At 41.2% G+C, this 62,641-nt stretch overlaps 4 protein-coding genes and 1 pseudogene across 14 annotated transcripts in view; 2 read left to right on the forward strand and 3 right to left on the reverse strand.

Moving 5' to 3' along the window:
- Positions 1-3,434, reverse strand: part of LOC124862255 (interleukin-6 receptor subunit beta-like) — a 15,550-nt gene extending 12,116 nt beyond the window's left edge. Inside the window, exons 1-2 of the mRNA XM_047356073.1 lie at positions 3,305-3,434; positions 2,960-3,055 (exon numbers count right to left, since the gene is read on the reverse strand). Of these exons, the coding sequence (XP_047212029.1) occupies positions 2,960-3,035 (76 nt within the window). The 5' untranslated portion in view covers positions 3,036-3,055; positions 3,305-3,434. The remainder of the gene's footprint in view (positions 1-2,959; positions 3,056-3,304) is intronic.
- Positions 3,435-12,798: 9,364 nt separating this feature from the next.
- LOC124863385 (relaxin-3-like) lies at positions 12,799-14,124 on the reverse strand. Its single transcript, XM_047357740.1, has 2 exons — positions 13,881-14,124; positions 12,799-13,498 (listed from the first exon to the last, which is right to left on the reverse strand). Exons 1-2 carry the CDS (start codon positions 14,044-14,046, stop codon positions 13,215-13,217), a joined length of 450 nt encoding a protein of 149 aa, XP_047213696.1. The 5' UTR covers positions 14,047-14,124; the 3' UTR covers positions 12,799-13,214.
- Positions 14,125-17,322: 3,198 nt separating this feature from the next.
- LOC124863064 (MHC class II regulatory factor RFX1-like) lies at positions 17,323-46,302 on the forward strand. Of its 11 annotated transcripts, none has more exons than XM_047357315.1 (20): positions 17,324-17,484; positions 30,424-30,519; positions 30,616-30,804; positions 31,986-32,095; positions 32,198-32,293; positions 32,452-32,577; positions 32,794-32,888; positions 33,008-33,455; positions 34,050-34,231; positions 37,293-37,412; positions 37,502-37,635; positions 37,878-37,996; positions 38,133-38,239; positions 38,328-38,479; positions 38,598-38,695; positions 38,977-39,126; positions 40,059-40,267; positions 43,577-43,730; positions 44,102-44,147; positions 44,241-46,302. In XM_047357315.1, the coding sequence occupies exons 2-20, from the start codon at positions 30,444-30,446 to the stop codon at positions 44,399-44,401; spliced, it is 2,772 nt and encodes a 923-aa protein (XP_047213271.1). In that variant the 5' UTR covers positions 17,324-17,484; positions 30,424-30,443; the 3' UTR covers positions 44,402-46,302. The 11 variants fall into 11 exon arrangements, with proteins under 11 accessions (XP_047213265.1, XP_047213267.1, XP_047213268.1 ...); XM_047357316.1 differs by lacking the exon at positions 17,324-17,484 and adding an exon at positions 17,557-17,744; XM_047357309.1 differs by having other exon boundaries at positions 17,323-17,484; positions 30,424-30,804.
- Positions 22,825-25,965, forward strand: LOC124863116. Its single transcript, XM_047357365.1, has 2 exons — positions 22,825-23,251; positions 23,412-25,965. The coding sequence occupies exons 1-2, from the start codon at positions 22,825-22,827 to the stop codon at positions 25,853-25,855; spliced, it is 2,871 nt and encodes a 956-aa protein (XP_047213321.1). The 3' UTR covers positions 25,856-25,965.
- Positions 46,303-51,733: 5,431 nt separating the features above from the next.
- LOC124863118 lies at positions 51,734-56,936 on the reverse strand (annotated as a pseudogene).
- Between the last annotated feature and the right edge of the window lie 5,705 nt (positions 56,937-62,641).

The following is a 62,641-nucleotide window of genomic DNA, read 5'->3' on the forward strand; positions in this document are numbered from 1 at the left end:
GAAGGAATTCGGCAGTAGTTGACATAACAGGATTAAAGATTTGATAAAAGACAATTGTGACACAAAATGAGCATATTTCGATGTTACATTTTGCCAGTCCAAAGTCGCCTTGAAATGACGACAAAGGGGAAGTCTCAGGTCATTTATTGTGTGAGCGTCAATAATAAACGGTTCAGGCAGAAGCAAAGTTGCATTAAAAACAGCGTTAATATGGTGAAACGGTGCCTTGCTGGTGGTGGCAGCAATACTACGACAACAGGCGTTAGTCTGCACTATTTCCCTGAGGACCAGAGCTGCCTGGATCAGAGCTGGAAAACTGAGGAGGGACAGATGGGCTGGTCCCACCAAGCAAAGTCAGTTGTGATCGGAGAACTTTTGGCAAACTGCCTCAAACAAGAAACCTCTGAATTCACAAGAGAAATGATGTCAGAAGTCAGGATATTTTACAGACGAAGGAGAATGTTGAAGCAGATGCTATAGCCAGATTCTGAAGTTAAAAAAAAGACACACCAGGTAGTGTCTTCAGATCTTGAATCATCCCTTGTGTCTGCTGCTACTGCAGAATCTCCTGAATCAAATAGCTGAATTACCTCCTCAGCTTGCAATCAGGTTCTACAGAGTCCTACTCATGACCTAATTATTTGATTCATGTGTGTTTAAGCAGGAACACACCTAAAGGTTGCAGGACACCGACTCCCGAGGATTGGGGTGTGAGATCACTTCTCTTAAGCATTCATTGCTCTAGAACTGGAATAAAACATGGATCAACATGACAACAGAAGATAATCCATTGCTAAAGGGTACAACTGGCTCAGGGTCAATTCACCAATTTGTACTCCCATTTCCTACCCACAAGCTAATATGTGCCATTTCATCCCTTCTTTCTTCCATTTCAAAAACTAAAACAAACTATTTTTTGCCTATGTACTTACAACAATTGCTGTCTGTTTATTTCCCTGAGTAGTAAAGTATTTTTAAGGATTACAGGAATGCAGACCTATAAAAATGCTTAAATCTCCCTTATAATTTAATATAATTGTATTGTACTTTCAAAGGGTTTTTCATCACACCATATTGTCATGTATTGTTGTTCTGGTCTTTATTTGGGCCAGTTCATTCCAATAAAATAGGACTCTGAGCATCCTTCTGCTGGCATGTAGTATTTACTGGAGGCACATTTTCTTCATTATACTATGAGTAGAATATAGAAAATGACTTCAAAGCTTTGAGCTCTCTAAACCAATTTTTTGTCAATACTTTCACACTTCTAGAAAGAGTCACTGATAAAAAAAAAACATTCCATAATGCATTGTTAGTTCTTTTGCTTTCTAATAGATAAAAACAGATCAGAAGTAACAGGCCCCAATTGATTTTGTAATGTCTTTTTGTTTAAGAAAACGTGCCTTATTTTAGCAACACCACAAAGCAATATATTTTCCATGCACACAGGATATGACTGAATGCGACACTCTGGGTTAAGCAACTTGTCATCAGTTAAAACGTATGTCCTTTTCTAATGAGAAAGTCCTACTTATATACTCATTTAAACGAGGTGTTAATGCTCTAGGTTTCAGTTTTACTACTTCACATTTGTAACCAGGAGAACTCAGAACACCCTAGGAGGTATATATATGCAGATATATTTGTATGATTTATAAAAGAAAAAACAGGCAAAAATGTTACAGAACTAAAAAAAAATGAAGGTACAGGAGGTACTATACTTGTGAGTCACAGCACACAAATGCAATGACCACTGTGAGAAGCTGCTGGGGTATGATGAGTCAGAAAAAAAACTCCAAGTACCTGTGACATTTCCTATGTCACTAACATGGTAAAGTGCAACACTTTTTCATTGTTATTACACACACACAAAAAGAAAATTAGACCCCTAGGCTATTTTACTGCCCGTGAGTGTCGATATTTGATCTGGTAGGTAAGATTGAGTCAAAATAAAAGCAAAAACAAAATAGAAGTAGGCCCCTAAAGAACAAACAAAAATTAAAAAAATTAAAACAATACAAAGTCATTCGAGTCATTCACATGCCCATCCGCCTGTCTCTCAAGCGCACACGTTATTTTTGTTTTTTTTACATTCAACGCATGCCTGTTACCTTTACCCATTTCTCATAACCCTACGCACGTTTTGGCGTAATCAGTTCAACACTTGCACACTAGACATTACAAGAAAGCAGGGTAGCTGCAACGCTAACAGGAAGCAGGCAGCTACAGTCTGAATGAGTGCTTTTTCCTTTAAGACCACTTCCCCTTCAATACAGACTGCAAATCAAATCATATTCAGAGTGTAAATGAGAAAAATAGGGTCGGAGTATACATAACTTGATGGGTGAATAAAGCTAGGGACGGTCGATGCGGACTTAAAATACCATCGCCACATGTTTCCTGGCTTTTACTGTGAAGACGATAAACGTGGCATTAAAAAAAAATATAAACAAATTCACCACATCTTTGAAGGCTGTCACTGCATCCAGTCTGCATACAGTCAGAAGAATACAAAAACAAATACTGATCTAAAAATTATATTTACCACAAATTAAAAAGGATGCTTTTAAAAATAGCATTCAGGTAGAGCAACTATACACCAAAACAGTCCTCAACAACCTTTTTCATTTATTGATCTCATGGAAGCAATGGGACAAGGGTTCAGAGAGTAAAATTAAACACTCACGAGCATACAGTCAGTTTTGGGGGTTTATCAATATTATCAAAAGATGACTACCTCTTTATAATTGAAATTTTTTACACAATATTGATACATGAAATAACTCAAGTAAAAAACATGACGCACACACTACAATTCATTTTATATTATTAGAATAAAACAAATTTCTAGGAGAACATCTGCATGTAACATCTGCACAAGTAAGGAAAACACGGAGCTTCGACATTATGTGCCCCCAGTAATTAAAATGTGCTTCATATACAGTTTTAATAAGCCTACCTGAGGCAGAACAACAACGGTACGAGAAGGTGACCAGCAAGACGGGCAGAAGCCGCCACGTCGTGGGTGTGGCCATCACATTTGGACCTCAGGATTCTGTAAAACACACGAACATATTTACATTCAGGAATTTCATCTCTGCTTTGGGCGGATAAATTCACATACGGGACCAGAAGCATGGTGACAACAAGCGAACACGCTGGACGTCGCAAGACCTTCACACCAGGTAAAAATGTGCCGCGTTCACTTCCACGACTTAGCGGTATAAATAAGACGCAACAATATTTTCTCTTTAGCAAGGCTGTACATCAACTGAGAAATTAATTATAACAGAAGACTATTTACCTCATTGCTACACACACAAGGACGCATGAAGCGCATGTTGCGACTGTAGCGAACCAGTTTTAGAGACTGAGGAAAGTTGTTGCGGAGTTGAAAAGTTTGCCGCTTGATGCTCCTCCCATTTCAGGAATTGCCGATGACGTAGAAGCGAGGGTAAGTTGACGTCTCCTCGGGCTTTGTTTTTTATGCTTCTGTCCAAGCGTGCTTCTTTTTGGGGGGGTTTTCTGTAGCATTTATATATAGTTATATCTCTATATATAGAAAAAAAAAAATATATATATATGACCTTTATTCCAGATATAAATTAGCAAATATCTTTAAAAAAAACAACATTTTTTATCACAATCCAGCTTCTAACAAACTGGAAAAGCTTGAAGCGCATAATGAAACTGATAGTAGTTATTCCAACATTAAATTCACTTTGAGTCATGTTTGTTTTCATGTCATGCTACTTGACAATGAGCAAATTTACTATGTACCTCATTGTTTTATATTTTATTTAACTTTATTATTTTATTATTTATTATTTTATTTATTCGTTTTTATGCAGTGGATGTCTATTAAATAAATCCTAAATCATCCTGCTAACCAAGGTATGTCTATGTTGTCATGTAAAAAGACAAAAAAAAAACATCCTAGTTCTAATATAGTCCTGGGGTCAGAGACATACAGGTCCTTCTAAAATAATTAGCATATTGTGATAAAGTTAATTATTTTCTATAATGTAATGATGAAAATGTAATATTCATATATTTTAGATTCATTGCACACTAACTGAAATATTTCAGGTCCTTTATTGTCTTAATAGGGATGATTTTGGCATACAGCTCATGAAAACCCAAAATTCCTATTTCACAAAATTAGCATATTTCATCAGACCAATAAAAGAAAAGTGTTTTTAATACAAAAAACGTCAACCTTCAAATAATCATGTACAGTTATGCACTCAATACTTGGTCAGGAATCCTTTTGCAGAAATGACTGCTTCAATGCGGCGTGGCATGGAGGCAATCAGCCTGTGGCACTGCTGAGGTCTTATGGAGGCCCAGGATGCTTCGATAGCGGCCTTTAGCTCATCCAGAGTGTTGGGTCTTGAGTCTCTCAACGTTCTTTTCACAATATCCCACAGATTCTCTATGGGGTTCAGGTCAGGAGAGTTGGCAGGCCAATTGAGCACAGTGATACCATGGTCAATAAACCATTTACCAGTGGTTTTGGCACTGTGAGCAGATGCCAGGTCGTGCTGAAAAATGAAATGTTCATCTCCATAAAGCTTTTCAGCAGATGGAAGCATGAAGTGCTCCAAAATCTCCTGATAGCTAGCTGCATTGACCCTGCCCTTGATAAAACACAGTGGACCAACACCAGCAGCTGACACGGCACCCCAGACCATCACTGACAGTGGGTACTTGACACTGGACTTCTGGCATTTTGGCATTTCCTTCTCCCCAGTCTTCCTCCAGACTCTGGCACCTCGATTTCCAAATGACATGCAGAATTTGCTTTCATCCGAAAAAAGTACTTTGGACCACTGAGCAACAGTCCAGTGCTGCTTCTCTGTAGCCCAGGTCTGTGGAATGCGCCTCCTGTAGCCCATTTCCTGCACACGGTGGCTCTGGATGTTTCTACTTCAGACTCAGTCCACTGCTTCCGCAGGTCCCCCAAGGTCTGGAATCGGCCCTTCTCCACAATCTTCCTCAGGGTCCGGTCACCTCTTCTCGTTGTGCAGCGTTTTCTGCCACACTTTTTCCTTCCCACAGACTTCCCACTGAGGTGCCTTGATACAGCACAGCACTCTGGGAACAGCCTATTCGTTCAGAAATTTCTTTCTGTGTCTTACCCTCTTGCTTGAGGGTGTCAATAGTGGCCTTCTGGACAGCAGTCAGGTCGGCGGTCTTACCCATGATTGGGGTTTTGAGTGATGAACCAGGCTGGGAGTTTTAAAGGCCTCAGGAATCTTTTGCAGGTGTTTAGAGTTAACTCGTTGATTCAGATGATTAGGTTCATAGCTCATTTAGAGACCCTTTTAATGATATGCTAATTTTGTGAGATAGGAATTTTTGGTTTTCATGAGCTGTATGCCAAAATCATCCATATTAAGACAATGGAAGACCTGAAATATTTCAGTTAGTGTGCAATGAATCTAAAATATATGAATGTTAAATTTTCATCATGACATTATGGAAAATAATGAACTTCATCACAATATGCTAATTTTTTGAGAAGGACCTGTACAGGTGTTGGACAATGAAACTGAAATACCTGTCATTTTAGTGTGGGAGGTTTCATGACTAAATTGGACCAGCCTGGTAGCCAGTCTTCATTGATTGCACATTGTACCAGTAAGAGCAGAGTGCGAAGGTTCAATTAGCAGGGTAAGAGCACAGTTTTGCTCAAAATATTGAAATGCACACAACATTATGGGTGACATACCAGAGTTCAAAAGAGGACAAATTGTTGTTGCACGTCTTGCTGGCGCATCTGTGACCAAGACAGCAAGTCTTTGTGATGTATCAAGAGCCACGGTATCCAGGGTAATGTCAGCATACCACCAAGGACGAACCACATCCAACAGGATTAACTGTGGACGCAAGAGGAAGCTGTCTGAAAGGGATGTTCGGGTGCCAACCCGGATTGTATCCAAAAAACATAAAACCACGGCTGTCCAAATCTCGGCAGAATAAAATGTGCACCTCAACTCTCCTGTTTCCACCAGAACTGTCCGTCGGGAGCTCCACAGGGTCAATATACACGGCCGGGCTGCTATAGCCAAACCTTTGGTCACTCATGCCAATGCCAAACGTCGGTTTCAATGGTGCAAGGAGCGCAAATCTTGGGCTGTGGACAATGTGAAACATGTATTGTTCTCTGATAAGTCCACCTTTTACTGTTTTCCCCACATCCGGGAGAGTTACGGTGTGGAGAAGCCCCAAAGAAGCATACCACCCAGACTGTTGCATGCCCAGAGTGAAGCATGGGGGTGGATCAGTGATGGTTTGGGCTGCCATATCATGGTATTCCCTTGGCCCAATACTTGTGCTAGATGGGCGCGTCACTGCCAAGGACTACCGAACCATTCTTGAGTACCATGTGCATCCAATGGTTCAAACATTGTATCCTGAAGGCGGTGCCGTGTATCAGGATGACAATGCACCAATACACACAGCAAGACTGGTGAAAGATTGGTTTGATAAACATGAAAGTGAAGTTGAACATCTCCCATGGCCTGCACAGTCACCAGATCTAAATATTATTGAGCCACTTTGGGGTGTTTTGGAGGAGCGAGTCAGGAAACGTTTTCCTCCACCAGTATCACGTAGTGACCTGGCCACTATCCTGCAAGAAGAATGGCTTAAAATCCCTCTGACCACTGTGCAGGACTTGTATATGTCATTGTCAAGATGAATTGACGCTGTATTGGCCGCAAAAGGAGGCCCTACACCATACTAATAAATTATTGTGGTCTAAAACCAGGTGTTTCAGTTTCATTGTCCAACCCCTGTAATTAGTTACAGTAAAGCTCAGTCAATCGCCATGTCTAGGAGAGAGAAAGGGTGAAACACTAAAAGACAGGGCCATGTGGATCATCGGTAGAGGGTGAGCATTAAGTTGTTGCCAGCAAAAGCTCGGACAATGCCTCTCTCCAGAAAGGTGTCACAGGTAGACACAGAGCCAGGCCAGGTGTAGCTTCTAGGAAGATAAAAGAGAGAACAAAGTTAAAAGCTGAAATAAAAGCAAATAATGCAAAATTGGAGAGTAGTGTGAGAATGTAGCGAAGAGGGTGAAAGTGGTCATTATGTCCTCCAGCAGCCTAAGCCTATAGCAGCATAACTACACAGATAGTTTGAGTTCAGATTATTTAGTTAAACGGCGCTTATTTACAACAATGTCGTCTCAAGGCACCCCACAAAGGGTCCCACTGATGGTCATTGTTATACTAAAAACCACGAGGATTGGGATACCTCTCTCTGTCAGACTGATTATAACCATTGGGAAAGGGAAGGGGTCATACAGGTAGCAGAAATGGAGGGTGTGTTTGCACCTCAACCATAACTGAGCCGGTTTAGGCTAAACCTGACTCCCCCTTACTCCAACCAACAGAGAGGGAGGAAGGCTCCCTCCCTGATAAACTAAGCCACTCTAACTATAAGCTTTATCAAAAAGGAAAGTTTTAAGCCTAGCCTTAAAAGTAGCCTGGGTGTCTGCCTCACGAACTAAAACTGGGAGCTGGTTCCACAGGAGAGGAGCCTGATAACTGAAGGTCTGCCTCCCATTCTACTTCTAGAGACTCTAGGAACCACCAGTAAACCTGCAGTCTGAGAACGAAGTGCTCTGTTAGGAACATATGGACCAATCAGATCTCTGATGTATGATGGAGCTAGATCATTAAGGGCTTTATATGTGAGGAGGAGAATTTTAAATTCTAGTCTGGATTTAACAGGGAGCCAATGAAGGGAAGCTAAAATAGGAGAAATATGATCTCTCTTTTTAATTTTTATCAGAACTCTTGCTGCAGCATTTTGAATCAGCTGAAGGCTTTTAACTGCATTTTGTGGACATCCTGATAGTAAAGAATTACAATAGTCCAGCCTTGAAGTAACAAATGCATGGACTAGTTTTTCAGCGTCACTCCTGGATAGGATATTTCTAATTTTGGCAATGTTCCGGAGGTGAAAGAAGGAAATCCTAGAAACCTGTTTAATATGGGGTTTAAATGACATGTCCTGGTCAAAAATAACACCAAGGTTTTTTACTTTATTACTGGTGGTCAATTTAATACGATCCAGGTTAAGTGATTGACTAAGCAGTTTCTTTTTTAAAGACTCCGGTACAAAGACGACAACTTCTGTCTTGTCTGAATTTAGAAGCAAAAAATTTAAAGTCATCCAAGTTTTTATATCTTCAAGACATGTTTGTAGTCTATCTAACTGGTTGGGCTCATCAGGATTTATGGATAAGCAAAGCTGAGTATCATCAGCGTAACAGTGAAAATCTATCCTATGCTGCCTGATAATTTGACCTATCGGAAACATATATATAGTAAAGAGAATTGGCCCAAGTACTGAACCCTGTGGTACTCCACAATTAACCCTGGAGTTTAAAGATGATTTATCATTTACATGAACAAACTGGAATCTGTCACACAGATAAGATTTAAACCAGCCTAGCGCTTTTCCCCTGATCCCTACAGCATATTCCAGCCTTTCTAAGAGAATATTGTGATCGACTGTATCAAATGCAGCACTGAGATCTAACAGAACCAGTACAGACACAAGTCCATTATCTGAGGCCATAAGAATATCATTAGTGACTTTCAGCAGAGCTGTTCAGTGCTATGATGAGCTCTGAAACCTGACTGAAACTCTTCAAACAGGTCATTGCTGTGTAAATGCTCACACATTTGATTAGCAACTATTTTCCCAAGAATTTTAGATAAGAATGGAAGATTGGATATAGGTCTGTAATTTATTAAGTCATCTCGATCAAGCGAAGGTTTCTTAAGTAAAGGTTTAATTACAGCTACCTTAAAAGCCTGTGGTACATATCCATTTACTAAGGGTAAATTAATCATATCTAAAATGGGGCTGGTAATCAGAGGGAACACTTCCCTAAATAATTTGGTTGGGATTGGGTCTAACATACAAGTTAAAGGTTTAGATGAAGCTAATATTTCTGATAACTCAGGAAGCTCCACAGGATCAAAACAGTCCAAACACAGATCAGGTTCTACAATTACTTCCAATGTTGTCTCACTTGCTGAGGATGAAATAATCATCTTCGGGAGTATGTTTTATTTTTAATAGAATCAATTTTATTTAAGAAGAATCCCATAAAGTCATGACTGCTAAGAGCTAAGGGAATGGATGGCTCAACAGAGCTATGACTCTGTGTAAGTTTAGCAACTGTACTAAAGAGAAACCTAGGATTATTCTTGTTCTCTTCTATTAATGATGACAAATAAGCTGTTCTGGCGAAATGTCTTTTTATACAACAGTAGGCTATTTTTTTTCCAGTTTAAGTAAGAATCCTCTAGGTGTGTAGAGCACCATTTTCTCTCCAATTTTCTAACATTGTGCTTTAAAGTACGCAGATCTTAATTTAAAACCAAGGAGCTAGCCTCCTATGAATGATTACCTTCTTTTTCAACGGGGCTGCATTGTCTAATGCATCACGCAATGAGGAAGTAACACTATGAACAAGAGAATCAATTTGTGAAGGGGCAGAAACAAAATTATTGCCCTCCACTGTGCTTTTCAGTGATAATGAGGAAATTAAAAGTGGAACAGATTCTTTAAAAGTTGTTACAGCATTGTCTGATAATGATCTACTATAATGAAATTGTCTGTCAGGTGTACTTGGTTAAAACCAGTTTCGTTGTCCAACCCCTGTATATTGTAGACTACCAGTTTGAGGTTTACAAGAAATTACTTTTTTAAACAGGATATCTGCACAAAAAATGTAATTTGTTGTAAATTTCCTTTAAGCCACACAGGATTATAACTATGCATACATGTTCAGCTGTTAATATTTGGATATCCTCAATTATGGATATGGAGTCATACTGTCAGAAATATTAGAGTTCATTTCAGTTATTTGTGTTTGTGGAATAAAGATGATACACGGTCCATAAATTTAAAAAAAAAGTTGGGGAGGGGGACAATAAGATAAGTGACAACATTAGCCTGCTTTATTCATTCCAAACATAGGCGGAAATCCTGGGGGGGACGGATATAACGACGGATAATCATTGTAAATGCAAAAGCATTTTTTAATGATAATATAGTAATTATTAATAAAAGCACCACTAAAGTGATCCAAGTTAGATAATACGTAAAAAAAAGTTTTCTAATTATTAAAAGATCATGACACCCCTATCCCACAAAGTGTTTTGGTCCACATGCACACGCTGTTTCCAAAGGGAGGGGCTACCGGCTGGTGGTCTCGGCAGCTCCGTTTTCAGAGCGGATCAGACACACTTAATGAGGAAACTGCATCAATGTGTCAGTATGTCATTTATCATATCACTTGTTCAATGAGTGCAAGATTATAACATAAAAAGTTATATTTCTCCCGCTTTCTCCAAAACCAGCCTCTCCTATCAGCTTGCTAGTAGGTAGCAGCACTGATGGGACAGGTGAGAAGAGAGTGAGGAGGGAAAAGAGATCACTTAGGACTGAAGAGGACAGATTTTTATAAACCTCCGTCAGGATGTTATTGTCAGATATAAACCTAATTCATATTTTACTGACATTTTAAGTTTGAATCGATAAAAAATATAAAGAAATATTTAAAAAATAAAAATATTTTTATTTATTATGCAATAAGTTTTGTTTTGTAGTAGGTGTGTGCTAATGAAAATATCTCCCGTGTGTGTTGTATTTGGGTGAGTGTGTCCAAATGTCAGTCAACCAGGTCAGCTGAAATGGCAGAGAAAAGGAAAAATTACAGACATTTTTTAGTTCTCCAAAATGCCAAATAAGTACAAAAACCACAGTGATATGAAGGCGTTTTGATAAAGATGTCTATGAGAAAGTAATGAAATGCTTATGAATATGTTTTATAATGGCTTCATTAGGCTAAGTCAAGTCAGCAGTGCACAGAGAGCCAGGGGCAATCAGAAAGAGGCGTTGAGTCTCAGGTCAGTTTGTTGAGATTTGGTTTATTTTTTATCTTGTTTTATTTCTTCTAAAACTACTTAAAGTGTAAATTAGAGCAGGATGCAAATAAATTCTGTCAGATGTAATCATAAAGATGGACCATTGCTACCTTCCACGTAATACCATTGTTGACATTGCAGGTTGAACATAGAAAAACCTGTATAAGGGTAAAATATGGACTAATAAAGAGCAATGCTATAACTACAAATATTACTTTCAATAACATAATTTTAACATGCTGAAAAATTGCCAAGGAGCAGGAAAGAGAGGGAGAATTAACTTTTTTTTCCTTGTCCGCCCCCAAGAATTACTCTCTGAATTTTTTCTGTTTAGTGTCCCCCCCAAATATAAAATGGGATTTTCGCCCCTGATTCCAAACCAGTTTTTCTGTCCTGTTGGAATACCAAATTTAGTCCCAGCTCAACCCAGGAACCATCAACCCTGTCGTAAAGTGGAAGATGCTGAAACACCAGTCCACAGTGAAATGAGTTGAACATAAACATACACTAAAATGGTACCATGAAGAAGGAAGCCCTTGCTACAAAACGAGCACCTTTAAGCTCAAATTAAATTTGCAGTTGCCTACATGAACAACCAATTTTTTCTGTAGTAAGGTTTATGGTTAGATAAGACAAACCACCGTGAATAGTGCCTGAAGGGGTCAAAGTGATGCTTTTAAAGCCAAGAACACAGAACCAGCGGTTAAGCACGGTGGTGGGAGAATCATGCTGGGAGATCATTCTGCTGATATTGGTACATTGTGGATTAAACAATGTAGGTTAAGGACTACCTCAATCTGAAGATTGAGGACTACCTCAAATTGTATTAACTTCATCTGAAATCAAGGACAAGACAGTTAAACTCTGGACACATTTATGAGTTTCCAAAATATATATATCCCAAACACACATTAAAACTGGTTTTGAAATGGAAGAAGAAGGATAACATTAAGCTTCTGCAATAACCTCGTCTTCAACTCTGCAGGGAATTTGTGGATTATGTTTAAAGCGGGATCTGTAATGGGAATCTAACCGAATGGTCAAATTTCCACCTGGAATTAGGCCAAGACCTTGTAGATCCCTAGAAAAGCACGTCATTTCTCTGCAACCTGTTAGGAGACATGTGACCACATAGAATGGGGTTTGTGAATATATTTGAGCTTGTTTGTATAATTTTGATGCCAGAGTTGGGAAAGTTCACAGTGAATTTTGAAACTTGTGCAGAAAAGTCTTCATTTTGAAAATCGTTGAAACTGTATGATGTATTGTCAGTCCACCCCGAAAGAACAGCAGTTCAAATTAAACAATGAAAGTTCCAGATTAATGTAGCACTCATCCCCATTATGAGAGGATGTAAAGGTTTCACTAGCTCTCTAAATACTATGGAAAATATGGGAACATTATAACCTACGCTAATTACAATACTAAATGTTTATTCCACTTTTTGTTACTTTCTTTTTTCGCCTTATTAAGCTTATTAAGTCTGTTGTTTTATTTTGCATGTCTGAATGAAAAAACTAGTTTCAGCATATCTAGATGTGCTATTAGCAGGTAAAATGTTCATTAAAAAATTTGAACTAAATAACAATGGTTTTACAATAAAAGTACTATAGATAAAAGCCTTGTATATGCTCATTATAGAAGAAATTGTTCACCATAATTCTTTACTTTAACTCAAGCTGCATACTAGAAATAACCTATATTTGCTATGAACTATCAGTGTGTAAGATTAATCATTGCCTCCACAATGTACAGCTTTCTCTTGTGTTTTGTTAAGAAAGCGGAGGAGAGAAATGTGTTTCCTGTTTTTAGTAACTGTGAAAAAAGACACGTCAACATGTTTGTGAGTAAGGCTTTTTATAGTTTCATGACACAATGTTGTTGTTGTGGATCTGAGATTCATACATCAGATTCTGTTTAATGAAATGTATGCAAAATAATTAGTACAAGTTAAGTAAGACCTTATTTCAGACTGTTTATTAGGTTTAACAAAACAACATAAAGTTCTCAAAAGTTGCAGCAACAATAATTTAGCCAGGAATGATAAGAAAATACATGTTTTCCTGTGATTTATCATTAAACAGAAGACATTTTATTTGCTTATTGTTAAAATATAAAACACACCAAACAGATTCAACTTCTTGACAAACACGTGAAATTAAATGAACATATTTCTGTGTGTATGCATGCATATTTGTGGGATGGTGTAAAAACAACATTTGCCACCACATGCATTCACATGGCATTCATCAACCCTCAGCAAAGGGAGCTGATCTCGCTTTTGCTGCAGCCCCACTTGCAGCAGGCATTGGACAGACCCACCACGACGTCCCGGCCTTTGCGGTCGGCTTTGCGCAGAGCTTCCAGAATTTCATCGGTGATGAACGACCGGGTGGACCTGCTGAACGCTCCTTCAGGGTTGTTTTTGGGCGTAAAGCTAAGGTCTTGACTTCTTTGAAGGAGGCTTTCAATTGCAAAGTTGGAGGCCAAGCCCTCAGAAGACTCATCCTGATGGGAAGTGAATGGGTCTTCTGAAACATCTGGTGGAGAGAACAATATAGCTTACTCATTATGTTTACTGTCATAAAAGAAGCTCCAGAGATCACATGATAGTAAGGGTTCCTGGACTGTCAAATGCACCTGTTGCTGGGACATAATTTGGTATAATACATCTGACAACTTGTATCCCCGACGCGGTTCTTCTGCAAATAAAATTCTTGAAATTCTTTCTCGAACAATTTAAATAGGAAGTTTATCATGGATATTGATTTATCTCGGTAATGGTCTGGAAATCATGCAAATAGATTACAAAAATTGTAGTTCGAACCATCTATGAGATAAAGTTACATAGAAATTATGAAAGAAGATCCTGACATCATGATAACAGGGAAAGTGAAGATTAACCAGCTTCTGCAGTCCTACCTTGACTTCTAAGCGACCGTTTCCAACGTGAACCTCCGCAAGTGAAGATGACTGCTCGAATAAACTCTCGGCCACAGAGCTTCACCCCATACGTTGGATCCTCCATAGGCTGAGCCCCAACCCTAGCCACAAGCAGACACACAGCAATTACCAATGCTTTCCACATTGTATCCCAAACAAGTAAAGCGAGATAGAAAAAAAATCTGTTTTTTTTTTTGCTGTCTGTGTCTTGGTTTGCTTGAGCTGTGCCTCTGCAGGTGATCCAGGTGTGGTTTATAAAGGAGTTTGTCGCCATGTTTTGGAGAGGGCGTCACATTACGCATGCAGGCCTTCTCCAAGAGAGGAAGAGATCTGGAAGAGTGATATAGAGGAAGACCTTTATGGAAACAAAAGGCAGACCAAAGGTGGTATAATCAACAAATGTGTTAGAGGCCTTTGTGATCCAATTGTGTTTCAGCTTGTGATGTATATTCATCACCTTCACTGTCCCTAAATGTAATGCTTCATCAGATTTGACTAAATTGCAAGTCAATGTAATTATCAATACACCCAATGACTAACTAACCAGATGGTATATTAATATGCAATGATTTCAAATCTTTTTGGCATATATTTGAGTATGCATTCAAAAAGAGAACACAGAAATACCACATTTCAGAGCAGGGATGCCTTTAGAAAGCTTTTAAAGTAATGGCCAGACCTTTTTGTGGCACACACCAAAACTGATCATATTTGAGTTCATCAGGAGTTTTATATGATAATAATCATGACATCTATAGTGGTGGTCTTCTCCTCTCCTATAGGAAATAATGAATCACTATCCATACCAGACTGTCCTGCAAATTAATATCAGAGGTTGATAACCCCCCAACCCCGAAGATGAACATCTGTTGCCTTTAATCATCATGATAATATGTGATATTATACTAATTTGGCATTTTCAGATTTTTTATACACCCCATATGACTTTTGAATATTTTTTTTCAAATAGAAATTTAGCTTTTCTGTTAGCCCTTTGCCAAAAGGTGAACAGCAAGGACCAGTGACATTTTCAAAAGCAGATAACATTGAAGTCTTACCCTGAGTCAGAAAACTATAAAGTACATTTTTTATCTGTTCCTGCACAGTCAAAGGTCACCCGTTTAGGAAAGAACAATAGAAATGGTGAATCTGTAATTAATGGAGGAATAAAAGCAAGCTAAAGGGCATTTTGGCAGGGCATCCACCCTGACACTCATTAATGTGTCCCCATGGAGGTCATTGCAGGACTATTAAATAGTTAAATCAACAAATATGGGTATTTTGAACAAGCTTACAAATTAGTTATTCTATCTTGGGTGTATATAATTGTAAATAAAAAATTATATGATCTTAAAATATAAAATGTTATACAAATAAATTAATTTTGCAGTGCTGGTAGTAAAGTTAGATTCATTTAGTTGCTAAAGTAAGAGTGTGTTCACAAAATATTTGGAACACAGTGACGGAATACAGGAAGTGAAGAACTGAAAAACAACTAGACTAATGCAACTATCCAGTGTTAGATAAGTTAAACCTGTTTATGCTAAACATAACCACTGAATGACAAATATCTATTATGTGCAAAGATAAATGATTCATAATTGATATGATACATAATTTCAGGGAGTTGTCAAATCACTCCTAGTTGTCAACAGGACAGCTGAAACTAGGGCAACAAGTGTATTTATCAAGATTCAGGGTATCATATAAAAGTTGATTTATTTCAAAAGTGAAACTTCTATACTGGGAATAAAATATTTTTAAACGTTTATTTCAGGTAATTATGATGATTACAGTTCACAGCTAATGAAAACAAAAAATTCTGTTTCTCAGAAAATTAGATAATTTCTTTAGACTGTTTTTCTATACCTGCTTCTTCCATGCAGGGTTGCAGGGGAGCTGGTGCATATCTCCGGCAGTCTATGGGCGAAAGGCAGGGTACGCCCTGGACAGGTCGCAAGTCCATTGCAGGGCAACTTAGACACACAGGACAAACAACTATGCCCACACCCATTCATACTTAAGGGCAATTTAGAGAGACCAATTAACCGTCAGGTTTTGGACTGTGGGAGGAAGCCAGAGTACCCGAAGAGAACCCACGCATGCACCGGGAGAACATGCAAAATCCATGCAGTAAGACCCCCGGCCAGGAGTCGATCCCAGGACCTTCTTGCTGCAAGGCAACAGTGCTTCCAACTGCTCTACCGTGAAGCCAGACTATTTTTTCAGTTTTTTTTAATTCAGAAATGTCATCCCATTTTATCCATGTACCATCTAGTATATCCACTCAGTACTTGTTTGGGACCCTTTTTGCATGAATTACTGCATCAGTGAAGCCTCTCATGAAGTTGATTGGTCTGTGGCTCTGAGGTGTTAAGAAAGCACAGATTTATTTAATACCAACCTCAGGTTGTCTCAAATGTTGGGTCTTGTGTCTCATCTTCCTACTGACAATATCCCATAGATTCTCTGTGTGGTTTTGGCCAGGAGACCAAGCCAATCAAGCACAGCGATTGGCCATGAATTCAGGTATCGGTACTGTTGGCATGGACAGGAGCACTGACTTCAGCTTCAGTCCATGTTCTTTGCATCTCCCCCAAACTGTGGGCTTCGCTTTACAATCTTCATGTGAAGGATTCTTCATAAAATGAGGAACATTACGGACAACCCTGGGCATCCTCTTCATCAGACTGTCATCAACAGAATCTTCAGTCAGAAACTTCTTCAGATCCACTGTAAGAGATCCATCAGTGTCTAAAACATCTCTTTGAAGAAACCTGCATAATATGAGTTACAACAACATTCAACTTCCCTTTGGAATTAATAAAATATTTTTGAATTGAACTGAAGTGAACTGAATTCTCTAGGTTGTGGTTATTCCTGTTACTTATGCATCTTTTTCTGCCACACCTTCCGCTCTGCTTTCCATTTAAATTCTTGGACACAACGCTGTGAACAGTTGGCTTCCTTCGCAATGACCTTTTGTGGCTGCCAATGACTCTCTGCTGGGCAACTGTAAAGTCAGCAGTCATCCCCATTATTGTGTAGGCTATAACATGGCCATAACATAACATTTCAGAATTAAAAATGCTTTATTTTATTACTCTGAAATTTGAGGTTCACAAGAAACTAAAAATGAGCTTTTCATCAAAAGTAAGCCATAATTATTGAAACTAGCAGAAATAAATGCTTTAAAAATATCACTGTGTAATGATTCTGTAGGACTGTCACTTTTAATTAACTTACATATATACAGTAATTTAGCCATTTTATTCAAACGTGTATATGCTGTGATAATACTCAAATGGGCGTGTAGTGCTTTGTAGTATGCTTTTTTAACCGTCACTATGACTTTAACTAAATTTGGTTGGCGTCAGCCAATCAGAGTAAGGAAGGGAGAGGAAAGGCAGCGGGTGGGTAGCAACAGTTGCCCTGGTGAGGACGAAGCGCCATAGCCACGGTAGCCCTGGCGACAAGAACCCAGCAACGAGAATCAACAACAACAACTGAATCCACCATAAAAAATAAAAGAAGATATTTTAATTTGGGAGTAACATACGTAGAACCAGAGGTCAAGTGCTAGGTAAATCGAAACATTTTCCTCTCTAGTGGTTCAACCTGAACTGTGCGTTTTGCTTTTTCCTTGTTGTTACAGTAGCCATAATGGGAGACAGCCTCTTAGCGAGGTTAGCCTAAAGATAGCTGTTGGTCGGATAACGAGTTAACTGCGACGGTTAGTGTATACATCTCCTTCCAACGACACGGAGTCTTGCCTGCCATGACGGCGCAGCCACAGATGCATAGTCAAGCAGGCCGTTGTTATGGCGATGTCAAATGCAAAAGGTACAAAATGGCGGTTGTTGTAGGGACCAGTTAGCGTGCTGCTCGTGTTACATTGCTAGAAAGCTGTCACGACAAGCTTGTGCTCCTTACTGCGTGGAGCTTTCGTATAAAATGACCAGAAATGAATGATGTCCGTGTTTATTTCGGCATATGATGTGCATAAGGTGGTGTGTTAAATCGTCATGTTGCTCCGATCAGCTCACTCGCCACTCATGTTTTATAACGTGTACTTTTCAATGGAGATATAAAATGAGACTGGTATATAAGTCTAACGGCTGAATACGGTTTGGGCTGGTGTCTAGGCTTGGCAGGGGCAAGACGGAAATATATGTGAAATTTGAGACAGCTGTGGCAGGTGGCAGACATTTAACGTGGAAGGGGCGTGGCGATGGAGGGTGATACGCAGGTGTTTGGCTGGTCTGAGTGCAGAGTATCCTCTGTATTAACAGTTAATGACCGTGCAAAGGTCGAACAGGGTTGCGTCTCGGTTCTGAACCTTTAACTTCAAGATGTGTGTTTATTATGGTGTAATAACACCCCCTTCCATGTTCTCCAGCAAGCCAAAAACTTACATTATTGTGGTCACCACTGACTTCTGTGGCTACTGACTACTGACATCATGGTAGCTCTGATTTATTACATTAAATAGCAAATGTTGTTTAAAATGTACAGTCACTCACAAAATATGCATATAACCCCTAGTTATAAATACTGTGTAAAACTGTAATATTTCTCATGTCAAATTCCAGTAACAACAACTGTTATAAATGCATTATTTATATTCTTTAGCAGGTGGGACTTTTTTCTCTCTCTAACAAAAGCAACAATTTTATTGTGTGTGTGCTGCAGCATGCGGGCTATCCGTGTGAATGTTTCTGCTGTCTTCATCAAAGGCCTTTTGAAGGCTCTTAGAGTACAGGTCCTTCTCAAAAAATTAGCATATTGTGATAAAGTTCATTATTTTCCATAATGTCATGATGAAATTTTAATATTCATATATTTTAGATTCATTGCACACTAACTGAAATATTTCAGGTCTTTTATTGTCTTAATACAGATGATTTTGGCATACAGCTCATGAAAACCCAAAATTCCTATCTCACAAAATTAGCATATTATTAAAAGGGTCTCTAAACGAGCTATGAACCTAATCATCTGAATCAACGAGTTAACTCTAAACACCTGCAAAAGATTCCTGAGGCCTTTAAAACTCCCAGCCTGGTTCATCACTCAAAACCCCAATCATGGGTAAGACTGCCAACCTGACTGCTGTCCAGAAGGCCACTATTGACACCCTCAAGCAAGAGGGTAAGACACAGAAAGAAATTTCTGAACAAATAGGCTGTTCCCAGAGTGCTGTATCAAGGCACCTCAGTGGGAAGTCTGTGGGAAGGAAAAAGTGTGGCAGAAAACGCTGCACAACGAGAAGAGGTAACCGGACCCTGAGGAAGATTGTGGAGAAGGGCCGATTCCAGACCTTGGGGGACCTGCGGAAGCAGTGGACTGAGTCTGGAGTAGAAACATCCAGAGCCACCGTGCACAGGCGTGTGCAGGAAATGGGCTACAGGTGCTGCATTCCCCAGACCTGGGCTACAGAGAAGCAGCACTGGACTGTTGCTCAGTGGTCCAAAGTACTTTTTTCGGATGAAAGCAAATTCTGCATGTCATTCGGAAATCAAGGTGCCAGAGTCTGGAGGAAGACTGGGGAGAAGGAAATGCCAAAATGCCAGAAGTCCAGTGTCAAGTACCCACAGTCAGTGATGGTCTGGGGTGCCGTGTCAGCTGCTGGTGTTGGTCCACTGTGTTTTATCAAGGGCAGGGTCAATGCAGCTAGCTATCAGGAGATTTTGGAGCACTTCATGCTTCCATCTGCTGAAAAGCTTTATGGAGATGAAGATTTCGTTTTTCAGCACGACCTGGCATCTGCTCACAGTGCCAAAACCACTGGTAAATGGTTTACTGACCATGGTATCACTGTGCTCAATTGGCCTGCCAACTCTCCTGACCTGAACCCCATAGAGAATCTGTGGGATATTGTGAAGAGAACGTTGAGAGACTCAAGACCCAACACTCTGGATGAGCTAAAGGCCGCTATCGAAGCATCCTGGGCCTCCATAAGACCTCAGCAGTGCCACAGGCTGATTGCCTCCATGCCACGCCGCATTGAAGCAGTCATTTCTGCAAAAGGATTCCCGACCAAGTATTGAGTGTATAACTGTACATGATTATTTGAAGGTTGACGTTTTTTGTATTAAAAACACTTTTCTTTTATTGGTCGGATGAAATATGCTAATTTTGTGAGATAGGAATTTTGGGTTTTCATGAGCTGTATGCCAAAATCATCCGTATTAAGACAATAAAAGACCTGAAATATTTCAGTTAGTGTGCAATGAATCTAAAATATATGAATGTTAAATTTTCATCATTACATTATAGAAAATAATGAACTTTATCACAATATGCTAATGTTTTGAGAAGGACTTGTATTGAGCCAAAACAACATATTACACAACACCTTGGTGAAATATCTTCTTGATCTTGATTGTTCCTAACATGTTGATGTTTTTGTTCACATATGTTAAAAATGTGGGAGTTTGCATGTTCTCCCCGTGCGTGGGTTCTCACCGGGTACGCCGGCTTCCTCCCACAGTCCAAAGACATGCCTGTTAGGTTAATTGGTCATTCTAAATTACCCTTAGGTGTATGAATGAGTGTGTGCATGGTTGTTTGTGTGTTGCCCTGCGATGGACTGGCGACCTGTCCAGGGTGTACCCTGCCTCTCGCCCATAGACTGCTGGAGATAGGCACCAGCTCCCCCGCGACCCACTATGGAATAAGCGGTAGAAAATGACTGACTGATGTTAAAAATGTCAGTCAGTCAGTCAATTTCTACCGCTTATTCCATAGTGGGTTGCGGGGAAGCTGGTGCCTATCTCCAGCAGTTAAAAATGTAATCAGGATCATTTTCTAAGTTTTGTTTCTGTCAATCTGTGCTGATTGTATGTACTCATGAATGAATGATTTATTTTTAAAGCTCTTTTCACAGACAACAGCTCCAGGCAGAAATTTACATCTATCAAACTTGAGCATAAATGTCTGGTTAATTTTGGGCTGTTAGGGATTTATTTGGATTGTACTTTTTCCAGTGTGGAGAAAATTCATGACGTACAACAGGAATAAGGTTTACTAGTTCGGATTTATTGTAGGTGGTCTCTTTTCAAACAGGATCAATATTAGAAATATAAGCTCAAAGTTGAAACAGCCAGCCTCATTAACAAGGCCCTGGTCCCCCACTGACAGTTTTCCCTTGCAAATAATACAAATATCTCACCATGTAAATACTATTTAATTTAATTTTATATTGTTGTTACTGTATATTTTTAATATTGCTTATGGTGCACTTTCTCTACAAAAAGTTGCAAACTTTTTCTTAATTACAAATTTATTTATGTCAACTGTATGTTTGTTTATGTGTAGCACCTTACCACCAAAGCAAATTCCTCGTACGTTCTGACTGGTTCTGTTATTCTGTCCTTGGCAATGATCAATTGCACAAAGTATGTGGAGCAATGAAGACGGTCAGTTAGCCCCAAATGTTTCAACTCCACTTGAAGTCAACACTTTGAAACTTGGCCACAACTGGGTGCTCCAAGTACACATCATTACTGGTTCTCTTTCAACATTCGTTTCGGTATCTCACTATGGGACACGCCTCCAGCGCCTGTCCCCCAGAAGCTCTATTACATTACGCCAGTCTTGACTGGCAGGCGGAAGTGACGTCCGCTCCCATGGGAGGACTTCCTCCCAGTATTAAAGTCGACGTCACGTAGGTGATCTTCAGTCTAACACCTCTTCTCGCTCCCAGAAGCACCTCTCAGACGGTCATTACAGTAACTTGAGCTAGCTTAACTGTTCAGAGAGCGAGCTAACACCTCGGTCGCCGAGCACTTCTCAATAACTGTGCTCAACTGTTCTGAGTCCCTTTCAACGCTGGTCTGTCGCCAAACAGCAGCGCTGCAACTGGTCACCAAACTAGCTGCAACCTTAACGGAGCTTAAGAAGTTGTGTAACTTGCACTCGTTCTCACCATGAACAGAGTCAAGCCACCATCTAGAACCTGCACATGTGGCAATCTCATAGCTGGGGCAGATACCCACTCTGTCTGCGCTTCGTGTCTGGGGCTGCAACATGCCCAGGACGCGTTGGCGTCACCGGCGAGCTGCGAGCACTGTGCACGGCTCTCCCTTAAGTCTCGTCGGCGCAGGCTAGCACGCAAGCTAGCCTGTCGGAGGTTGATCCTATGATGGGGGTAGCCAATCCCCCGCCACCGGAGCTTCCTGGTACTGATGAGAGAGAGCCCACTTTGGCTGGAGCCAGTTGGGGTGATCAGCTCGACGCTGTCGCGCCACTGACTGACCCAGAGGAAGACGAGGCTGCACTTCCAGTTTTCAGCACTCTTGCTAATGCCGAGTACGAATCTGAAATGGAGTCCATCAGTCTCGGGTCTGACGACGACGAGCTGGACTGCGGGCCTTATGCCATCCAGTCGGTTGCAAAGCCCTCGGTGACGGATGACACCAGCCGCTGCGGTTCCCCAAACCCAACTGCAACGGACCTGCATGATGTCTGCAGAAGGGCAGCAAAGAAGCTGGGCATCGAGTGGCCGGAAACCCTCACCGAAACTACCACATCTCGATATGAGGGGAAGCGGCTTCCGAGAGCCAAATCTTCCGGCAGACAACTGTTGCCGGTCTTTCCCGAGTGCCTCGAGGAAGCGACCCGGTCCTGGAGCAATCCTCTCACCGCCAAGAACCCCGCCCTGGGAGGGTCGGCGCTGGACTGGACGGGCATGGAGGCCGGCGGGTTTTCACATCTGCCTCCCGTAGAACCTCTGCTGGCATCTCACCTGCACCCATCGCAAAAGTCAGCCATGACAGCGGCAGGACCCACCCTTCCCTTCAAAGCTGACTCTTTTCAGTCCACTCTGAATGAGAAAAGCTACAAGGCGGTGGCTGCATCTGTTAAAGCCTTAAACGCTTAATCTCTTCTCCTCGCTTACCAAGCGGAATTACAGGAGCAGATGACTGGCACACCAATGGCCGATTTGTGGGACGAGTTGTGCGTGGTGACAGACCTATGCCTGCGTCTCCACAGAAGCGCTGTCCAAGCATCCGGGAGAGCCATGGCCCTGATGGTCACTCAGGAGAGAGCTAGATGGCTGAACCTGTCTAGCCTGTCTCAGAGGGAAAAGAACCAGCTCCTCGACACCCCCGTGGACCCAAAGAGCTTATTCGGACCCACTGTGGCAGCCATGCAAAAACGCTGTGAGGAAAAGAAGAGGGAAGGTGAAGCGCTAAAGCTGTGTCTGCCCAGGAAAGCGCAGCCTCCTCCCCCTCCAGCACCCCGTGTGCCGTTCGCTCAAGCGGCAGCTCGACCAGCCTACCGCATCCCCAAACGCCAGCCTCAGCCGCAGTCAGCGGACCGTGGGAAACAAACCGAGCTCAAAGGTGCTTGGGGAAGGAAGCCATTCGCTCCCCCGACGACGCCGGGGAACCAAGCGACCCCTTCCGCTACTGTGAGCGCAAAGAAAAAGAGGCGCACTACTTAGGGAGCCGTCTTCGGGGTGGGAGAGCAGGATCTGCCAGACACCTGCACCCCCCCTACCAGGACACGTCCTGTCCCAGTTCGAGTTCAGAACGCCACGTTCAAGGCAACTCAAACGGCCTGCAGAGCCGACGTTGGAGCTCATCGTTCAGAGCCGACCGAAGCGGAGGAGGATCAAAGCCACCGAGAGCTCAGTGGAGCCGCAGCTGTGGCCAGAAAGCACACACCAGTGCACAAACACATGCCAGTGTCTAAAAACACGACCTTCCCCCTTCACAACATGTTCAATAAAGTTGTTTTCTGGCACGCATCCAGGCCTGGAGCCGAGGGCGCAGCCACAACAAAAAAACATGAAAAATATGTTAAAAATAACACAAGGACAGGACGTGCAGCTGCACATGAGGCCACAAGGGGGAGCTCTCGCTCCAGCTTTGGCACAGCGGCAGGCTGGAGCTCCCGCTCCACCCTTGCCACAGCTGCACATGAGGCCACAAGGGGGAGCTCTCACCCTACCTCTAACACAGCAGGCTGTTTTTTCTGTGGAAGAAGCAGACCTGGGACGAGCGCAGCTGGCAGTTGTAGCGGAACAGCAGATCCCTCAGCCGGTGTTGCGCAGTGTTTACACGGAAGCACCTTTAGGTCCACTGGCAAACAACACTCAGCTGTGGCGAGCGTGTGGAGCGTCAGATTGGGTGATAAAGACTGTATCCAAGGGATACAGGCTCCAATTTGTGACAGCCCCACCCCGTTTCAAGGGCATAGTACAGTCATACGCCCGGGGAGAGTCCGCTCGCGTCCTGCAGGAGGAAATAATTTCCCTGCAGCACAAAAGAGCTGTCCGGCTGGTACCGCAGGAGAAAAGCAGAGACGGGTTTTACTCCAGATACTTTCTCGTGCCGAAAAGGGGCGGGGGTCTGCGACCGATATTGGATCTGTGGGCTCTGAACACATATCTGAGACGGTATTCGTTCAGGATGCTAACACACGCAGCTCTGATAAAGTTTGCGCATCAAGGAGACTGGTTTGTCTCCATAGACTTGAAAGACGCATATTTCCATATCCCTATATACCCCCCTCACAGAAAATACCTCAGATTTGCGTTTCAGGGAGAGATATACGAGTACCTGGTACTTCCTTTTGGCCTCTCACTGAGCCCACGTGTGTTCGTGAAATGCACCGAGGCAGCCATCGCGCCTCTGAGGGAAAGGGGGATGCGTCTGGCGACGTATATAGACGATTGGCTGATTGCAGCTCAGTCTTTAGAGGAGCTCAGGACGCATGCCGAGATGCTTACTTTACATCTGACAGCCCTGGGATTCACAATAAACTGGGAAAAGAGCATTTTAACCCCAGTACAAACAATCACCTTCATTGGCCTGTCCCTGAATTCAGTCGAGTTCAGAGCGCGCCTCTCAGCGGAACGAGTAAAAGCCTTTCAGGCTTGTCTGGCACTCTTTCGCAGAGGCACACAGGTGAAATTCAGGTTATGCCTCAGACTGCTGGGTCTGATGGCGTCTGCGCTGGCGGTCATCACACTCGGCCGTCTACACATGCGCCCGTTTCAAAGGTGGGTGGCGTCACTCAGCTTGAGCCCCACACGCCATGCTCACCGCAGCGTCCTGGTTTCTCTCATATGTGCACGCGCGCTGAGCCCGTGGAAGCGTCCCGGTTTTCTCAACACCGGCGTTACCATGGGAACCATCCCGACGAGGAAGGTAATTACCACAGATGCCTCGCTGACAGGCTGGGGAGCCACTCACGAGGGGATGATGGTAAACGGCGTTTGGAGTCCACAAACACAGACAGCTCACATAAATTGTCTGGAACTCCTGGCCGTGATGCTGGCACTGAGACACTTTCTGCCCTTTATCAAAGGGCACCATGTTTTGGTCAGAACGGACAACACAACAGTGGTTGCTTACATCAACAGACAGGGGGGTCTGCGCTCACGTCATTTACACGAGCTGGCATACAGACTGATAATCTGGACCAGCTCACACTTGCTGTCGCTAAGAGCGACTCACGTGCCAGGGGTAATGAACAGAGGCGCGGATCTGCTGTCAAGGGGCAATCCCCGCTACAAAGAGTGGAAACTCCACAGCGAGGTGATGACCCAAATATGGAAGAGGTACGGCCGAGCGGAAGTCGACCTCTTCGCATCAGGGGAAAATGCTCAGTGTCCGATGTTTTTCTCACTGACAGAGCAACAAGCTCCGCTTGGGCTGGATGCTCTAGCGCACAAATGGCCGCCGGCCCTACTGTACGCCTTTCCCCCACTGGAACTGATCATTCCTACTCTCGCCAGGGTGCGAGAGGGAAAACACTCACTCATTCTGATAGCTCCCCGCTGGCCAGGGAAACATTGGCTAGCGGAGATTTTTCAGATGCTACACGGCGAGCCATGGCGGCTTCCCCTCCGCAGAGATCTCCTGACGCAGGCACGCGGAGAAATATTTCATCCGCATCCAGAGCGCATGGCCCTATGGGCCTGGCCTGTGAGGGGTTAAATCTGGCTGCCAGTGGGCTTCCCCAGAGCGTTATTGACACAATTCAAAATGCAAGGGCCATTTCCACGCGTAACGTGTATGAGGGTAAATGGCAGGCATTCGTGGGTTGGTGCGCAAAACCTATGGTGAGCGTAATGCAAAGCCCTGTGTCGGACATTTTAACTTTTCTGAAGGCACTGTTGGATAAAGGCTTGGCTTTTTCCATTGTGAAGGTGTACCTGGCTGCTATTTCAGCCTGTCACATTGGCTTTGGTGACAAAACAGTGGGGCAGCACCCCCTGGTGTGTCAATTCATGAAAGGTGCACGACGGCTCCGTCCAGTGTCGAGGAGCCTCACTCCTTCATGGGATTTACCTATGGTACTCGATGCGTTGTCACGTGCATCGTTCGAACCGTTGCAGCAGGTTGAGCTCAAAGTGCTTTCCTTTAAAACGGTCTTATTGATTGCTCTGGTCTCTGCTAAGTGTGTGAGTGACATTCAAGCGCTCTCAGTTAACCCGTCCTGCATGCAGTTTCTGGGTGAGTCAAGGGTTTTACTGAAACCTAATCCTGCCTTTATACCTAAGGTTGCTACGGCTCTGCCATGCCGTGCCCTTGAATTAATGGCTTTCTACCCACCACCATTCTCCTCTCAGGAGCATGAACGACTGCATATGCTCTGCCCAGTACGAGCTCTGCGGTTATATGTGAAAAAAACCCAGCAGATTTTCGTAAATCAGAGCAGCTGTTTGTGTCATGGGCTTCATCACATAAAGGAAAGCCTCTCACAAAGCAACGTCTTTCGCATTGGGTAGTGGGGGCTATTATTATGGCTTATGAGAGCAGAGGCCTTGCACCCCCTGCAGGTCTGCGGGCTCATTCCTCTCGTAGTGTGGCATCATCCTGGGCACTGTTCCAGGGTATACCTGTGGAGGAAATATGTGAGGCTGCCAACTGGGCGACCCCTCACACCTTCACTAGGTTCTATAAACTGGATGTCACCAGGCCCACACTGGCTCACACGGTTCTGGGTGTGGGTTCCACATTGCCATGAATGCAAGATGCAATCTGTTGGTCTTCGAGTGAGCTTATCTGGCAATACGGGAGCAGAAATATCCCATAGTGAGATACCGAAACGAATGTTGAAAGAGAACTTTAGGTTAAGGATTTAACCCCGGTTCTCTGAAACATGAGTGAGGTATCTCACCAGATCACCCTCCTTGCAGGGAGCGAGGAAGAGGTGGGCTTATTAAACTGAAGATCACCTACGTGACGTCGACTTTTATACTGGGAGGAAGTCCTCCCATGGGAGCGGACGTCACTTCTGCCTGCCAGTCAAGACTGGCGTAATGTAATAGAGCTTCTGGGGGACAGGCGCTGGAGGCGTGTCCCATAGTGAGATACCTCACTCATGTTTCAGAGAACCGGGGTTAAATCCTTAACCTAAAGTTTTGGAACGACAAGACAGGCTAACATTAATCCACTGGAATGGTCCTTACCTCAATTATATTGAAAATGTATGGCCTATGCTTAAAAATCAGATGTGTGGGAAGGGAAATCAAGCAATTAAAATAAGCGGACATATTTATATGGTTACAAAAAGCACTGTAGCAACTTTTCAGTACAACTTGTTAAAGGAGACTTATTCATATAATAGTAGGGTTGTATTTTATTCAAGATCAAAATTAAAATGACATTCAACCTCATGAAGAGTTTGTTTTAAACTTTTGATTTAGAACTTAAGACATAAAGAACCCAATAAGAATAAACAGGGGGAACAAAATCAAAATACAGTGACTCCTGGATCAGTGCTTCTTTGTTCTCTTTGTGTCTCTGCTCTGTTCTCTCAAACCCCCAGTCGGTCGTGGCAGATGGCCGCTCACACTGAGTCTGGTTCTGCTGGAGGTTTATTTCTGTTAAAAGGGAGTTTTTCCTCTCCACTGTCGCTACATGCATGCTCAGTATGAGGGATTGCTGCAAAGTCAATTTGAATAAATAACTGAATCTGACTACACTGTTCAATGGTTAGGATTAATTGGAATGTATGTACCTGACTGTTGTGAAGTGCCTTGAGACGACATGTGTTGTGAATTGGCGCTATATAATGTAAATAAACTGAATTGAATTGAATTGAGTGTCAGTAATATTATTCTAAAATCTTGGTAAGTCTCTCTAAAAATGGGTGCAATTGGCTGTATAAACCGAAAGAAGTGAAATGGATTGCAATATGATTATGTCTGTGGAAAAAAAACCCGTTTTTATTTCATTGTTATGTTTTCTTTGTGTTTGTGTTTGTGTTTGTACTGAAATCAGCTTTGCAAAAATTTCTCACTATTGAGGCACCAACATAATTTTTTTATATTTAGTAAATGCAATAAAAGGGGTTACACTTGATGCAATGTGGTAACCTAAAGCATGAAAACAGGATGATCTGCAACAATAAGACAATGTAGTAAGGTATTTTCCCAGCTCACGTAACAGGCAAAACTAAATGAAAGGGTCTAGGTAGGGAGATCACGTTACAGGTAATGATACACCAGATTGCTTATACCCATCATTGTTCCTCCCCCACATCTCTTCAGTAGCCGTTCCACCAACAGCTCAGCCTCTGCGGTGCTTTTAGACCAGCCTCATTCATTCATTTGCATTTTCTATACAAATGAGAATGTAGAGCTGACTGAGTATGTAAAGTTGTCCCAAAATTATTTTTATTTTTTAACACTATCTTACACTTTTAGACCAATTATAACTTTTTATCGTGGTTCCTTGAAATATAAATAAGTTATTCTGAGGTATTAGGTGCATGTTTTTGGGTTATACTGTACAGGTCCTTCTCAAAATATTAGCATATTGTGATAAAGTTAATTATTTTCCATAATGTCATGATGAAAATTTAACATTCATATATTTTAGATTCATTGCACACTAACTGAAATATTTCAGGTCTTTTATTGTCTCAATACGGTTGATTTTGGCATACAGCTCATGAAAACCCAAAATTCCTATCTCACAAAATTAGCATATCATTAAAAGGCTCTCTAAACGAGCTATGAACCTAATCATCTGAATCAACGAGTTAACTCTAAACACCTGAAAAAGATTCCTGAGGCCTTTAAAACTCCCAGCCTGGTTCATCACTCAAAACCCCAATCATGGGTAAGACTGCCAACCTGACTGCTGTCCAGAAGGCCACTATTGACACCCTCAAGCAAGAGGGTAAGACACAGAAAGAAATTTCTGAACGAATAGGCTGTTCCCAGAGTGCTGTATCAAGGCACCTCAGTGGGAAGTCTGTGGGAAGGAAAAAGTGTGGCAGAAAACGCTGCACAACGAGAAGAGGTGACCAGACCCTGAGGAAGATTGTGGAGAAGGACCGATTCCAGACCTTGGGGGACCTGCGGAAGCAGTGGACTGAGTCTGGAGTAGAAACATCCAGAGCCACCGTGCACAGGCGTGTGCAGGAAATGGGCTACAGGTGCCGCATTCCCCAGGTCAAGCCACTTTTGAACCAGAAACAGCGGCAGAAGCGCCTGACCTGGGCTACAGAGAAGCAGCACTGGACTGTTGCTCAGTGTTCCAAAGTACTTTTTTCGGATGAAAGCAAATTCTGCATGTTATTCGGAAATCAAGGTGCCAGAGTCGAGGAAGACTGGGGAGAAGGAAATGCCAAAATGCCAGAAGTCCAGTGTCAAGTACCCACAGTCAGTGATGGTCTGGGGTGCCGTGTCAGCTGCTGGTGTTGGTCCACTGTGTTTTATCAAGGGCAGGGTCAATGCAGCTAGCTATCAGGAGATTTTGGAGCACTTCATGCTTCCATCTGCTGAAAAGCTTTATGGAGATGAAGATTTCATTTTTCAGCACGACCTGGCACCTGCTCACAGTGCCAAAACCACTGGTAAATGGTTTACTGACCATGGTATCACTGTGCTCAATTGGCCTGCCAACTCTCCTGACCTGAACCCCATAGAGAATCTGTGGGATATTGTGAAGAGAACGTTGAGAGACTCAAGACCCAACACTCTGGATGAGCTAAAGGCCGCTATCGAAGCATCCTGGGCCTCCATAAGACCTCAGCAGTGCCACAGGCTGATTGCCTCCATGCCACGCCGCATTGAAGCAGTCATTTCTGCAAAAGGATTCCCGACCAAGTATTGAGTGCATAACTGTACATGATTATTTGAAGGTTGATGTTTTTTGTATTAAAAACACTTTTCTTTTATTGGTCGGATGAAATATGCTAATTTTGTGAGATAGGAATTTTGGGTTTTCATGAGCTGTATGCCAAAATCATCCGTATTAAGACAATAAAAGACCTGAAATATTTCAGTTAGTGTGCAATGAATCTAAAATATATTAATGTTAAATTTTTATCATGACAGTATGGAAAATAATCAACTTTATCACAATATGCTAATATTTTGATAAGGACCTGTATATTATGCTCAGCTACACAGTTAATCTTTTAAATGTAAAAACAATATATTAAAAAAAAAAAAATAAAGTAATTAAGAAGAATTTTTCAAAATACAAGCCTCCCTTGTATTAACTAGAAACTGATTTATTTTCATTTGCTTTTTTTGATGTTTTAGGGTGATTGCCAGCTCTTGCAATGGCCACCTCAGCCTATGTAGGGGAGATGCAACCAGCAGCCCAACTTCAGGGGGCAGCTGTGACCGTCACATCGGGTCAGCCTGACAATGCCTCCACCTCTGCAACCACTCCTCAGTTTCTGGCAGAAATTCAAACAACTGTTGTTACCCCCACTGTCGTCACACCCACAGGCCAAACTACTCCCACTGAACAGGCCTCCTCCGTCGCCTCTCAGAAGCCTGCAGCTGGGAGTCAACCCCAAACCGCTTCACAGGTGCAGCCGGCTCAAACACAGTACGTGACGGCAGAGATCCAGGGTTCCCCCACGCAGTCTGGAAATGCTCAAAGCACTCCTCAGTACATTGTTGTCACAGTCACAGGTAAATACTGAATTTAGCACATCGTTTGCTGAAATCTCCTCACCACCATGGGATCAGGATTTATGCAGTTACGCATCTGTGCACAAGAACTCCTGTAGTTTAGTTGTTCAGCTTTAGTGGAGTCTCTAAAAATACTTTTACTTTACCAGTTTTAGTTTAGATTAAGCAAAATATTTACCGTGTTCGGTATTTATATATTATGCACAGCCTTGATCATTTAAACGTGCATGCTTCTGTTTTCCTTTTATAAGTACTATACTTGTAAAATTGCTGATGCTTTTCACTAATCTGATTCTCTATATTGGTGCTGATTCTCAGTCACGCCTGTCGGGTAATCAGAATTGCTAAAACACAAGACAGTAGGAATTCCTCTATCGGTTCTGGAAGCTGTTGTGGCTTTCTGAGCTGTTGAAACCCTTTGAATGAGAGGAGTTAACGGTATGTCAATATCCAGAGACATCACAAAAAGTCACGGATTTAATCTTTGTGCTTCTTTTTAAATGTTTTGACATAACATTTAATTGTTTAAAAGGCAGCTGTTCCTTTATCCCAAAACATTACTGAATTAGGAGAGGGGTTGATAAAGTATGCTCCTTTCTCTGCTTTTAATCAGATGGGGAATACAGCTGAATCGGACTGGGCTCAATGCACTCTTCACTAATTCAAAATGGTTGTAAATAACTTGAACAGGAACATTTCCCTTCAGCTGTTATAGATTGATTATATTTCCATCAGTTTGACATGTGATGAGTGACGAAAGGTTGTTTGGATATTTTCTGGTTTTGATCATTGTGGCTGATGCTACCCATATAGTTTATCTTTCATTAATATAAACAGATGCTTTTCAATACATTAGAAGATCATTGTAATCATATGGAGGGTATGCCATAAAAGGTAACTGCTAAATGAAACCAGCTACATCTTAGGATTTTCATGGGAAGTTTAATGGAAGGAAAAAGTGTGGTATGTATGCAAATGATTGTGTTTTTTTTGTTTAACAAGTGCTGATCCAGTGTGACCATTTAATTCTTATTAAGAATATTTATTGTTCAAGACATTGAATTTAAAAGGTTACATTTGTCACTTGAGTTATTAGCAGAATCCTAAGAAATAAAGGTAAAATACTTTAATTTAAACTGGAATGCTCTAAAAATTTGGGTGTTCTGGCTCCTTTCTTTCAGAGGGTTCCCTTCACTCAAGCGACAGCGTGTCAGATTCTAGCCCACCTCCAGCTGTGGTGCAGACAGGAGTTCCCACACAGGTTGTTCAGCAGGTACAGGCAGCCCAGCAGGTAATACTCAGATACACACACATACATGCATTTAAATACTCTTACAAGCTGGTATTCTTTTAATGTTTTTTTTTTCTAAGAGGATTTTTTTTTTCTCAACAGAGGTCAGTGGTGCAAGCCACTTCTCAGATAGCCAAAACTGAGCCAGGCACACAGCTCAGTGTCGCCAATCTACAGCCTGTTCATATCACACAGGAAGTAAGTCAAAAACACACACAAAAGGTAGACAAAGTTAAGGACAAACAAGCTGGTCTTAATAGCTTCGGTTCTTAAAATATATATGTGCTGAAAAATTTATAACTTCCTCTCATTTTGGCTCACGATTAGTCAGCTCATTGTCTCTGTGGACCTCCTAGCCTCCTGTTTCAGTGATGATCGTGGTGTTAGGCAGAGATAGGACAGTAGACGAGATGCAGCTTCATCCTCTGACAGAAGATCCTGAATGCTTGGCCTGGGTGCTAGATGACACTGTTTTTGACCAAGTAGGTTAGGAAAACACAAGGGAAAGTGCTGCTTTAAAGCTGAAGGAACAACTATTGTGTTGTATTGTGTCTTGTATTATTATGTCTAATTGCAGCTGAGTAATGTGTGCAGTTTTCATTACAAATGCAAAAGTATGCAAAAGGAATTCAGATTCCTGGTGGAATGAGTAAATAACAAGGATTTACTGGATGTTTGTGTGTGTGCTTACTCCGTAGGTCCAGCAGCAGCTTGCTTCAGTGCCGGTGCAGCATGTTTACACCAACCAAGTGCAGTATGTGGAAGGAGACAATAACTACACCACCAGCACCATGTTAGAATCAATCTGTATCCGATGATCAACTTAAAATGTCAAAACTTAATTCTTTTTCTTTGTAACCTGCTGTGCTTTCTCAAAGTGTTTCAAGAAACCTTTACTTTTCTCTCATCTAGTCGCTCCGGCAACTTCCCTTACACTGAAACGCCCCTGTATACCCAGAGCACAGCTGCCCAGTATTACGAAGGTCAGCCAACATCGGGCACACAGGCCTCATCCCCCAGCACAAGTTTGACAGTTGCTGTGACTGCGGGCACCACAGGGGGTGTGTCCATGTTTGTGGCCCAGCCCACTAGTGCAGCAGAGGGTGGGGCCGCTGTAGTGACCACCGGGGGTACTGCCAACGGGTCAGAGGAAGGGGCAGGCACCAATGGTAGCGCTGTAGGCAGCTACGTGATCCAGGGTGGTTACATGCTGGGCAGTGGCAGCAACAGCAGCAGCAGCAGCAGCAACGGAGGGGCGGCCGGGAACAGTCAGACCTACTCACACAGCGCCCGCGCCTCCCCAGCCACTGTGAGTATTACAGAGGGCGAGGAGAGTAGCGTGCCGTCGGCAGACAAGAAGGTATGCAGAGGCGCCAAGCGCAGGAGTTTCTTCTCGTTTCGTTCCCATCCACACAACCCTTCGATGGCGCACACTGATGATGTCATAGTGGAGTTTTGTCAATCAGAACGGATGAGGATAATCTGAGGACTCTGATCCCACTAAAAATTGCAAAACGTTCCTCCTCAAAGAAAAACTAAACCATGACCTCATCATTCTCATGTCATTGCAGTGCATGCGATGAACGGCATTTATAAATTGCTTGAAACAACACAGTTCATCCCAAATTCATCATATTGATTCCCATATGATAATTATATTAACTAAAACTGACATCTCATCAGTATTCCAGGTCATTGATTCATTGCATACCAAAGTTGTATGCCACGGCACGCAAACAGACGTATTTGTCTTTCCATTCCTGAATGGATGACCAAGCTGTGAATGTGAATGGACTCATGTTTGCAGGATTTAGTTATAAGAAATTGTCTGCATGTACTATTTCTATGAATTTTGAAATGTGTAATAGCTGTGTACTTCTTGCTGGCATTTACTGGTGTTTCTAATCGCACCAGCTGTTCTCCCTTTCTTTCTCCTTTATTGCATGTGTGTCAGGTACAGTGGTTGCTGGACAACTATGAGACGGCTGAAGGAGTAAGTCTGCCACGTTCCACCCTGTACTGCCACTACCTGCTGCACTGCCAGGAACAGAAACTCGAACCAGTCAATGCTGCTTCCTTTGGGAAACTCATTCGGTCCGTGTTCATGGGGTTACGCACACGACGACTGGGCACTCGGTAAGACAACTAGTAACACAAACTCTGGTATAGAGAAGATATACATATAAAAGTACTGATGCCCCTTAAACCTGTTCATATTTTGTTATGTTACACTCACAAACTTCAATATGCTTTCCTGGGATTTTATGTGACAGAGCAACAAAAGTAGTGCATAATCATGAAGCTGAAGGACATAAAACAAAATATAATATCTGAAAAGTGTCGTGCATCTACAGTGGCGTGTAAAAGTATTCGTACCTCTTGAACTTTTCCACATATTGTCACATTACAACTACAAACATAAATATATTTTATTGGAATTTTATGTGAAAGACCAACACAAAGTGGTATACAACTGTGAAGTGGAAAGAAAATGTTACATGATTTCAAACTTTTTGTACAAATACAAAACTGAAAAGTGCAGTTTGCAAAAGTATTCACCCCCTGTGATCTGAGTGCATCCAATTGCCTTCAGAAGTTGCCTGATGATTGCTAATAACTAAATAGAGTCCACCTGTGTGTAATCTCAGTACAAATACAGCTGCTCTGTGACGACCTCGGAGGTTGGTTAAGAGAATACAGCATCATGAAGTCCAAGGAACACACCAGACAGGTTAGGGTTAAAGGTGTGGAGACATTTAAAGCAGACTTAGGCTATAAAAAGATTTCCCAAGCTTTGAACATCTCATGGAGCACTGTTCAATCCATCATCCAGAAATGGAAAGAGTACGGCACAACTGTAAACCTACTGAGACAAGACCGTCCACCTAAACTCACGGCCGAACAATGGGTTACAGGTGCCGCATTCCCCAGGTCAAGCCACTTTTGAACCAGAAACAGCGGCAGAATCGCCTGACCTGGGCTACAGAGAAGCAGCACTGGACTGTTGCTCAGTGGTCCAAAGTACTTTTTTCGGGTGAAAGCAAATTCTGCATGTCATTCGGAAATCAAGGTGCCAGAGTCTGGAGGAAGACTGGGGAGAAGGAAATGCCAAAATGCCAGAAGTCCAGTGTCAAGTACCCACAGTCAGTGATGGTCTGGGGTGCCGTGTCAGCTGCTGGTGTTGGTCCACTGTGTTTTATCAAGGGCAGGGTCAATGCAGCTAGCTATCAGGAGATTTTGGAGCACTTAATGCTTCCATCTGCTGAAAAGCTTTATGGAGATGAAGATTTCATTTTTCAGCACGACCTGGCACCTGCTCACAGTGCCAAAACCACTGGTAAATGGTTTACTGACCATGGTATCACTGTGCTCAATTGGCCTGCCAACTCTCCTGACCTGAACCCCATAGAGAATCTGTGGGATATTGTGAAGAGAACGTTGAGAGACTCAAGACCCAACACTCTGGATGAGCTAAAGGCCGCTATCGAAGCATCCTGGGCCTCCATAAGACCTCAGCAGTGCCACAGGCTGATTGCCTCCATGCCACGCCACATTGAAGCAGTCATTTCTGAAAAAGGATTCCTGACCAAGTATTGAGTGCATAACTGTACATGATATTTTGAAGGTTGACCTTTTTTGTATTAAAAACACTTTTCTTTTATTGGTCGGATGAAATATGCTAATTTTGTGAGATAGGAATTTTGGGTTTTCATGAGCTGTATGCCAAAATCATCCGTATTAAGACAATAAAAGACCTGAAATATTTCAGTTAGTGTGCAATGAATCTAAAATATATGAATGTTAAATTTTCATCATGACATTATGGAAAATAATGAACTTTATCACAATATGCTAATATTTTGAGAAGGACCTGTACCTTAAAAGAGTTGCAGCTGTAATTGCAGCAAAAGGTCTTTCCACAAAGCATTGACTCAGGGAGGCTGAATACTTTTGCACAATGCCCTTTTCAGTTTTTCATGTATAATTTTTCATTCCACTTCACAGTTGTATAACACTTTGTGTTGGTCTTTCACATAAAGTTCCAATAAAATATATTTCTGTTTGTGGTTGTAATGTGACAATATGTGGAAAAGCTCAAAGGGTATAAATACTTTTACAAGCCACTGTATATTAAACCCCTGTTTTACTCCAGAGCTCCAGAGCCATTAAGGTACCTAGTTAGTAAATAGAGTCCCCCTTTGTTTAAATGAACCTTAGTATAAATAGAGCTCTTCTGTGAAAGCCTTACTTGTTTATTAGAAAAACATATGAACTAACAGCATCATAAAGACCAACAAATACAGTAAACATGTAAGGGGTAAAGTTGTGAAAAATTTGAAAGCAGAGCGAAGTTATAAAACTATATACCTAGCTTTAAACATCTCCTGAAGCTCTGTTCAACTCTGGAGGAGCTGCAGAGATCCACAGCTCAGCTCCTGGAATCTTTTGACAAACAGCCATAAGGCAGGCACTCCACAAATCGGCCATTTCTTGAGAGTGGCAAGAAGAAAGCTATTGTTGAAAAAATCGGTTAGATGTTCCATTTGGAGTCTGCCACAACCATGTTGAGGACATGGCAAACATGCATGATTCTGGTCAGATGAAACCAACGTTGTGGCCTACATGCAAAACGCTATGCGTGGCCTAAAACTAACATTACACGTCATCCAACACATTATCTCCACAGTGAAACACTGTGCTGACAGCTTTATGCAAAGGGATGTTTTTCTTCAGCAGGGGCAGAGGATGGCCAGAGTTGATGAGAAGATAGATAGAGTGTTGAGATACAAAGACTTAGTTCCTATCAAAGCATATTTATGTATAATCCAGTCAAGTCCAGAGATGAATCCCATTGAGAATCTTTGACAAGACTTAAGAAATTGATGTTCACAGATTTTCTGTGAACATCAATTTTTACAATCTGATTGGACGAGAACTATTTTACAAAGAGTGACGGGCAAAATTATCAGGCTTTAGATGTTGATTTTACAAAGCATTGAGTCAGGGTGGCTGAATCCGAATCCCCACAACACTCTTTTAAATCAAATTTAAATGTTTTTTAATTGTTGAAAATTATCCATAATTTTCCTTCCAGCTCTCAACTGTGCCATTCTCTCTGTAGAGATCAACTCGGCATTAGTGCTAGTGAGTGAATTTCATAAAAAAGGAGAGTGATAGATATTTTTCCTCCTGTTAGGGGTAATTCTAAATACCACTATTATGGACTGAGAATCAAGGCAGGCTCATCTCTTCTCCGCCTGATGGAAGACCAACAACATCTGGCCATGAGACAACAGCCATTCTCTCAGAAACAAAGGTATGAGCACAAATATTTACATCCTGCTTATCATTACACTAATGTAACGATGATTGGTTTATTCCAGTGTGTGCCCTTGTTCCTGGCAGGTTGAAGCCTGTGCATAAAGTTGAAGGTATGACCAATGGGACAGCAGCAGGAGCAGGCCAGCAGCAACAACAGCAACAGGGATCAGGACATGTGGACATCAGTACCCAGGTCCAGCAGTACCAGCAGTTCCTGGGTGAGTTTGGTGATGGTTTATGCTACAGTAAATCTAACACAGATCCAGAGGTAAATCCAGAGTAAATTCCTTTATTGGGTTACAGAGTTGATACTACCAGGCTTAAATAAGCCAGAGACTTGAAGAAAATATGAATATGATTATCTCAGCGTTTCAAAACCATTATAATTGATTTAATGTTATATATAATGCATTTAAAGTCATATGTTTCTGGGTAATCTGTGCTTGTTTCCTGTCTCCAGATGCTTCCCAAGCTCTCCCAGAGTTTCCAGACATCGACCTCCATGGGAAGTCTTTCCCAGAGGGAATTGAGCTCGACCATATAAAGAGCTTTCAGCTGCTTTACAGAGAACACTGTGAGGTAGCAGAAAGTTTCAACGCTGAATATTTATGAGAATGGCTTTTCCATGTTGTTTTTGAAATTTTGATGAAAAGTCCTGACAGAATATAGTCATTCATCATCAGCTCTATGTGATGTTGTTGCTGTTTTCTCTCAGGCCATACTGGATGTGATGGTCAATCTGCAGTTTACGCTGGTAGAGACTCTGTGGAAAACCTTCTGGAGGTTCAGTCAAAGTCAAGCTGGAGATACCCCAATGGCTGTGTATGTTTTATTCTATTCCTTTTGGCAGAGATGAACATTTCTGGTATAGTAGTAGTACTGTTTTTATACAAACTCTCCATTTTCACAGGCACGATGAGTCAGAGAAGCGCCTCCCAAAATCCTGCCTGGTGTTGCTGTGCAAGTACGAGCCGGTGCTGCGCTGGTGCCATGACTGTGACAACAGCCTGTACCAGAGCCTGGTGGAGATCCTCATCCCTGATGTCCTCAGACCCATCCCCAGTAAGACTCCACAGTACATAACAAAGCATTAACATTTCCTGACAGTAAGAATAGATCTACTTTCCAAGTAATAACCAACCAAGTCTTTGGTTGGTTCACCCATGTTTGCTGCCTGCAGGTGCCTTAACACAAGCCATTCGTAACTTTGCCAAAAGCCTTGAGAGCTGGCTGACCAACGCCATGATGAACATCCCTGAGGAAATGGTCCGCATCAAGGTACAGCTCTCCAATACTGCCTCACACTTAACAAAAGAGCAACCTACTTTTAAGCCTGGATTATTCGATATAAGTTTTAAAAAAAACATTTTCTGAAATAAATTGTTATCAGAAAGTTCTGGAAATAACTGGATTTTCCTTATGAAAATGGTTCAAAAGCTTTTATTTAGTTTACTTGAAAAACACCTAAAAAAGCTGCTTGACCAGGATTAATCGTTCTGGTGAGGTTGCTTGTAGTACTGGTGTCTGATCAGTCTTTTCTGGCCCTTCCTTGCTCTCAGGTGACATCAGCCAATGCTTTTGCCCAGACGCTGCGTCGCTACACCAGTCTGAACCATCTGGCACAGGCAGCCCGCGCTGTCCTCCAGAACACAGCTCAGATAAACCAGATGCTCTCTGACCTCAACCGAGTTGACTTTGCAAACGTCCAGGTTGGTTTAGGCTCTAAAATTTTGTGCCCTGAGAACATGTGAGTAGCACCACTTGAATTTCTGTGTCAGGGCCTGAGTCTTTGTTTTTGCTGCAGCTTGTGGTTTCAGTTAGATGTGATGTGCAACCATTTTTGATCACATTTGAACCCAGGAAGCCCCTTCTCTGTTTCTCAGAAACGTTCGTGTGGCTTGTTGACACTAAAGTGGGGCTGATTTTACAACCTTTAGGTTTGCATACCAGTTTCAGGTGCCTCTTGCTCACATTTCCCTTTATTTTGCTAAAGGAATAGTTCTGAATTTTTGAAGTGTTAGAAGGTCGTAAAGAGCTAATATCTTGCATGTAGTAATTAACTGGCTTGGCTTCTTCATTTTGTGTTTAATATGGGTTAGTTGGTCCTAACAGTTAGTCATTATTTACATAGTAAACAGAGGTAGGAGATCAAAGTAACTATCTGAAATAAAAGTAAAGCTTTGTACAAGAAATAAGTGCACAGCTTTACTTGAAGTAAATGCTACTTTAAAGAAGTTAAACTGCTTTACCTTTATATCAGAGATTAGTCTGTCAGGAAACACTTGACATGTTTTGTTCTGAGTAATTGCTTCACACAGGAAGATCATAGGTGATGTACCGTCTCCTACCTCCATTTCCTGTGTAAATAATCATCAGCTTCTTTGTGTCTAACCACCCAATCCAAACATGAGGGCAGTTTAAAGGTTCATTGAATTATGACCTGCTATGATGCTTTGCCAGTTCTTTTAAGATAGTTAATGTCCATTTTTTAGTCTCAGTACCATTCAGACTAGCCATCAACGTTAGCCTCCAGGACCAATTTGCCTGGATTTCTACACAAGAAAGAGAGTTAACAACTGTAAGTAAGATATTAAATCCTTTTAACACAAGTTTATTTCAAAATCTCTTCAACGCTCTGCAGGAGCAGGCTTCATGGGTGTGCAGATGTGAAGACCGTGTCGTACAGCGGCTGGAGCAGGACTTCAAGCTGACCTTGCAGCAGCAGAACTCCTTAGAGCAGTGGGCTGCATGGCTTGATGGGGTGGTCTCCCAGGTCCTGAAACCTTATCAGCACAGCCCTGCCTTTCCAAAGGCTGCCAAGCTCTTCTTACTTAAGTGGTCGTTTTACAGGTATGATAGCAAAGACAAGGCAACAGAGAGTGGGGCTGGATAATCGCTTGATGTGGGATTTAAGGTTTGAGCTGAAAGCTTTCATAATACAGTAAAGCCCATTCGATGCTCTCACAAGGGACACATTTCAGTGAAGAAGTGAGTTCTTGTGTTAAATAAATGTTCAACATAGGTGCTGTCGCTGGTATGATATTGGAAGATTTTACAGTGTTTACATAGAAATTTTAAATCAAAAAACAAATACCATGATGTCACTATTTGTATTTAAAACTCAAAAGCAGCAATTATTCTTTCTAGTGGTAAAATAACTAGATTTATTGATTATTTTAGTTAAAACAATGTTATCTCTAACATAGTCTGATTTTCATTCTTAGACTTCTGCAAAAATACTGAATAAATACCAACTAAATTGAACCATTTTGCAGTTCTGCTTCTTGTAGAGTAACACATGTAAGAGCTGGTTATTTTTCTGCTGAACAGACTGGCTCCTCATAGCTTGTCAGGTGTAGTTTTAAAACAACTTTGCTTTAATTAGAGCAGTTTGTGGCAGTCGGCAGGAGCTGGAGGAGCTGATCTTCATCCCAGCCGCTTCACACTCGGCTGTGAACCGCCACAGTGCATGCTGTAGGTCTTGGCTAGAGGGGGCCAGCAGGACCACGTCATCTGCAAAAAGAAGAGACGAAATCCACTGGTCCCCAAACCAGACCCCCTCCGGCCCTTGGCTGCGTCTAGAAATCCTGTCCATAAATGTCATGAACAGGACCGATGACAAAGGGCAGCCCTGCCAGAGTCCAACATGCACCGGGAACAGGTCCGACTTAGTGCCGGCAATGCGGACCAAACTCCTGCTCTGCTTGTACAGAGACTGGATGGCCCCTAATAAAGGGCCCCCAACTCCATACTCCTAGAGCACCCCCCACAGGGCACCACAAGGGACACAGTCTTCTCCAGGTCCACAATGTGGATCGGTTGGGCAAACTCCCAAGAACCCTCGAGTACCCGGTAGAGGGTATAGAGCTGGTCCAGTGTCCCACGGCCGGGACGAAAACCACACTGCTCCTCCTGAAGCCGAGGTTCAACTATCAGCCGGACTCTCCTCTCCAATACCCTGGCGTAGGCCTTACCAGGGAGTCTGAGGAGTGTGATCCCCCTGTAGTTGGAACACACCCTCCGGTCACTCTTTTTATGAAGGGGGACCACCACCCCAGTCTGCCAGTCCAGAGGCACTGTCCCTGTCCGCCACGCAATGTTGAAGAGGCGTGTCAACCATGACAGCCCCACAACATCCAGAGAGTTGAGGTACTCAGGGCGGATCTCATCCACCCCCGAAGCCCTGCCACCGCGGAGCTTTTTAACCACTTTGGTGCTTTCAGCCTGGGTGATGAAAGAGTCCCCAGCCTCTGCTTCCACCAGGGAATGCGTGATGTCAGGATTGAGGAGATCCTTAAAGTACTCCTTCCACCGCCCGATAATGTCCTCAGTTGAGGTCAGCAGCTCCCCACCCCCACAGTGTAAACAGTGTTGGCGAAGCACTGCTTCCCCATCCTGAGGCGCAGGACGGTTTGCCAGAATCGCTTCGAGGCCAACAGATAGTCCTTCTCCATGACCTCACAAATTCCTCCCAGGCCTGAGTTTTTGCCTCTGCCACCGCCCGGGCCGCGGCACACTTGGCCTCACAGTACCTGGTGGAGACCTCGGCGGCCAGATCTCCGGATGCTTCGGCTGGCTCTAGGGACGTGGAATGTCCCCTTGCTGGGGGGGAAGGAGCATGAGCTTGTGCGGGAGGTCGAGAGATATCGACTAGAAATAGTCGGGCTCACCTCCACGCCCAGCGTGGGCTCTGGAACCCATCTTCCCGAGAGGGGCTGGACTCTCTTCTACTCTGGAGTGGCCCACGGGGATAGGCGGCAGAGGCGGGCTGGGGTGGGTTTCCTTGTTGCCCCCCAGCTCAGCCATCTCATGTTGGGTTTTATCCCAGTGGATGAGAGGGTGCATCCCTGCGCCTTCGGGTTGGGGACAGGTCTCTGACTGTCGTTTTGGCCTACAGGCCGAGTGGTAGTGTGGAGTACCCGGCCTCCCTGTCAGTGTGCTGCATAGTGCCCCTCCTGGGGACTCCATTATTCTGCCTGGGGACTTCAACATGTGAAACGACAGTGACACCTGGAGAGGTGTGATCAGGAGGAATGGCCTCCCCGATCTGAATCCGAGTGGTGTTTCATTATTGGACTTCTGTGCTAGTCACGGATTGTCCATAACGAACACCATGTTCAAGCATAAGGGTGTTCATCAGTGCACTAGGACACCCTAGGCAGGAGGTCGATGATTGATTTTGTTGTCGTGTTGTCAGATCCTCGGCTGCATGTTTTGGACACTCGGGTGAAGAGAGGGGCTGAGCTGTCCACTGATCACCACCTGGTGGTGAGTTGTAGTCTGAGTGGACTATGTTCTTAGTTGAACTTGTGTGTATGTAATAAGCAAGCAAGGTTGCTTGCTTATTACATAATTTCCAAGCTTAAAGCATACTGTCACTACTCTGTTAGCTTATCATCCCCAAAATAAGTGCCTAATCAGTATTAAAACATAAATATTCAATTCAATTCAATTCAAAAATACTTTATTAATCCCAAAGGGAAATTAAATAATATGTTATTAAATATGTTAGGTTTTCCCCTGTTAGCGCACTAAAGCAGTGCAACAAGGTCATTTACTGCCACTAGAAGGTGTTTTTTCGCAATAGATCCAGCAATGTGAGACAAGATTTATTATAAATATAATTGGATTGTGCATTTGTCCAATTTGTCTGCCACAGCAAATTTTGTCCAATTTGGGCCACCTGGTAGCTTCTTGATACAGTTCTCCTAGATGTGGCCCAGAAGTCAATCTTTACAAAATATGTTGATGCAGAGATTAATTTTGGGTGTTATCCAGTCAATGTCAGTTCTATTTAAAGGGAACATATTATCTTAAATTATGAACTGAATTTAAAGTAAAAATGTTTTAGAAAGACCTTAATCGGCAGTAATAATAGTACATTTAGATTGAGCTTTGGTTTTTTTTACCAGTTCAAATAAAGGATGTCACAGTGTTGCCACTCCAGTTCCTCTTCTGTTACTACTTGTTTCATTGTGTTCGTCCAGTTCTTGAGGTAAGGACTGAAATGTGATGAGTAATATTGAGAAGAGTAATTGAGGATATAGAAAAGAAGGAATTAAGAAAGTAGTGGGAGAGAGATGCACTACATCCTGTTTTTGGTCACAGTTTTGCAGTGTGTAATTGTGTGTTTTTTTTTTTGCCATTCCTGCTCTCCAGTTCCATGGTGATCAGAGACCTGACCCTGCGAAGTGCAGCCAGTTTTGGTTCGTTTCACTTGATCCGTCTGCTGTATGATGAGTACATGTACTACCTTATAGAGCACAGAGTGGCCCAGGCTAAAGGAGAAACCCCCATCGCTGTTATGGGAGAGGTATTCATTCACACACCAGGGTTCCTATGCAGCCTGGAAAAGTCTGGAATAATTATTTGAGAATAGTCCAGGTCTGGATAAGCATGGGACAGAAGAGTGATAAAAGTATTATCAATCTGTTCATCCATCCGTCCAGCCGTCCATCCGTTTTTGTAGGTTCCACATGTAAAGCCGGACCATTGTAGAAATACCATAAATTTAAAGTGAAATGTTTTATTTATAATGTAAAACTTGGCTTAAAAAGGAGTGACAGCTATAGAGAATGTAATTTTGCCAAAAAAGAATTGTGTAGGAACCCTGACACACACTCTCACAAAAACAATTAACACAACAGCACATCCCATATTTACTCAACGCTGTCCTGCTCTCAGTTTGCCAGTTTAGGTCGTGGTCTGAACCAGCTGGATCCTGACAAAGGTCTGCATTGAATCTGCCTCATCGCCACCAATAAAACAATCATCTTCCAAGCATTGAAAATAACTATGTCCCGTTAACATTTGTCATCCACAGAAGAGGAGGAGGAAGAAGATGATGAGAGTGAGGAAGAAGGCCAGGAGCTGTCCCTTCCCGCTGACGGGGCCGTTCTTGGAGAGGAGTCTCTGGAACCTCCAGCCAAGTTAGCCAGAATGGATCAGCGAGTCCTCTTCACCACGGGCTCGGGTGATAACTAACCAGCTCCTGTTTATCACACGCACAAGATGTACAAAAAAAAACACTAATTTATACATTTGATAGCCGTATACAGATCCTGTTGATGTGTGTAAACACTGTCGCTGCAAACTGTTTTAATTGGGTGCAATGCAATCCAAAGTCTCTTTAACTGCTGCTGCCTGGATGGCAAAACCACCTGTTGAGTAACAACACTGTCTCTGATGTTGCAATAGGATGTGTGGCTTTATAAACCAAAGTCCTAATACACAGAGAAACACAGAGCGTTGTAACTTTTATTTGTATGAATCTGTAAAAAAAAAAAAGACGGTAAAACCAGGCATGTTTAATTTTAATCTTTACAACCTGTTGCCTAGCTAAAAAACCCCTGCTCCCCTCCGACCCACAACCGTCACTGCCATATGTAGGTGGTCTTGAAATGCTGCAATGTTTGTGTGTAGAGGAGGGTGCATAGCAGAGTTCAAACAGTGGGCGCTAAATCTAGTTGTGTTCAATAATCTGTGAAGCGCTACATGGTAAGAACTGTAAAAAAAAAAAGAAGAAATTATAGATGTGGGGCGATTAAATTTGGGGTGGCTGCGTTTCGTGGGGTGGGTTTTCTCTCTGCACCAGTAAGCCGTTGTTTTTGAAAGCCGACTGAGTGTGTTTTTTTCCTGCTTGTGTGTGATTGTGAGTAACGGAAAGTGTTTCTGTAGGTATTTTCTTACACATTTGGGAGGATTTGAGTTAACTGGCCTGTAAAGAAAACGTACTGGTGATTCTTTTTTTTTTTTTTGGGTGCCTCCTGCGGCTGCTACACACTTGTAAAGACAAAAGCAACAGCTGTTTTATAGGGACTCCTGTTATGGTTTCACAGCAAATGTACTGTATGCGTGACGTTTATGTTCAAAGTGCTTTAATCCTGCCTAATAAGTTCCTCTGTGGCCTCATTTCCTTTGAGATGTTACTTTCTTGCCTTGTTTAAATATTTTCCTCATTCTTGTGCCAAACCTGGTTTTCTTTGTGGCTTTTTTTTCCCTCTTTCTCATTTATTGTTTCGTTTCTTTAAGGAGGACCGTGCCTGAGTAAGAACAGCTGTTATCCTACTGTATATTTATCCACTATTTTTGAATTTTGTTGTCACTAAGTGAACCTCTCGTGATGTGTGTGGTGCTGTGTTGTCTCACATTGTAAGCAGCATTTTTTGTGTGCTTTATTGATTTGTGATGATTGTATGTTGAGTTATCAACCCTTGATCATATGTGATGACTTTACCACAGACAGGCTCTCTTTGCACACGTTGACTGTACTTTTAGTGGTGAGATGGAGGCGTCAGACTGCATGTAAATATTTCATATTACTCAGTTCAGAGAATTTGGTTGGAGGTGAGAAATCTGAAAGGTTTTTTTTTTTTTTTTTTTCCTGCACGGCCCCACGCCAATGTTTGTCATCTCTCTGCATTTTAGCCCTCCTGCCAATGGCTTTGTTTTGCTTCAACCCTCCATATTCGTAAACACTGGTTATCAGGATTGGTTGGTGTAAACATCTCATGTGTTTTTTGGAATATTTCAGTGCTATGTGTTTAAATGGCTGCAGTGCACAGGGACTGGCAGCTTTTAAACCAGCACATTAGCCTATTAAATGGAGTCTAATGCTACTACAGCTGAGTACATATCACTCCAGTCTGCAGTCTGTGAATGAGCTACACCATTCAGAGTGGTTTAACCAGTAAAACTGTTTAGTCATTTTTATAGTGCGTTGGTTCTTATGTACAAAACAAATTTAAGGACAAAAAAAAAATGTTCAGTGGCAGTGTTTTATGAATTTGGTCTGCTATAAGTATGACTGTGCCTTTGGAGGTGGTAGAATGCAAATCAGATGTTTTTAATTTTAAAGATATAAATTAAAGGAATTTTTAAAATTACACCTGCTTCTTTTGGAAATTTATTTTTCCCAATGGTCACTCTGTGTCGGCATTTCTAATCTTTGTGGCAAATATTAAGCGTGGGTGAGAAACCAAGATGTTGAGTTATATGCTTCTAGTACATCAACAGTTATATAAACTCTAGCAAATTAATGCAAAATAATCAGGCTGCAACAACAAGCTGAAATACATTTGTATTTTCCGTAATAAGTGTGAAACAAGGACAGAGTTGTTTAACATTTCCCTGCTGCTTAAAGAAATGACCTGAACTGGTGAGATTTTTTTCATTCAGTCACCTTATTAAAAAAGATTATTCAGCTGCTCACTGGTACTTCCTGTGTTATATGCACACACACACACACACACACACACACACACACACACACTGAGGAAGCTGCTATTGCTGCAAAGAACAAAAGAAAACACTGGGAGTAAAAGCACAGCAAGTTCCTGTTTAGAAGTCACATACTGACTCAAATACAAAGTTTTTTTTAGCATTGTATGCAGTACCAGTACCAGTTCTGTGTCTTGTCTTATACTCTCTTCTCTGCAGCTCACCCTGCAGGTTTTGTGTACGATTTAGGTCTGGGGCCTGAGATGACCGGTGAACTGTTTGCAATTTTATTTGGCCATATATACAGGGGTTTGGACAATGAAACTGAAGCACCTGTCATTTTAGTGTGGGAGGTTTCATGGCTAAATTGGACCAGCCTGGTAGCCAGTCTTCATTGATTGCACATTGCACCAGTCAGCGGCGTGCACAGACATTTTGGGGGGCAGGTGCTCAAGTAGAAAAAAGGGGCACTTTGTGTGGCGCATAACACCGCTCGCTGTCCTAGCAGTGTGAGATTTATTACGGGCACAGCTTAAACATCATGTATGTATACCTATTTAAAATTAATAGCCATATTCTGTCTGATGAATGTGTTTAATATTGTTGAACACTCTACAGGTTGGTTTCACAATAAAATTGGTAACAACAGAACACAGTATAATTAAACATTAGTGTCTATAAAATAATTAACCATTTCAAATATACAAAACTATAAACAAACTTGAAATAAAAAATATGAGCTGGCCCCTATTTTCCCTCAGTATGGCAAAGATTTCTTTGAGGTCTTTTGAAGGAAAGCTGGAGTGGAAGACTTTTAGTTCCGTCTTCAGCTGGTCCTCATCTTCTTCATAGAAGTCACACAGGATGCGGACAGCTTCATTTGCTTCTGTGTTGCTACCTTGGGCCACACACTAAAGCTGCACTGTTGAAAAAAAAAATCATCATTAGGGCACTTTTTTGGTTCAGAGGGAAAAGGGCAGGTGGTGTAGGGGGTGTAGCACCACCTGGTGTCTATCTGTGCACGTCCCTGGCACCAGTAAGAGCAGAGTGTGAAGGTTCAATTAACAGGGTAAGAGCACAGTTTTGCTCAAAATATTGAAATGCACACAACATTATGGGTGACATACCAGAGTTCAAAAGAGGACAAATTGTTGGTGCACATCTTGCTGGCGCATCTGTGACCAAGACAGCAAGTCTTTGTGATGTATCAAGAGCCACGGCATCCAGGGTGATGTCAGCATACCACCAAGAAGGACGAACCACATCCAACAGGATTAACTGTGGACGCAAGAGGAAGCTGTCTGAAAGGGATGTTCAGGTGCTAACCCGGATTGTATCCAAAAAACATAAAACCACGGCTGCCCAAATCATGGCAGAATTAAATGTGCACCTCAACTCTCCTGTTTCCACCAGAACTGTCCGTCAGGAGCTCCACAGGGTCAATATACACGGCCGGGCTGCTGTAGCCAAACCTTTGGTCACTCATGCCAATGCCAAACGTCGGTTTCAATGGTTCAAGGAGCGCAAATCTTGGGCTGTGGACAATGTGAAACATGTATTGTTCTCTGATGAGTCCACCTTTACTGTTTTCCCCACATCCAGGAGAGTTACGGTGTGGAGAAGCCCCAAAGAAGCATACCACCCAGACTGTTGCATGCCCAGAGTGAAGCATGGGGGTGGATCAGTGATGGTTTGGGCTGCCATATCATGACATTCCCTTGGCCCAATACTTGTGCTAGATGGGTGCGTCACTGCCAAGGACTACCGAACCATTCTTGAGGACCATGTGCATCCAATGGTTCAAACATTGTATCCTGAAGGCGGTGCCGTGTATCAGGATGACAATGCACCAATACACACAGCAAGACTGGTGAAAGATTGGTTTGATGAACATGAAAGTGAAGTTGAACATCTCCCATGGCCTGCACAGTCACCAGATCTAAATATTATTGAGCCACTTTGGGGTGTTTTGGAGGAGCGAGTCAGGAAACGTTTTCCTCCACCTGTATCACGTAGTGACCTGGCCACTATCCTGCAAGAAGAATGGCTTAAAATCCCTCTGACCACTGTGCAGGACTTGTATATGTCATTCCCAAGACGAATTGACGCTGTATTGGCCGCAAAAGGAGGCCCTACACCATACTAATAAATTATTGTGGTCTAAAACCAGGTGTTTCAGTTTCATTGTCCAACCCCTGTACATGTTTTGGATCTTTTTCCTACTGAGACCCAATGCATATTATCAGATTATTACCTGAAATTTAGGTATTTCAAATAGTTCATGAACCCATCCACTCCAACACAAGGCAGAGAAGCGAAATGGGCCCACAGCATCACATATAACCATTAGAGCCTATACAATACATGATACATAGAAGCATAAAAGAATTTTAATTAACCACAACAATGTCAAAATGAAACACGATTTGTAAGGTATGAAAAAGAAACACTTTAAATAGGCAGAGTCACGTTGATCACATTCGACATTATTTTGGTTGATTTGCAGACTAACAGGGACATCTAGTGGCGGTATTATCTATGTTGGATTGTGTTGCTCTCTCTTACAACCAAAACGATCGATGCATCATTAAAGAGCATTTTAGAGTATTTAGAATAATTTAAAAGTCATTGTTGTAAATAAACATGACTGGTGAGATGTTAAAGTGGCTTAATGCTCTTGTTTTTAAATTTGAATAAGACAAAATGTTATGATTTTTGGCAACAGGACAAAGTAGTATGCAATTAGCATGGCGATACATGGAGTTTCAGTAGGAAGAGGATCTGAAGTTAAGTTTTTAGGTTTCATTTAAGATCTTAATTGGAAATTTCTGATAATGTACTTAAACTAAATCTATGGTTTTGCAATTTAAAATAAGTTACAAGTTTTTTGGACTCATCAGCATATTTTATACTGTTCACTTATTTATCAATATTAAAATTATTGTAGAGAACTTTGCTATAACATTTATGTGACTAACACCAAACCTCCATTTATTTTACAGAAAAGAATAATCAGAATATTACATAATGCAGATGCAGGGGAGCATACAAAGTTTGTGCATCAGGTTGCATGTGTTGAACTTTAAATATTCGGTTAATTTAAAATGTTTGTAGTTATGCATTGAAAAAAAAAAAGCAAAATAATTTACAGAAGATTTTGTATGAAAACACAGTGGCCTCAATCACCACATAATAAATTATATCAAAAGTGAAAATGCACGATCTACATGAAAACAGGTCTGTTTATGGAGTAAAATTATCTCCCAAGTACGTTGAGGGAACCCACTGGCTACAGATAGTAATATTTTTATTATATATTTTGGAACATTGTCTCTTTCTGTGAAAAGGGAAGCAAACAGGTTTCAAAAGTTTTAGGAACACGATCTAATGGAAGGCTTGCTAGATCAGCTAACTATGAACCATAAACTCAATACCGGACTGGGACTGGGAATTAAACCAAGATGTTGATTTGAAAACATTCTGTTTACACTCCTTTTTTACCATTAAAACGTAGCCATGATGACAAAAAACGTAGTCAAAACAGAAATGTCCTGGCTTTAACATTTGAGCTTTGAAGCTAACAACTCATAAGTGACCATATACAGACATGAGTAATAAAATCTCTGTATTATTGAATAAAAACATATAAATTACATATTTTTCATTAAACCTCCAAAACGCTAAATGATTGGTAAATGAAGCATGACTAATACAGGGGTCTGATGTAACCCAACTCAAATCATCAGACCAGACTGTTAAATACAGCACCTACATGAGAATTATATTTCAAAAATATATTAATGTTAAATGCTTTCCTTCTAGAATTAATTTTGTCCAACTCAAAAACTCTCAAGTTGGCTTTTTAAGCATTTTTTATTATCTTGTTTGGCAATAATCACAAATATAAGGGCTTGTTTCTATTTAGATCGAATGGCAAATTGCCAAATAAAATATTTGCATCAAGAAGTAGGAATAGTAAATGCTTCACTGATTCAAAAATGAAACAACATTTTTATTCTGAAGAACAGTGCATGTAGCCGTCAGTATGTAGAAACGTAGCAGTTAATTCTTTAGCATATTAAATTTACTTTCTGGAATGTGATCTTCATGTCATGTTGTCTTAGTTCTTCTGGTTCCATTACTAAAGATTTCATCTATGAGCTCATCCTCCGTCCTGTTCCATTTCTCTGTTTGCTTGTCAATGGAGTTTCTGAAATGTCTTTTGTTTGGGTTTAGTTGCGAAGTATCCTTTGTTTTGTTTTACCATATCAATATTTTTTTGGAACACCTCTTTTACCAACATATTCAGCCAGCAAAATAACAGTTTACAAAAGCATGATCCAAGATGGGATGAAGTTTGAGGGAGAGTTTTATAAAATGATCTCTTTCCTCAGTTGGAAGTATCATCTCATTAGCTTGACTTTGTCAACTTTTCTGTTTGTTGTCTGTTCTAACTTCTAACAAAACCTGTTCCTAAAGGAAAGTAAATAGTGTAGAGGTTGTTGGGGATGATGGTTGGTTGGTAAAGTCAAACATATTCAGAGCTCGCTTCTGCTGGATGACTACAATAACTACATGTCTACTTTGGCAACTAAAAGTAACAATATCACAATAAAACTAATAATGAACAAATCACTGAACAAATAGATTTACCAAAAACAAAAATAGAATACATTTGACGCTATACATTGCGTCAAATCCAAAAGGAAAATCAACTTCATTGAAGAATTTGCTCTGTCTAATGAAATCCTAAAACAGTACATAGTGGTAGAAAATTGAAATGAAACAATTTTAATTAATAACAAAAAGTCTTCATGTAGAAAAAATGATCTAAAATGGGGAGCTGGAGAGCTCCTTTAGTGACAGGCTGCTGCATCCTACGTGCACAAAGGAGTTTTATCACAGATCCTTCCTCCCAGCAGCTGTTGTGACTTTATAACCATCACTGCTCCGAACAAACTTAATAAATGTTTAAATCCCTGCTGTTATTTGCGCAGTTTTTTTTTATTTATTCTACTCAGTTGCACATTTAATTAAATCTTATTATGCTGTTTTTAATAACAGTACAGTATTTTTCCTTATGCTGTAAATTCACCCTTACTGTACAGTCTCAGTCTGTCTCACTCTTTTGCTCAACTAATCAGCAACGTTGTCATGTGCTCGTTGATTCCTAAACTCTGAAATGCTCCCATATCCTGAGGCAACATCTCTGCTCACTGAAAGAGAAGATGGAGTGTGTTATTCTGAAGAACAGTGCATATAATCAACAGTAATTCAGCAGGTAATTATTCACTATATTAAACTTACTGTCTGGAATGTAAAGCTCATTCATGCTATTTGCCACCTTCAGAGAAGGTACTGTTGGTTCCTCTGGTTCCTTTGCTAAAGCGTTCATCACTCGCTCTATCAGTTCCTGTTCTCTCCTGCTCCATTCCTCTTCTATCTGCTTTTCTTGCCAAGGGAATTTCTGAAATTTCTTTTGTTTGGCTTTAGCTGTGAAATATCCCTTGTTTAGTTTTACCATGTCAATAATTATTTGGAACAGCTCTTTGACGTGAACAGGATCATCAGAATGATAGAGGCTGAGAACATGGTATCTGTTTCCACACTTCTCCAGAAGCTCATGGAGCTCCTTGCCCTCTCTGGCGATGTAGTTCTCTACAGGGAGGTCATGGAGCCAGTCTCCCCAGGTAAACAGCACCATGCAGTGTCTCCACACTCTCTCTGTTAATGGCATTAAGACCTCCACCAGAGCTTTGAGATCTTTCTCTGTGAAAGCTCTGGAGATCGGAACAACCAGGAGAAAAACATGAGGTCCAGGAGAACACATGGAGACACTGTGGAGAACTTCACCTTTGATCCAGTCTGGTGGTGTTGGGTCTGTGAACCAACCTGGTGTTTCAACAACAGAGACTTTTGTTCCATCAAAGTTTCCTTCATGTTTCACACATGTTGGAGATCTTTTCTGATCTTGGTAGTTCTGAAATGATGAAAAACAAAAACTATGATTTGAAATTCTTCACGGAAATGTCCACGTTGGCTGTTAAACTGTAAAATATTTCTGATCAGGCAGCATACATGGTTACCTTTTTCAACCGACTCATGTTGAAACTGAGATCAAATAAATTATTGAAAAGGATCATGTTTCCAGCTCTACTTTTCCCTGAACATTTTTGTGCAACAAGAACAATCCTGATGTCAGTGACTGGATGTCTATCGCCTGTAAAAAAAAATACCAGAATTATTTATCTTAATAATTATAACACTGCTTTGATGAATCATAAAATATCCAAACTGTAAGCTAACCTTTAAGCACCTCTTTCAGGACTCTTGACTGTCTCTCATTGATCTTCTTCAACCTTCTGGCCATCTTGTCTCCAGCCTCTTTCTTGGCTTCTATCTGTGCAGCTCGGTCCAGGTCCACTTCATAGTAAGGATCTTTATTTCCTGCCCACATCTCTTCAATCTTCTCAAGGAGCTCCTTTACCTGAGTCTTATCACTGTGATCCATGTTGTTCAGGACATGATACCTGTTCCCACACTTGTTCACTATCCACTGCAGACCTTCTTCACTCTCTATACGCTCCTCCACAGTCTTCACTCCTAACCAGTCTCCTCTGGTGAACAGAACAAGTGTGTGTTTCCAGACGTCTTCTCTAAACAGACTCATATGTTCCTGAACAGATCTCAGATATGATGTGTTCATAGCAGCTGCCAGATGAATAACCAGCAGCACAGCATGGGGTCCTGGAGGACACAGATACACACTGTTCTCTATTTCCAGTTTGTCCATCTCATTGGTGTCCTGAAGGGTGTTGATGTAGAACCATCCAGGAGAATCTACCACAGTGAGCCGCCTTCCTTCAACCACATTGTGGCTTATTTCACAGTGTGTTATTCTACCATTGTTGTTAACATTAAATGTATTTTTTCGCAGTATGCTGTTTCCAGTTGAGCTCTTGCCTGCCCACTTTGCACCAACTAACACCAGTCTTGAATGTTCTGATGCGGACTTTGCATCTGAAGAAAATAAAATTGAATTCTAAATGATACAACTAATAACACAATCTGTTTTTATATAATACTCTCAATACATTAATTGAAATAGCTTAAACAAAACTTCACAACTCCAAAAAGATTTCTATTGAATATGAAATTGGATTGTTTGGGGTTGTGTGAAACAGATTTGAAAATAAAAATAAGACAGAGTTAAAAAGTTTGTATTTATTTATTGTTGCTATACATTACCAGTAATTGTGATAGATGGTCAAATAAGGATTACAATTTGAAAAAAACAAACATTTATTCTATATCATGTATTACAGGGAATGATTTTTGCAAATTTGACATAATAGATTTAGTAGCTTATGTTGGTAACAAGCTACTGTAGGAAACAAAGGGTGAAAAGCAGAGTTCAAAAGGCTAGAATAAATTTGTTTCAACCTTCTATAAAGTAGCTGTTTAATTTGTAACCTACCTTCAATCAGCTCTTTGAGTTTCCTTCTTTGTTTCTGAACTTGATCAAACCTTCTTGAGGCTCTTTCAGACAAATCTGTCATTTCTTTCCTCAGAGCTTCTCCTTGACATCTGTCAACAGGACAGTGTCTTCCTCCATTGTTTGCAACCATGGTCTCAATTTTCTCAAAAAGCATCTTGACGTGATCTCTATCTTCTCTGTTACTGATGTTGAGAACATGTTTTCTGTTTCCACATTGTTGAAGGATCCACTGCAGGGTTGGACTTCTTCTGATATTAGATTCTATTGTTTCGTCACTCCATGGATTGTCTGCAGTGAATAGCAAGATGGTGTGACTGAAAACATCTGCATTGAAAAGTTCCAGGTGCTCCTTTAGTGATGATTTGACCCGCTGAGGTAGATATAAACCAACAGGAATGACCAGAAGAAACACATGAGGTCCTGGAGGACACAGCTGGATACTGTTCTGGACTTCCATCCGATCCAGTTTTGGCGTGTCTTCTTGTTGATAACCCCACCAACAGCCTGGAGTATCAACTACTGTAACTAGTCTGCCGAATACTTCCTGCTGCTTCGCTTCACTCTGAGCTGTTCTTCTTCTGGTGTCAAAAACATTTTGACCCAGAATGATGTTTCCAGCTGAACTTCTACCACTGAGACTTCCATTTAGTTCTCGTCCTCCTATCAACACAATCCTCAACTCTGCAGCAGGGTGGCTTTGCGCTGTTAAGAGAGGCAAGGCATCATCTGCATACAGTTTACAAACACATTGTTTAGGCAATCACAGACTGTACTTTTTAATTCAACAATATATTCTTGTTGGAGCAATGATAAAATTAAGTAATTATCAATAACATTCACACAACATCAAAAACCTAGTATAATAAAATCTTGAAAAACAGAGGGAGTAATTTTTGTCTAACTCCCAACTCCTCTCTAAAGTCAAAGTCTCTGAATCCAACATATTCAGCCATTATAATAAGAGTTTACAAAAGGAGAATCCAAGATCTGATCAAATTTTGTCAAGGTTTTATAAAGAGATCACTGACCTGAGTTGGAAATATCAGCAGCCATTTCATTAGCTTCACTCTGCTGACTTTTCTGCTTGTTGTCTGTTCTAACAAAACCTGTTCCTACATGAAAGTAAATGCTGGCTGTTATTGAGGGATGATGGTTGATTGTTACAGTTAAACACAGTCAGACATCTGCTGAACAACTAGAGTAACTACAGGTATACTTTGGCCACCAAAAGTAACTATATTACATAACTGACTATATTATATTAACTATATTATATAACTAAAGACAAACAATTCAGGAAGGAAATAGATTTATCAACACAAATAAAATCCATTGGGAAAAATCCTAAAGGAAAAACAACTTCATTATTTACTAATATTGAAAAATTTGCTCTGTCTAATTAAATCCTGAAATACTATATATCGATATGAAATTTACATTAAACAATTTTAATAATAAACCAATAACAAGGTCTTCATGTAGAAAAAGGATCTAAAATATGTCATGAGATTCTGCTATTGCAGCTGCTCTGCAATCAAATGTACTAAAAACTGTAGTTTTTAGTGTATTAACCAGACAATAACACACTCATCAGGACGGTCAGCTCTGTCCTAGGATGCCCCTGGTCCCAGTGCAGGTGGTGGGAGACAGACGGGCTCTAGCAACAATAACATCACTGCTGGACAATGTCTCCCACCACATGAATGAAGCTGTTGCAGAGCTGGAGAGCTCGTTCAGTGACAGGCTGCTGCGTCCTAGGTGCACAAAGTAGCGTTATCGCAGATCCTTCCTCCCAGCAGCTGTTAGACTTTATAACCATCACTGCTCCCAACGAACTTAACAAGTGTTTAAATCCCTGCTGTTATTTGCAGTTTTTTTAATTTATTCTACTCAGTTGCACATTTCTTTCGATGTTATTATGCTGTTTTTAATAACCTTACAGCATTTTACATATGCTGTAAATTTGCCCTTATTGTACAGTCTCTTATTCTTATTTCTGTTATCTGCATGCTTTCATTTGCTTTTCACTTTGCTGCTGAAACACCTGAATATTCCCACTGAGGGAGACACACAACACCCACATAAACAAGTCTATTCTATTCTATTCTATTCTATTCTATTCTATTCTATTCTATTCTATTCTATTCTATTCTATTCTATTCTATTCTATTCTATTCTATTCTATTCTTCTATTCTATTCTATTCTATTCTATTCTATACAGGATACAGTCACTGCACTGAACAAAAGATCATCTTTATGATGTATTTAACAGACATCAGTAAATCAGTTCTTACTCTAAAACTGAAGTTACTTTTCATCACATTGTTGAGCTACTTATGCTTTAAAAACAGTTCCTGCGTTAAATCTTAGTGATGAATGGGAACAATTTCAGAGGATCCTTTCAGTAACAGAACTGCTTGTTGACTGATTTGCTGCCATTATGAGACTTTCATCCATACCTTCCATATACGTGTTTGAGGAACAAATGCTGCCAATGCCAGAGCTGATCTCAGACTGCTTCTCTCTGTTGCTCAGCCATTCAGCAACATTGTCATGTGCTCCTTGTTTCCTAAACTCTGAGGGAACCTCTCTGCTCACTGAAAGAGAAGATGAAGTGTGTTATTCTGAAGAACAGCGCAATCAATCAGCAATTAATTCTTCACCAAGTTAAACTTACTGTTTGGAATATAAAACTGATCCATGCTATTTGCCACATTCACAGAGGGAACTTTTGGTTTCTCGGGTTCTTTTGCTGGAGCTTTCATCATTCGCTCTATCAGCTCCTGTTCTCTTCTGTTCATTTCCTCTTCTGAAAGTGCATGTTGTTTTTCTTACAAAGGAGTTTCTGAAATTGCATTGTTTGTCTGAAGCTGCAACCTCCTTTGTTTTGTTTTACCATATCAATAATGTTTTGGAACAGCTCTTTAATTTGAACAGGATCATCAGAATGATAGGGGTTTAGAACATGGTATCTATTCAAACACTTCTCCAGAGTTATGTATATAAATAACTTTCCTGTCATTATCCTGCTGGGTCAGGTGTTTTTGAGTTTCTTGTTTCTTTATTTCCCTGTGGTTATATTCTCTTGGTGTTGCCATTTTAATTCATCCTGTTGTTTACTTGTTTCTTATTTTACTCTTGTCCTTTGTTATATTTAGATCTCCTCCCTGTGTCCCTCTGTGGCTGATTCTGCTCATTACTCTCATCTTCCTCAGCTCTCTCCATGCATCTCATCTTCTCCTAATTATCCTCACCTGTCTTTCTCTTCACTCTTTAAGCTGTTTAGTTTTCATTGTTCTTTGCTGGTTTCTTTCGTTCTCCTGCCTGAACTCCGTTACTATCCTTTATGTCTTTTTCTCCTGAACTTTCATGTAAGTTTGCTGTTTCTTTTTCACATTATTTTACTAGACGACTAGAATAAATATGCCTACTGTGATTACCAGAAATAAAACTAAGCTCAACAAAGAACTGTATTAATAAAAAGAGAATGAAACAAATCCATCAGAACAAATCCAAAAGGAAAGAGAACTTATTCATTTCAATTCAATTCAATTCAGTTTTATTTATATAGCGCCAATTCACAACACATGTTGTCTCAAGGCACTTCACAACAGTCAGGTACATACATTCCAATTAATCCTAACAATTGAACAGTGCAGTCAGATTCAGTTATTTATTCAAATTGGATAAAAAGTTTTTCTGTCTAAGGAAACCCAGCAGATTGCATCCAGTCAGTGACTTGCAGCATTCACTCCTCCCGGATGAGCATGTAGAGACAGTGGACAGTCACTGGCATTGACTTTGCAGCAATCCCTCATAGTGAGCATGCATGTAGCGACAGTGGAGAGGAAAAACTCCCTTTTAACAGGAAGAAACCTCCAGCAGAACCAGGCTCAGTGTGAGCGGCCATCTGTCACGACCGACTGGGGGTTTGAGAGAACAGAGCAGAGACACAAAGAGAACTAAGAAGCACTGATCCAGGAGTGCTTTCTATGGGAAGGAAAAGTAAATGTTAATGGATGTAGCTCCTTTAGTCGTTTCACCTAGAAAGAAAGAACAGATAAACTCTGAGCCAGTTTTCAAGGTTAGAGTCTGAAAGAGAGCACATATAATTAGTTTCAGTAAAAGCTCAGTCAAGGAGAGAGAAAGGGTTAAACACTAAAAGACAGGGCTGTGTGGATCATTGGTAGAGGGTGAGCATTAAGTTGTTGCCAGCAAAAGCTCGGACGATTCCCCTCTCCAGAAAGGTGTCACAGAGTCAGGCCAGGTGTAGCTTCTAGAAAGAGAAAAGAGGGAAAACATAAAGTTAAAAACTGAAATAACAGCAAATAATGCAAAATTGGAGAGTAGTGTAAGAATGTAGCGAAGAGGGTGAAAATGGTCATTATGTCCTCCAGCAGCCTAAGCCTATAGCAGCATAATTACACAGATAGTTTCAGTTCAGATTATTTAGTTAAACGGCACTTATTTACAACAATGTCGTCTCAAGACACCTCACAAAGGGTCCCACTGATGGTCATTGTTATATTAAAAACCACAATGATTGGGATACCTCTCTCTGTCAGACTGATTATAACCATTGGAAAAGAGAAGGGGTCATACAGGTAGCAGAAATGGAGGGTGTGTTTGCACCTCAACCATAACTGAGCCAGTTTAGGCTAAACCTGACTCCCCCTTACTCCACCCAACAGGGAGGGAGGAAGGCTCCCTCCCTGATAAACTAAGCCACTCTAACTATAAGCTTTATCAAAAAGGAAAGTTTTAAGCCTAGCCTTAAAAGTAGACAGGGTGTCTGCCTCACGGACTAAAGCTGGAAGCTGGTTCCACAGGAGAGGAGCCTGATAACTAAAGGATCTGCCTCCCATTCTACTTCTAGAGACTCTAGGAACCACCAGTAAACCTGCAGTCTGAGAACAAAGTGCTCTGTTAGGAACATATGGAACAATCAGATCTCTGATGTATGATGGAGCTAAATCATTAAGGGCTTTATATGTGAGGAGGAGAATTTTAAATTATATTCTGGATTTAACAGGGAGCCAATGAAGGGAAGCTAAAATAGGAGACATATGATCTCTCTTTTTAATTTTCATCAGAACTCTTGCTGCAGCATTTTGAATCAGCTGAAGGCTTTTAACTGCATTTTGTGGACATCCTGATAGTAAAGAATTACAATAGTCCAGCCTTGAAGTAACAAATGCATGGACTAGTTTTTCAGCGTCACTCCTGGATAGGATATTTCTAATTTTGGCAATGTTCCGGAGGTGAAAGAAGGAAATCCTAGAAACCTGTTTAATATGGGATTTAAATGACATGTCCTGGTCAAAAATAACACCAAGGTTTTTTACTTTATTACTGGAGGTCAATTTAATGCCATCCAGGTTAAGTGACTGACTAAGCAGTTTCTTTTTTAAAGACTCCGGTCCAAAGACGAACTTACTTTACTAATTTCGAAGCAAATGCTGTTGTAAGTAATTTCCAAAGTAAGCAGACACATTAAAGTTCGACTTAATGGGGTGAGTGGTTTCCCCTGGCCTAAATGTGGCTGGTTTTTCCATAAAGGTTTCTGGTTGATGGACCTCACATTAGCTTCTAACTGGTGGTTTAAACACCAGCTGATAACAAGCCACGAACATCGGGGAGTCACAAACATTTCAACCCAAAGCAGAACCAACCACCTGGGACATTAATTCAGACCCTTTAACCACAAATTATGTCTCAGGAGCCTTAGGTGGAAAAGACGATGCAGGATTTGGTGTTCAAGTAAAAACTTTCTGTGATTTATGAGACTACTATTTCAACATATACCCCCTAAACCCAGTTATAGTTATACATTACTGGAGATCAGATCAACACAACTGTTAGCCATCCATGACCTCTAGAGACAGGACTGTAAAAGGAAGGAAATGAAGATCAGCGCTGACCCCGACCATCCCACTCACACGTGGATCTACCATCCAGACAGGAGGTAAGCTTTTAGGACAGGCTGTAAAAAGTGCATGCTTTCATTCATTTAATCAATCTACACCTATTTAAGTCTTGCAGTCACACTGGTTGATTTTTGCATCCAAAGTCTAATAGATTACACTTAAAAGCACTGTGGCCTTTTTACTGTAATGCTATTTCGATGGTTTTTACTAATATTTAAGTGACTTTGATCGTCTTAACATGTTTTATTTTGTACTTGTCCTTTACTATTTCTTAAATTACAATTTAAGTGTGCAATAGTGCAGATTTTATTGCAGTTTTATTGCACTAATTATGTTCTACTGCAACTCATACTTGACAATGCATTTAAACTGAATTCGAACTGAACTGACTTTAGGAGTTAATTTTTACCCCTGGAAACATGATGAACCACAAGCAGAAGGAAACAGCAGGAAGCTGAGGAATATGCACACTTTCATTTAAACAAGATATTGAAATCTTCCTGTTTTTAAGACATCATTTATTGAATTAATCAGCAGCTGGATACTTACATTTATAGAGCACAATGAAACATAAAAATATGTCAAATCAAAATAATCATCTTTCTTTAACATATAAACTTGGAACCAGCTTCACCAGTATCTAATTTTTTCATTGACCTGACCAATTATAGAAAATACTGTATCTGTTAATAATGAAGTGCTGACGAGTGTAGTATTTTTCCTGAATCAATCTTTAACCTTCCACACATTCATCTACAGGTTTATATTTTTTATCACGTTCTCGAAAACTAACAGTGAAGATATGCAGTTCAGGCCAACATTTGGGTTGGTAATATACCTGTAGTTTTTACAGTATTATACAGACATACAGGAGGTAGTCATTGCACTGAAGTAAAGATCACCTATTAACTTCCATCCATGCACGGAAACCAAAAACGGATATGGATAAGAACAGAAAAATGTGAAACATCTTTGAATGATAAAACAGTATGACATAATTTATCCATTTATGACACAAGAAATTATACAAAACAGACCATTTGAAGAAAAACACATTATAAATTGTTATGAGACCTGAAGCAGTCTTAATATTACAGGCATTGCAACACTTATGCTTCTTAATTGATTCAAATTATGCTTAGATTTCACAAATTATTGCAACTGCTTGAATATTACTTGCCTGTTGTTTCCTGTTTATTTAAGTTAGTTTTCGTGACATTTTTGGCTTTTGTTTTAATAAGAACTTCTGCGTTGAATCTTTGTGAAGTTTAACATGTTTAGAAGATCCACTTTCTTTTTTATTGAAAGAACTATTTGTTGGTTGATCTACTGCCATTTAATAACTTTCAATGTTTTCTATATAAGTGTTTAAGGAACAAATGCTGTCAATCCTAGAGCTGATCTCAGAGCTGATCTCATTCACTGGGCTCACATATCAAATTTCTCCTGCCATCCTGGAGTTAAACAGACTATTGGTCTACTATGTTGGTATTTCTGGTGGCCTCCTTTGAAAAGGTCGTGGTTAAATATGTTTCTGTAAAAGTTCCCATCAAACCCAGTCACCTGGAGTCAACACCTTTCATGGATCAAACATGCTCATAACTCACACCTCCACATCATCTGGTCTTTCTCCTTTTGAGGGTTCTCTGGGTTACCAACTGACTCTTCTCGTTTTTTTCCCAGATCCCATCATTTTCTCAGTCAGATTTCATCTCCGCCATTGCCAAAGAACAAAACTAAACTGGCCCTCGAAAGAGCATCTGTTGAAAATAAAAGAATCTTCAATTGTAAATGTTTACCAGCTCCTACATATTCACCTGGTCAAAGAGTTTTGTAATTAGCTAAAGACTTTCCTTTTAAATCATCCACACTTAAACTATTCCATTTGTCTTTGATTCTGTCATCAGTCCATCTACGATCCATCTTAAGCTTTCTTCTCATCCTCAATGTGATCAGGCCAGACTGAAACTGGCACCCAAAAAAGAAGCTGCTGTGGGAATAAACAAAAATCTGATTTCTTCACAATAAACTGACTTTGGTGCTTTCTTTCAGGCATTAATGTCGTCCAACTCAAAAACTTTAAATTGCACATTAGAATGTTAGATAAAGGTTAGATTAGATGTCAGGTTTCTAAAAAGTATGTTCTTTTCTATGCACTCAATACTTGGTTGGTCCTCCACTTGCATAAATTACGGCATCAATGCAGCGTGGCATGGAGGCGATCAGCCTGTGGATCAACTGAGGTGTAATGGAAGGCCAGGTTGCTTTGATAGTGGCCATCAGGTCATTTGCATTGTTGGGTTTGGTATTTCAGACATAAATTTATAACACAGAAATAATAAAGAATAGTACATTACCAAATACTGACACAGAACCGACGTCTGTGGTCATGAAATCCTTTGAGCGGCTGGTGCTGAAGCACCTGAAAGACATCACAGGCCCCCTGCTGGACCCCCTGCAATTTGCTTACCGAGCAAACAGGTCGGCAGATGATGCTGTTAACTTAGGTCTACACTTCATCCTGCAACACCTCGACCGCCCAGGGACGTACGCCAGGATCCTGTTTGTAGACTTCAGCT

Source organism: Girardinichthys multiradiatus, chromosome X, assembly GCF_021462225.1.
Source record: "Girardinichthys multiradiatus isolate DD_20200921_A chromosome X, DD_fGirMul_XY1, whole genome shotgun sequence".
Classification (NCBI taxonomy): Eukaryota; Metazoa; Chordata; class Actinopteri; order Cyprinodontiformes; family Goodeidae; genus Girardinichthys; species Girardinichthys multiradiatus.

Coding starts and splice junctions, on each gene's coding strand:
- LOC124863385 (XM_047357740.1), bottom strand. CDS start 14,046: ATGTGGAAAGCATTGGTAATTGCTGTGTGTCTGCTTGTGGCTAGGGTT. Junction 13,499..13,880: donor ACGGTCGCTTAGAAGTCAAG/GTAGGACTGCAG, acceptor TCTCTCCACCAG/ATGTTTCAGAAGACCCATTC.
- LOC124863116 (XM_047357365.1), top strand. CDS start 22,825: ATGACTGGCACACCAATGGCCGATTTGTGGGACGAGTTGTGCGTGGTG. Junction 23,252..23,411: donor GAAACAAACCGAGCTCAAAG/GTGCTTGGGGAA, acceptor CCCCCCTACCAG/GACACGTCCTGTCCCAGTTC.
- LOC124863064 (XM_047357309.1), top strand. CDS start 30,444: ATGGCCACCTCAGCCTATGTAGGGGAGATGCAACCAGCAGCCCAACTT. Junction 32,096..32,197: donor AGGTACAGGCAGCCCAGCAG/GTAATACTCAGA, acceptor TTTTCTCAACAG/AGGTCAGTGGTGCAAGCCAC. Junction 38,480..38,597: donor TGTCCTCAGACCCATCCCCA/GTAAGACTCCAC, acceptor TGCTGCCTGCAG/GTGCCTTAACACAAGCCATT.